Source organism: Microtus oregoni, unplaced genomic scaffold (assembly GCF_018167655.1).
Source record: "Microtus oregoni isolate MIOR12 unplaced genomic scaffold, Mior012 000000F_ref0000247, whole genome shotgun sequence".
Classification (NCBI taxonomy): Eukaryota; Metazoa; Chordata; class Mammalia; order Rodentia; family Cricetidae; genus Microtus; species Microtus oregoni.
The window spans coordinates 8,993,369-9,054,316 of NW_024543059.1; the positions used below are offsets into that span (position 1 = coordinate 8,993,369).

At 36.2% G+C, this 60,948-nt stretch overlaps 4 protein-coding genes across 4 annotated transcripts; 1 reads left to right on the forward strand and 3 right to left on the reverse strand.

The window, feature by feature from the left end:
- Window positions 1-7,677: 7,677 nt before the first annotated feature.
- Window positions 7,678-8,625, forward strand: LOC121450747 (olfactory receptor 5V1-like). The gene has a single exon (XM_041656056.1). It carries the CDS (start codon window positions 7,678-7,680, stop codon window positions 8,623-8,625), a length of 948 nt encoding a protein of 315 aa, XP_041511990.1.
- Window positions 8,626-32,949: 24,324 nt separating this feature from the next.
- On the reverse strand, window positions 32,950-33,876 carry LOC121447930 (olfactory receptor 6F1). The gene has a single exon (XM_041651300.1). It carries the CDS (start codon window positions 33,874-33,876, stop codon window positions 32,950-32,952), a length of 927 nt encoding a protein of 308 aa, XP_041507234.1.
- Window positions 33,877-41,943: 8,067 nt separating this feature from the next.
- Window positions 41,944-42,951, reverse strand: LOC121452496 (olfactory receptor 14A2-like). The gene has a single exon (XM_041658674.1). The coding sequence runs from the start codon at window positions 42,949-42,951 to the stop codon at window positions 41,944-41,946; it is 1,008 nt and encodes a 335-aa protein (XP_041514608.1).
- A 5,801-nt stretch (window positions 42,952-48,752) lies between these two features.
- LOC121453524 (olfactory receptor 14A2-like) lies at window positions 48,753-49,760 on the reverse strand. The gene has a single exon (XM_041660388.1). The coding sequence runs from the start codon at window positions 49,758-49,760 to the stop codon at window positions 48,753-48,755; it is 1,008 nt and encodes a 335-aa protein (XP_041516322.1).
- Between the last annotated feature and the right edge of the window lie 11,188 nt (window positions 49,761-60,948).

Below are 60,948 nucleotides of genomic sequence, written 5' to 3' on the forward strand. Positions count from 1 at the left end.
TGAGCTTCACGGTTTAGAAGTCAGGGCCTTCTTTCTTCAGTTTGCTGGAGTCCACATTCACTGAGTAGAACTTAGATTGTTCACCGGGACCCGGTTTCCAGGACGGAGCGGGAGCTGCGGCCAGGCTTTCAGCAGATTCCCCAGTGCTCAACTTAACCGCACTGACTTCTCTTTTTCTTCAGGTTACCAGTCTCCCCGATGTGGAGGCAGGCCCAGATCAATTCTTTGTGCAAGGCTCGGAAGAATAGGGCCAGTTATATCTTTGCTTAGACGACTGGAAATCCTTTTAGCCCGCTTCACTGCAGAGGCTGGCTGAGCAAAACTCGGGGACTCCAAAGCCCGAAGAGCCATCTTGTGGTCACACAAGAAAATGAGTTCATATCTTCTCTCGTGTCTTGGCTTTTTTTTTCCCAATTAAGAATATTATTTATTTTTTGTTTATGTTTTTATTAGACAAAATTAAAATATCAAAAAATAAATCATTTTCCGAATTACACACATAAATAAAAGAAAACAAACAAGTTAATACGCAATTCAGGTAAACATTACTAAGGGTAGCCTTTTATAATTATTTCTTAAAAACAGAAAGAGGCCTGGTTACTCTCTACAATCTAAACAATTAGACGGGTTAATCCTGCAAAACAAATACCTTATAAAATAATTGCTGCACATATTACATTGCACACATTACAGCTTTTTAAGTTTACTGAATTCATACATTCAGATTTTTAAAAAATAGAAACTGAATCATTTGATTAAATTTACTTGTGATCATTGCAATCCCAGCTGTGTTTCTAGTCAGACAGCAGAGGTAGCCATTAGGGACACCTGGGGGGCTCTGAAGGCATTTCTCTACAATCATAAGCAATAGTTGTTAGGTTCTGAAGGTGTTTCTCTACAATACTAGCAATATAGTCATTCCTTGGTACTAGTGTGAAGCTGGCTCCAGGACCCACAGCTAAAAATGGCGGAAAATTCCCAGGTCCTTTGAAAAAGTCACACAGATTAACACTCAAAGTAATGAATGACCAGTCAGATCTTAGCAGGAGCACACACTGGAAGAGCAGCAGGCCTCCTCTGGCTCTTGGAATTCTCAGGGAGGAAATTCTAGTGAAATAGGTGCCCAAGCGTTGAGAGGATAAAACTCGATTATGTGGCTCTGCCACACATCATGAACACTGCGGATCTGCTCCAGCCTTCTAGCTCTAGACCAATAATTTCAGTCATGTGTCCTCCAGATGTCAAATGTTACCATGAAAGAAGAGATATTAACTTTTTGGTTCCTATCTCTTTAGTAATTTAATAATACATGTTAAACGGTCTCTAATCAGTATTTCCTCCAACAGCATTTCTGACAGATTTATAGAAGCAGTATTCCAGAGAGACAATTACAAATATTAATAACATCTGTGAAGTTGATGGAGGAAATAAACAATATTACATGCTATCAAATTTGCCATACTTTTAACACTGGTCAAATTAACCTTTTGTTAAATGTTAACATCTTCCCATATAAAGACTGTAAGGCTGCACAGCTGCACTTTATCTAGAAAGTTTGTTTATATCTATAAACTTTTCACTTAATTCAGCTTCACTGACTTTTGTGGCTGAATCCATTGGTAATTCATGAGGGCTAATCTTGGTTGTCAACCCAATGATATCAAGAATCATATAAAAGCCAAGCAAGTGGGTACGCCTGTGGAGAATTTTCATGAGTGAATCATTTGAGGTGAGCAGGCACACCCTAACTCTGGGTTGCACTTTCTGGAAGAACCTCACATAAAAGTACATGAAAAAGGAAGGTTTTGCTTTTTGCCTTCTTATCGTCATTCTTGCTGGAAAGTCATCATTCTTTGACTGAGGCATTCATCTGCCAGCATTAGAACCTACTGCTTCCCACTTCTCATGTAGATGGAAGACCAGCAGCTCTCCAGGAATACTCCTGAACTCCAGCACCAGATGGGATCTACTGAGATGGCCAGATTCATTGACTGAACAGCTAATGGATTCTTGAGTTTCTGGTCAAAAGATAAGCTACTGTTGGGTTCTAGGATTGCAGTGTGTACGGCACTCTAATAATCCTTCCCACCACATGCATGCATGCTGGTACACACTATTCTGTTCTTTTAGAAAACCCCAACTAAAACACAGCCCAGTTAATTATATGTATTACTGAGTTAATTGTGGGTTACTAAATAATGAACAAAAAGTTTTCTTCAATTAAGAAATACAGTTCAGGAAAAATGAAACTGCTATGGACTTTCCAGAAAAGGACTTAAGATATAAATATACATGTAACTATACAACTTATTGATACTCAGGTAATCACAGCAAACTAATAATGCCGATAAAACAGAGAAAATGCAGATAGAGATTATTATACCTTTTAAAGTCAATAAATTTTCTGCTATAAAGGATTCAAAGCAAAGCTGAAAACATTAAATGTTTGTGCACACTACATGTGAAGTCATGATGACCATCAAACAAGCAATGTGAGCAGGGGAGGGGAAAGCAAAGAAAAAAAATCCAAAACAAAAAATATATCAAAAATGTGAACTGTCATATTTGCTAATGCTACTTTTAAGCAAGGTATTTACCCCCTGAAAATATTACATTCCCATTTGTATAGTAAGGAAAATGACTATTTTACAGAATGCATATAAAGATCATAAGAGAAAGTATAGTGATATTTCATTTGTATATTAATAAAGTTTGCCTGAAGATCAGAATGCAAAACAGCCACACCAGTCAATCATACATACCAGGCAGCTTATGCTAGAGAGGATGTGGAGTAAGGGGAACACTCATCCATTGCTGGTGAAAATGCAAACTTGTGCAACCACTTTGGAAATCAGTGTGGTGGTTTCTCAGAAAATTGGGAGTCAACCTACCTCAGGATCCAGCAATACCACTCTTGGGAATATATCCAAGAGATGCCTAATCATACTACAAAAGTATTTGTTTAACTATGTTCATAGCAGCATTATTTGTAATAGCCAGAACCTGGAAACAACCTAGATGCCCTTCAATGAAGAAAGTATGGAATATATACACATTAGAGTACTATGCTGCGGTAGAAAACAATGACATCTTGAAGTTTGCATGCAAATGGATGGAAGTAGAAAACACTATCCTGAGTGAGATAATCCAGACCCAAAACTATGAATATAGTATGTACTCACTCATTAGTGGATTCTAGCTATAAACAAAGGACATTGAGCCTATAGTTCATGATCCTAGAGAAGCTAAGTAATAAGGTGAACCCAAAGAAAAACCTTCTGGAAATTGGAAGCAGAGAAGATCGCTAGGTAAAAGTTGGGAGTATGGGTGTGGAAATGGGGTGAGGGAAGGGGAGAGGGCAAGATAGAGGGAAGAAGGGGAGACTTGGGGGATAGCTTGTGGGAGTGGGATGTTTGAGATGGATGAAGGACAGATATTGGAGCAGGAAAGAAGATATCTTAATTGAGGAAGCCATTTTGGGGTTGGCAAGAGGCTTGGCTCTGGAGGGATTCCCAGGAGTCCACGGGGATGATCCCAGCTAGGACCCTAGGCAGTGGAGGTGACAGTACCTGAACTGGCCTTGTCCCATAGTCAAATTGATGACTATCTTGAATATCACCGTAGAACCTTCATCCTCTGACAGATGGAGATAGGGACAGAGACCCACATTGGAGCGCTGGACTGAGCTCCCAAGGTCCAGCTGAAGAGTGGAAGGAGGGAGAATATGAGCAAGGAAGTCAGGACCATGAGGGGTTGGTCCACTCACTGAGACAATGTGCCTGATCTAATGGGAGCTCACCAAATCCAGCTGGACTGGGACTGAATGAGCATGAGATCAAACTGGACCCTCTGAATGTGGCTGACCACTGGGGCAGACTGAGAAGCCAATGATAATGGCACTGGGATTTGTCTCTACTGCATGGACTGGCTTTTTGGGATCCTACTCTATTTGGATGCACACCTTCCTAAGCCTGGATGTAGTGGGAAAGGGCCTTGGACTTCCTACAGGGCAGGGTTTTTTTTGCTGTCTCTCAGGACTAGAGGGGGAAGAGAAGGAGGGTGTGGGGGGAGTGGGAGGGAAATGGGAGGAGGGGAAGAAGTGGAAATTTTGATTGGTATTATTTATAAAGTAATAAAAAATAAAAAGAAAGTATAATCTGTAATGGTTTTTTTGCTATTGCATAAGAAACTTTACAAAGAGAAAAACCATTTTTTATAAATGACAAATTTATACACTTTTCTACTTACTGTTTTTTTAATGCTGCTCTACAAAAATCAATCTGAGGAAGAAATTATTTATGATATTAGAACTTTCTTAAGTCTTTAAAATGCACACAAAAAGAAACCATTTGTGTACTATCTATTTGGAACAAAGGCTTTTATGCCTAGTTAGGGGTTGGGTTGGTTGTTTTTATTTTTTTAAATAAAGAAAGTTAAAATGTAAAAAAAAAATGGGATGATATGTTCATTGAAGGATGTTTGTGGTGACAAAAAGTCACCAATGTATTTCTTGCTTTCCTTTGGCCACATGATTACTGCAAAGCATTCTGTCTTGCCATACCCAATGAGGCAAGTCCAACCTTTTATGTCAGGAAAAGTCATTGTTACCTGCAGAAGAAACTCATGAAAATTACAACATATGTCTTACACCACATAATTAGCACTAGCCAAGTTCTTTCCAGGTGGGACAGTTCCATGAACCATTACAAGGAACAAAAATGACACTCATGTAATGTAGAATTATATTAAAACTTTCATCAAATTGATGATCTCTGTGTCCCTATTACTAAGTTGTAGTAATGTGGTTATTATCTCTAGAGTTCTTGTTATTCTGCATCCCTAAGGGGACAATGGGAAAATATAAATTATGGACCAACCCATTGTGTGAGTCCTAAGAACAAGTGTTGATTTCATTTTTGTCTACTAATGTAATTTGTTGCTGGATAGCTTGATTTTTCTTGCTGAAACTATTTATTGGTAATATATTTTAATTTAATATGAATACAATATTTTATTGCTATTGGTAGATATGCTAATAATATACAGTCCTAAATGTGTCATAATTTATGCTACATATACTCTATTTTTACTAAGTTCTATCTCCTTATATTTTCCTATGTGGCAGAAATTTGATTATTCTAAAAAGAAAAAATCTTCCTGTGTAGTAATTTTTGAATCAACCATACGAAAAGTTGTTTGTCAGAAATGGTAAGAAAGTCTAGGTAATTTTCAGTAGAAATGGAATGCTTTCCATACAGTCTTTTTATTAATCCCCACCTGTATGTTTATAATTTCCAGTTATATCACATAACCATAAAATACACTTGAAGAGATTAAATTTAATAAAGCTTCCCTAAATCTCTGGTCTAGAAACTATTGATACCTACATAAGATTCTAGATCCTGTTTCTGTGAACTGTTCTTGATAAAATCTTTTATTTTTAATTACATCACAAGTTGTTAAGAATAAATTATGTTGATATTAGAATAAAAGGGTTGATAAATATATGAAGCCTTTGCATGTGAGTAAATCCTGTGTTCTGTATAGCGAGGACCATCAGTTTCATAGAACACATTGAAACAATAGCACACAAAATTAAGAAAGTGTTACTGGGTTTTGTTGTGTACATATTGATTATATAATCTTAATAATAGAATAAATTTATCAATCAGAATATTCTAAAGTATATTTCTTATAGTTCATGTTTAAAGAGCCAAATTTCTGTGAGAAAAACTGAGTTAGTAGATAAGTAAATATTTGTTCTTGAAGATGTTGCTATTGCAAAAAAGAGCCCCATTTTGCTTTCATCTCTTCTATATTTGAAAGATTAACACATAGGATAAAATTTGAGCATTCCATTGGGCTTCTAAAATTCAAAACCCTAATAACTGATATGATTCATTTGTTCCTATCATTGCCATTGTTTTTCACTCAGGAACACCCTTCACAAACTTCATAATGACATACACATATTTTGTAAATATTTTAATAGTTTTCTTTGTTATATTTCTAGATTTGAGGCGACTGGCAATAGAAGTTTATTTACTCTGAAATATGCTCCGAATTTGTTGTTGCTTAAGGAACGAAAAGGAGCACACCACAGTCCTATCTCTTTTTCTTTTATTTTGAAACAGGGCCTTGCTTTGTACTTTGGGGTGGCCACATATTCATCATTCTCTAGTCTTACTTTTCTAAATGTAGGGATGCATTGTATGGGGGAAAGATGAACAAAACCTTTGTGCATTTTGGGGATAAAATCATTATGTATCATTTACATTATTTTTCTGTGAATTTTAACTTACTGAAGAAAATATTCACGGTTTTTATGAAGCAAAAATAAATAGGAGAAGGATTATAAGATGTAAAATTTTGTTTTATTTTCTAAGCAGTTTTTCTATGAATTGTCAATATATGATGTTGTACAAAAATGTTTTCAAGAACCACAAGTCAAATAAAATACTTATTTTTGGCTTTTGACTAACTTCTCCCAAACAGTCTGCTTAACATCTTTATTATGCATGAATTAATGAAAATACTATTGCTCATATCTTAAAGATGTGGTGTTAAAGTTATAAAAGCATTTCTAATTTTATTTTTTCCAAGTTGAATATATGAGTCATTCATACGTTTCTGATTCCATTGTTGATGTGATTGCCTATAAATTTGAAGTTTTATCTACCACTGAATATATATGTTTATATAATATGATAATTATGTAATAGAAAATATGAAGTAGGCAATTGTGTGATGGATTAATTCTAACTTACTTTAGACTGAATTAGTATGTAGTGACATACACATTAAAATATGACAAAATGAATCAAAAGTTTAAGGTAATTTGAAAAATAAATCAACATTTAATTAATTATGAAATAAAAGAACCTAAAGATTCTTCTATGATTAATAAAAAGATGAATTTTCAAAGTTTCTTTAGTTACTCAGTGAATTTTCTCCTGATATGGGATGAAGGATTTTTTTTATATTCAGAAAAAATATGGATACCCAGAAGTTCTAGAACTTCTAAAAGGAAAATCCACAAGACAACAGCCACTAAGGAACTCCAGAGAATCATAAGACATGCTTTACAAATCATAAGGATATATTTTACTACACCAAACTTAAAAAGGTAAAAGAAATGAATAGTTTTCTTGATAGGTACCATTTATCAAAGTTAAATCAAGAAGAGATAAACAACTTAAATCTATCCATAACTCCTACTGAATTAGAAGAATTTTCCAACCTCTACCCCCAAAAATGTCAATGATCAGATGTTTTTAGCACAGAATTCTACCAGAATTTCAAAGACTAGTTAATGTAAATGCCAACACTCCTCAAATTATTCCACTAAAACCCCAGAAGAAACACTGACAAATTCATTTTATGAGGCCACAGTTACTGTATTACTAAAACCATATAAAGACTCAACAAAATAAAGAATTACAGACCAATTTCCCATATGAACATAGATACAAAAATACTCAATGAAATACTGGCAAAACAAATCCAAAAACATCTACCATGATGAGAGAATAGTAAAAACGATAGAGGTAAGACAATTCTTTTTCCAGCACATTCTGCTGTATTCCCATTTTCTCAGCACCAGAATCAATGATTTATCACTTGAATATTTATTCTTTGCTTTCATTTCCCTTAGAAACATCGTTGTGGACAGAGAAGATGGATGTCTACAATCTTACCACAGTAACTCAGTTCATCCTCATAGGGCTCTCTGACCTCCCTGAGGTGCGTTATCCCCTCTTTGTGGCCTTTGTCATCATCTATCAGATGACTTTGCTGGGAAACGGGGCCATCCTCTTGGCCATAGTGACTGGGAGAAAGCTCCACACTCCCATGTATTATTTGTTGGCAAATCTGTCCGTGCTAGACATATTTTGCCCATCAGCCACTGTTCCCAAGATGCTCAAGAATCTCTTGACTGAAGATCACAGCATTTCCTTTGTTGGGTGTGCTTTGCAGCTCTATTTCCTGGTGGCCCTAGTTGGGACTGAAGTTTTCTTGCTGGCTGTGATGGCTTATGACCGGTATGTGGCCATATGCTTCCCTCTGCGTTATTCCCTCATCATGACCAAGGTTCGCTGTATGCAGATGTTGGTGGGGACCTGGGCAGCTGGATTTCTCAACTCCTTCATCCACACAATGTCCACCTTTAGCCTGACTTTCTGCAAGTCCAATCGAGTAAACCAGTACTACTGTGATATCCCACCTGTGGTGGCCCTGTCTTGCTCATCCACCTACATAGCAGAAATGCTTGTTTTAGTGGTAGGAGGTATTTTTGGTGTTGGTGCTTTTCTGATCACTTTGATCTCCTACATATACATCGTGTCCACCATCCTAAAGATCCAGTCAGTAGAAGGGAAGCGCAAAGCCTTCTCCACCTGTGCTTCTCATCTTCTTGTCGTCTTCTTGTTCTATGGCACAGCAATATTTACCTATATCCGCCCGTTCTCCAGTCAACACTCTCCTGCCAGAGACAGACTCATCTCTATGCTGTATGGGGTCATTACCCCCATGTTAAACCCCATTATCTACAGCCTGAGAAACACAGAAGTCAAAGGAGCACTCAGAAAAGTTTTACATCTTCAGATATATTCACAGAAAGCATGATAAAAATTTCTCACACTCTCTTTAGAATGAATTTATAGAAACAAGTAGGAAAATAATAAAACAATGTATTCACAGAATGGAGTTGAACACAAACTTGATATAAAATCAGATATTATTATGCACGTCTCTATATCTACTTGAAATAAAATTAATAATTGGAAAATAAAAGTATTTGAGACTGAATAGGTTATATATGCTATCGGAAGTGCTTTGTATATATTGCTGTCTTTTCTGTATCATAATCTCTATTATATTCATGCCTATAATTACTTTTAATGTATCTTTATTTTCTATTTTTTCCAATTCTATATCTATCATGTAATTGCAGATCTTTATCTTTTTCTTATTATGTTTTACTATTTTAAAAAGACTGTTATTCATGACCATGAAGTCCTTGCCTGCACATGTGTATGTGCGCTATTGTACTTGATATTCCTGTGTGTTTTCCTGTACTTGTTGCTCACAGTATCCACATGAGGGTGTTGGATCTCTGGAACTGGAGTTATAGATAGTAGTGAGTAGCCATGTGGATGTCAGAGTCAAAATTTTAGTCCTCTGCAAGAGCTGAAAGTGCTTTTAACTTCGAAACATTTCTTCCACCATTAATTTTAATTAAATATTTGTTTATTTTTATGCATGTGAGTGTTTTGTTGATAGAATCCATGCTTTCACCCACGAGAAAGGCACATAAATGTTTTCAAATTGGAGCTTGCTAGAATGCAAGTTGCTTTGGAGGGTCCCATCCATTTGGCATAAACCTATGGAAACAATATTGCAGACTCCTGCACTAATCCTAGGGAACTCATGGGCTTCAGGCCTCTATAACTTTTCCCATTTTTATTCTAATGATAACTCTTAGTTTTACTTTGTTAGTCATGATTGTGCCTGAGTTCACTGGGACCAGAAGCACTTACAGAAAAAATTAAATTTCTCTAATCTGTTACAGAAACTGGTTTCTCCTGTTGCCCCTGGCTGCCTTTGCAGTCATCCTGATTAAGCAGAAGGAACTCACTAAGGCTAATAACGATTATTGCTTATTAAGTTACAAAAAGAGACAAATTTACTCCAAAGAACTTAAGAACTTGGAAAATGTTCTCTTAAAAGATGACAATATAAACATTTAGGAACATATAATATAAAGATTTAAGACATAAAAAATCAGACATATCTCTGCTGCCAGGACATAAATACTCAGATATTTTTCCAGTGTCAAAATGTCAATAAAGGAATCTAAAAATCCTAGTTCCTTTAAAAGAAAAAAAAAACATGCAGAATTTTCCATAAAGAATAGAAGAACTTTAGTCCCAACCTTTAAAGAGTTACATAATGATCATTACTATTTTTAGAACTCATAAAGTATAGTATTATAACTGAAATCCACTTAATAAAGGTGACATACAGGTAAACTTAGAAGCTGGTATACACCTGAAAATAATATCCTACACATCATAATATTCTCAGATTATTCAATATTGTTAAAAAAATAATCACAGGACTTAAATCTCTTACTTTGTAAATACATATTTGCTGCTTGCTAGGGCACAGTATGAGTAAGATGTGCCTAGCTAGATATAAACACTTGGCTTGCATTAGAATAATTGGAGTAAAGGTCAATGACGTCAGAGGAGTGGGAAAAGAGGAGAAATTAAAGTGAATAATTGTCAGTGATTCTTGTAAAATGATTAAAGAGAAATGATTTGAGACTGCTCATGCTTGAATGCATTAGAAGTTGTATAACTAAAGATGGCTTGAGCTAGTTGGGGCTTTCAGTTTGAAAGACAACCGGTGGTCAGATTCTTCCTTCTTTGCCGACTTCGCTAAACAGTCCTGTGTCAAAAGAACCCAACTGGAGTTGGACTCTGGGATTCTGTCTCCATCTGGCTGTGCACACATGTGTGCAGTGTCCACGGTGGCCAGAGGGAGGGCACTGTATGCCCAGTAACGAGTTTCAGATAGTTGTCGTCGTCAGTTGTGTGGTTGAATTGGGCTTGGGTCTTTTGGAAGAGCAAGTTGTGCTCTTAACCTTTGAGCCCCCTCTACAGGTACCATTTTATTTTTTAACTGACAAATTACTCTAAATATTTAAGGATTATTATTGGTTTTTATTGTTCACAGACACTGTGAGGAATAGCTAAATCTTGTTAGTTAACATGTTACTCCCCTCAATATCTATTATTTTAGGTGAGAATTTCTGAAAGTTTCATTATTTTCTGTGCACCTATGTTACTTTTTGATTTATTTTACATACCAACCACAACTCCCCTCATTCCCTTTCCCCACCTCCCTTCTATGCCCCATCCACCCTTCCCCCCATCTCCATTCAGAAGAGGTAAGGCCTTGCATGGTAGTCAACAAAGCATGACTTAGCATGTTGAGGCAGGACCAAACTCCATACATGAATATTGGATATCCTTGTCTCCAAAAGTATTGGCAACTCCAAGACAGAACAGGAAAAGAGCATAAGAACCACCAGGTCAGACTGTGGTCATGTTGATTGCATCAGTCTGATCACAAAGGGTCTCAATACTTTCTATGTAATTATAGTTGAGTCTGCTTACAGAAGTAATCCATGTGTAATCTAAAGGTGTTAAACATGTCGGTAGGATAAACAATCTCTATTTGCTCTGCAAGGTGTTTATAGGTAAGTATTACCTTCTGGAAGATGGAGTATTTTTCCCAATTAATTATTATATCTTCACGAGGGATTGGTGTCGTCAGTGAGTCACCTGACTACAGCTCTCCACTAGTCCAGGACTGTTTAGAGAAATGAATGGAGACTTTGCTCTGGTACTTTGCAGTATTGAATAGACAGCACAAAGTGATAGTACATGCTACAGACTGCAACATCATACAGTAATTGCTCAGCCATCTTTCCACGAGAGACTTATTAGAGCCAGGGGCCCTTGGTAAGAGTTAAACCAAGACTCAAGGAAATTTTGGCTTTAATGCTTTGTGAATCAAGTGGCTGTCCTCTGCTCTAGACTTTAGTTGTAGCTAGCTTCCTTTCTGGTTGTATATTTGGGAATCAATTCCCACAGTTCAGAGCTGTTTCCCCTAATTTCATACTGCCTGCCTTCATCACTGTCTCATAGGTAAATACAGATGTCTACCTTCCTGCATTTGGCATACTCAACTGGCATTTGGTCAGTGCTTAGGATTTACGAAAAAGCATTTCATTTAAGATGATCTCTTAAATGATCTCCAAGGACTTAGAATTACTACCTGCCCAAGCTGCTGCTCTGGTTTTACCCCAGTTAAAAAGATAATTAACCCCTTATGCTCACTTTCACCTCAGTTTACTGATGATTTTAGTTCAGGAAATTTACAGCCTGTGTTATACTTTCAAGGACAGCAGAAGAGATAATTAGCTGTACCAGGAAAGACCCACAACACCCATGATCAGAACAACTGATAACAGCATGACCAAGAGTTGATAATTTAGAGGTCTAGGTCCCTTTTATATTTCTAAAGGTAAACTCCAGACCTAGGCCCATAGAAATTGCAGCATTTGGTATATGTACTATTTGAATAAGAACCATGGCTTCTCCCTGACTGTTTATGTAGGTTGCATTGTTATCCAATTCTATGCATACTGGGAGAAAAGGAGTCTCGTGCTGGTGTAAACAGTTCATCCTCTATTCATAATTTTATTGAAAAATAAACCCTTTAGCTTTCTCACCACCTAAATATGTGGTGTAGCACAGTATCTTACCCCTCTAGAATTCTCTGATGATTTAATTCATTTCTTTACAAGCTTTCTTCATTAGGAGTTTACTATAAATGCACTAGTCATTCCCACCTTTGAGTTGACAGTCACATATCTCTCTGTGTGTGAAAACTCACTCTTACCTGATTTTTATAGGGCAAAAGGATTCCAGGCGTGGAACCTGCGAGGACTGGGGAATTGCTGGCTTTAAGAAAATACATGGCTGGGAAACATTTGGAATAGATAGAACAATGAAGAACAAGGTAGAATGAGAGAGAAGAAAAGAAAATAAGGAAGAATAAGGATTGGAAGAGAAGGAATAAATAAACGTGGATAGATGAAACCTGTTGTGAGTAGGCTTCTTAACCATTAACTTTGACCCTCAGATGTTTAGCCCCCATTTATCTTATTGTGGTTGTTAGGAATATTTTCTAACAGTGCCTCTCTGTCAGCACAAAGGAATTTAATTAGATCAGATTAAACCAAATTAAATCCCTGAGCTTATTAAATAACAGACTCTCGGGTGACCAGGAGCATGGCAGGGGGAAGATAGAGGGAGACCACACGCAAACCCCAAACCACGTGTTCCTTGTTCTGGTGTGACCCTAAATACCCTGTGGAGGGGTCCTGATCCTCCCTGGGAGGGGTCAGTACTTGGCAGGCTGGGGTGACACTTCCAACTCAATATTGCATCCCAAACTCTTTGGATATAAGTATGTGACAAGGAGTTGAGGTAAATTTATGACACATTTTAGGCTCTCTTTGGATAAAGGGGCATTGGTTCAAGTCTGGCTGCTTCCTGTGGGCATGGGGCGATGTGGGAGACGGGAGAGCTGAGAGTTGGTGTGCTCATGCTCAGAGAGAGGTGTGGCTGGGGCAGAATCTGGTTTGCTGTCATCCTGGAGTACTCAAGCAGTTGCTTTCTGAGGGAGGAGAGAAGGCAGGTGGCTAGGAGAAAACGATCTTGTTATTACTGGTCCTATGCATTAACTGCCGGAAAGAATGGAACAGGGTAGTGTCCTGGTTGGACAGGTAAGGCTCGGGTGTATTAGATACAACCAGATTTTAGTGGGTAGGTGTCCTTCATCTCGGAGAGTTGGTATCAATGGTGAAGTCCCAGGAGCTGTTGCAAGTGTTTGGTGTTATCCGGAGAGTACTTTGTGAGTTGGTCTTGGCCCAGGCAGCAGAAGTGGCCTGTAAAATATGCTTGAAACTGGCTGGGGTTAGCAAAAGGCTCTGGAAACTGCTATTTATTTATTTATTTATTTGTACCGGAACTGATTTTGATACAGCAGTAGAACTTTTCAGGAACCTGTAAGAGGACTGGAACAGATTTACATATTGGTGTCATAGCAAAAGGCTATTGCTTTAGGTTAAGCCAATTGAAGTAATTGGGAACCCTGGATTTTTCTGATACACCTGAAACCTGTTAGGCATATCTTACTGTATTTTAACAGGAAACCTTATTAACTGTCAGGGATGAAGTAATAAGTTAACAGTACCTAGATTGTCAAATGCCATTAGACAGATCTGGGAGGGATAAATGAGCAAAGATGAGACAGCTTTTTAGCTACGCGGGCAATCCCAAAGTCTCTCCTAGTCCTTGGAGAACACTAGTCTTAGAGGCAGTGCTTGCCAGTAGCTGCTGAGTACAAGAGGCTCAAATCTTTTTTTTTTTTCTGTGGGGGAAGATTTAATCTACCTGTCTTAGCAGGATGAGTAGATCAATTCCCCAGAAAGCATCCAGGAAGCTGAAGAGGTGAAAGGCTACTTTTTGCTTTGTGGTTAGCTATGCCAAACCCAAAGGTAAGGCCTGGGAGCAGAAGGTCTTCTGTCTTCTTGGAGGAGCCAAAGGGTACTGCAAAAGCTGACATGTCTCTGTGTTTTTTGTTAAAATGCCATATTTTCGAATCTGTAAGGGCACTTGAGAAATAGGTACCATTACCTGTTATACTGGGCATATAAAGCTAAATTTAGGTGTGTATTTTATCCAATTAGTTACAGTTTATCTTTAGTTTTATCAATGCTAGATGTAAGAAGATTAAACAGAATATTTTAATAAGTCAAAGAATACTAGCATACATGGTTAACCTTACCAAAGATGGCAGATTAGCACACGTGATTACCCTTAACAAAGATGGCAGACTAGCACACGTGGGTGCCCTTACCAAAGATGGCAATGAGGTTAAAATGCTGGCTACCCACAAAGCACACATACACACAGAAGCAAAATCCACATACTCACCCAGATATATTTAGTTCTTTCAAACAGGGAAAATATGTCTAAAATATTTTGTAAACTGCCCCTAGGATCATACATAGTAAAAACACATTGAGTAAGTAAGCCTATACATTTAATGTTTCAATATTTCCTTATTTTCCGTGTGGTGATGACAGGGAAGTGTGGGTGCCACAGGCTGAATATGGAACAAATGTTAGAGTTAGTTCTCTCTTTCTATTGTGTGGGTCACAGGGAACAAACACAGCAAATTCAGGTTATCAGGTTCATCAGGCTTGATACATGTGCTTTAAACTGCTTGTCCATTTTTCTCACCCCCAAATTATGTACATTTTATACAGAAAATAGTTTGATAGCAGAAATGTAGGAAGATTATAATGTAAATTGTATAAGCCTACAAAGAAAAAGTTTTTCCTATGAAATTTAAAGAAGCATTTCAAGTTTTACACATATTTTTGTGATTTTTAATAGAGACATTTGGCCTTATTTTGGTTAGTGTTATATATATTGAAGCTCAGACCATCTAAGGATTTGTTAAAAATTGAGTGTTTTCATAAAATAACAGAAATTAATAATAAGATGAGGCTATACATGCTTATCAATTTTATTTAAATATTTAAATAAAGTTTTATATTGGAAATGTATGATGAATGGTTTTGAGAAGATAGATGTATTATGTACTTTGAATTATATCAAGAGTATATTTTATTTAGAAAGTTTGAAATACAAACTTTACAAATTAGTAGAGTAGCACTGAAATAAAATATTTCTGATGTTTTAAAACACTAAAGGAGGAGCGACAGTTTAAATATGCTAAGATATTGATAATATATCATATTGTATTTTAATCATCAGTCATATTTTTCATTTGTTAGAGTATAGAAAAAGCGCACAGTGTTACATGTCTGTAGTCTTAGCTAATATGTAGAAGGATGACTGGACCTTAGAAGACACCAGCCAGGGTAACACAGTGATCTACTTTTCTTAGTCTCTCTGTCTGTCTCTCTGTCTCTCTCTTTTTTTCTCTCTCTCATACACACAGGTACCATAGAGGATATGATAAAGACTGACTGCATATGAAAATGGAGTTTCTTCCTGGAAACATCTGGATAAAATGGCATGGAATTTATTTTCTTATTTATTTTTATTTGTTTAATTTATTAGATTTTTTAAAAAAATATCAATCCAAATTCCCACCTCCTCCCATTCCAATTAGCCTATATAAGCTAAACTTACTCTACACCAAAACAAAACAAAAGAGCTCTTAATAATGTCCTTGACAATAATGCAATGTTTTAGGATGAGATATTTGAAAAATCATTTCTCTTCATTAATGTTTCTTGGGTGCAAACATTCTGAATACTTTTGACAATTGCCAAAACTATGTTTCATAAGCCTGAATTATTTTTTTTTTTTACTTCACAAGTAAGTATTAGGAAAATCCTGCCTAAGACATTGGATAGGGTGGCTATGAGGTTGTCTGATAGCACATCCCGCAGGTCATGATTAACAACTTTTTAGCATGCAGCATCTTGGAAAGTTTATACTTCTTTAATTTGTAAGAAATTTTATGTATTTCTCACGTGTAGGATACTGTTTTGGAAATGTTATACATCATGGATTATCTAAATTCAAGTAAACCGTGGTTGCCTTAGCATGCACATGATCTTCTTGAGATTAATGACAACACAAAATCTACTCTGCTAAGTATTTTTATGAGTACAACAAATTATTATTAACTATAGTTAACATATTGTAATTCTTTTTCATTTTCCACAGGTTCCATGGCAGTGTTCATGTTCGTGTTTCCTCAGATGGGCTGATATGAGACTTCTACAGTTCCATGTAGCTCTGTCCTCTGAACAGATGCCTTTCCCAAATCCTCCCATGTATCACCTGGCCATAGCTCTGAATGTCCACTTACAGATGAATAAGTGAAGCACATCACTTATAAACATTTAACTCAAAACCCTAAGTGGCAGTTATGCATGGAATTTTATTATATGTGAACATATTAATAAATATAAAATAATATATTTATAGTCTGCATAATTCAGATGGTGGAAAGTAACAAAAGCCTCCTTGGACCTTCCATCTCTCTAATGGTTGCTTTTTTGTTTGTTTTTTTAAGGAGTTAGAAATGGAAATCAGAGCCTTGAAAAGCTAAGCAAATGCTCTAATTTTTTAATGACTGTTTTAAAATGTGTGCTTATTTCCCTATGATGAAGTGTGTTCTCGAGTAAGATGGGTTTTATAGAATATCTTATACAGGGTGATGGCAAGCAACCTTTACAATTAAGTTGACAACATCATATTTAATAAGAAACACAGGAGAAACATGCTATGCAAAAACATATCTGAGAACTGCATGGACTGCTGCAACACTTAAAGAATGGAGAAATGTGACACTAAATTACAGCAAAATTCTAGAATACATATGGACTGAGAATAATTCCAATTGTACAGGAGTTTGGATTACCAAACTGACACCATGCATGAACACATAAAACATAAACTCACATGAATATGTTTGTATAAGTATATAAAATAGTCACAAAAGCTATTCAATATTAAAATGCTTAGTGTTTGGTTACAAATATACAAATTTCTGTGCATAATCATTTAAAGTAATAATAATAGAACGATAAGAATGCTTTAATTTTTTACAAATGTATGTGTGTTTCAAGCACATGGTTTATAGAAATGATACAACATTCTCCAAAGAAATGCCGAAAGATGAAATACAAATGGAGACTTCAAGAAATATGGAAAATTAGAACCCTATAGAATAGGCTACTAGGAACACTCTGTATGTGTGTATATATAATTAATTTCTTTGTACCCTAATTGGGGTGTTGTCCAGTTCAGTTGGCAAGTATTTCAATCTCATTCTACTTATCAGTCACTATGAAGAAATGGGAAGCAAATGGGGTAATATATACATTTATGTATTAAACTATAAAATCAGAATTTACTTTTTAGTGGTGGAGGGATAGTATTGTATTATCTTCTTAAGATTGTTAATTTGTGTTGCATTCTGTTCTGCTCTGTTTTATGAAAGTGACTGAAGGTGTACACAAAAAGCCACCCACATAAAGAACAAATAATTTTAGTAGAAAAAGCGAAGTTATCAGAAATATCCAAAATGTTAATGTATGGTATGATTGTCTTGCATTAATGAAAATGCCAGAAGTAATACTATGAGTCTAAATTCAACCAATTGACCTCCCAGTGAGTAAATTAAAAAAAAATCATGCTTACAACATAGGGGTTGAGTGGAGCACAAATTGCCTCCCATGGAACATAAAAGAGCTTTGCTAGAATTATTTATTTATTATGAAACTTTAGAGTTGAGATACCTGCCAGCGATGCTCCAGCTCTGGGCCTGCCAGGGGACTTGTTAGAGTGTTACATTGTGACAATTACAAAGTCTAGATAATTACAAGGAAACGAATTTGCAGTTTGATCTCAGGAGAACTAAGGCAAATAGCCTCAGGGTATGTAACTTGTACTGACAATAATGAATTCCTCAGTTGATTTCAGAGTAACTTGCAACAATGAAATCAGCAAGAAACTTGGATAAAACATTCCAGGTTTCTTTTGGGACCAGCTGTGATTTTCATGAACACCACAGGACCATTTGCTTATTATTGGACATACTTCCTTTGTGTTTTGTAATGTTTAGGGAGATGGAGGACAGTGTTATCTAAACTCATTCGTATACTTGAAGTGTAACTATAATAGGAGTCTTTAATGGTGAATTTAAACTCTAATTGTTTTGTTTCTATTCCACCAGGCTTATCTGTACCTGCTTACTCACTGTTAAAATAAAAGGTATTTTTTAGTAAAAATGTATTTCCATTTGAAAGAACTGATTTTAGAGACAAATACATAACTCTGTACTTCAACCATACTCTTCCTCTAGTATTTAAACATGTCACACAACAACTTTTACAGTAAGATTCTCACTGAGTGCAGATATAGCTATTTTATATCCTGTAAAACAAGCCCATTATTTAAGTTATTCAATTCATAATAAGTTATTTAATTGCTTAAAGTTTGCACACATATTTTATTATATATGAAACCTAATAACTGGTGAGAGAATCTCCCCTACACAAAATAAAAAAAAATTATACAATTCTCCTATGGAAAATAAATGTTCAGACACATACACATATACAGTCACACATACTCACACTCTCTTATGTAGAAGAATGCCAAGAAAATTATTAACCCACTCTCTTACACAGAAGTATCTACATGACATGATTTACCTTCACTGATAGGGTTAGGTCATTCATACTTCTACCTTTACTGTTATGAAAAAGAAAGTAAAGCATTAATTATCCAATAAAACTTCTGCAGTAAGACAAGGTTTATTAGTTATTATCCTTTCCCACTCCTTTAGTGAGCATCCTCCTACACAAGTGATTTCTCATTTTCTGTTTAGTATGCTTCCTTGCTAAGTACTAAAATCTATGCTTTTAAAACTATTGAAAAACACATCCAAAATTATGTAGAATTAAATAATGAAGTCTGTAGAAAACAAACCATTTTAGTGAAATACGTTTGTTAAAGTAAATTAAGATTATATTAAAAAAGGTTAAGAAAAGGGAGCGAGCAAGTTGCTGGATGCAGAGATTCACTGTTCTTGAAGAGCCAACACATGAACTACCATGAGTTCAATGGCATAGGCACCATTTTTTTGGCAAGATTCTCTAGCATCTCTTCTTAATTGTCTCAGACTTAATAAATATTGAAAATAATTTTGACATATTGATGATGAATTTTCAGATGTTTGTGTATCCTGGATTTTTTTCTTTTTTTCTTTCTTTTTTTTTTATGGTTTTTGGAGACAGGGTTTCTCTGTGGCTTTGGAGCCTGTCCTGGAACTAGCTCTGTAGACCAGGCTGGTCTCGAACTCACAGAGATCCACCTGCCTCTGCCTCCCGAGTGCTGGGATTAAAGGCGTGTGCCACCACCGCCCGGCCTCCTGGATTTTTTTCAACAGTAAAAGTAAGGAACCATAGGTTGCAATAATCCAGTGAATGAACATGCATCCAAAGGAAATCAGCATGTGTCAGAGAAATCTGTACGGCTGATTGTTGCATATTCATTGCAGTTCACATGTTACTTCAGCCTTTCCACCAGAGCATGATAAATATGACACATTATGGTATGCTCTGTCCACTGAAGGGAAAGTATTATGTCATACTATATAATGAATCATGTATGTGAACTGTGTGAATATGAGCATACATGTGGGGTGTGCAAATCACATAGTACATATATAACAAGAAGCAATCATTTTTCTGGGTTTTGGAAAATATTAAAGTACAGTGGTATGGCGGACATAGTTTGCCTCCTTTGAAGCCTCTTAGCTATGGTTTTGTCTGGGAATGATTTTTATATCAGCTACATTCAGGATTACATGCATTTATTACATGTAAGGATTTGTAAACAAATATATAGAAGAATGACTAAGTGTAACAAATTAAGAAACACATCACTTGCTTGTCATTACTCTTGTGGCCAAAACCACACTTTCTCTTCTGAGAATTTTAAAAAGTACAGACTGTAGTAAAAGTAACTACAGCCATTTTGTCCTATGGTATGTCTTCTGAGTTCACACCCCTCTTTTTAACTGTGAGTGAATATTTTGACCATCGTTTCTCCAACTTCTTCTTCCCACAACTACCTTATCCAAAGGTTAACTATGATTCTAATCTTTCAGATATAAAATATTTTAGGTTCTAAAGGTATCATGTGGTATTGGTCATTTTGTTATGACTTATCTATTTTACTTAACATAATACTCTCCAAGCTTATTCATTTTCTAGGGACAAGGTTTAATTTGAGACGTGATCTTATATAGCCCAGACTGATCTCAGACTAGATAAGATTGACCTTGAGATCTTAGTACTCCAGCCTCCATTTCCCAAGTGCTAGGATTATGAGTATTATTTTTACTATGCCTGCCTGAATTAATATATTATTATGAGTTAATAGTACACCATTTCAATATCATATTTATTTATTCAAGCTAGGGTGAACATTAAGTCTTAAGTTATGTATCAAGTGCTATGAACATATTACAATAAACGTGCAGATATCTATTAAATATCTTGATTTCATTTCCTTTGAGTGAATTCTCAGCTGCTGGATTACTACATCCTATAGTACCTTAGTTTTACTTATTTTTCTTTTGGTTGTTCAAGACAGGGTTCTTCTCTGTTGCCCTGGCTGTCCTGGAACTAGCTTTGTAGCCCAGGCAGGCCTCAAACTCACAGAAATCTACCTGCCTCTTACTGCTGAGTCAGGATAAAAGGCGTGCACCACCACTGCCTGGCTAGTTTTACTGTCTAAAAGCAACCAGAATGTTGCTAAGCAGTACAGCTTATCTAAAACTTATTTTTGACAGGAAGTAAAGAAAAATTCATGGTTTAAGTATCATCCGTCCTGTTACTTTACTGGCTTGATATTGCACAGACCCTATGTGAGCACAAACAACCATTGTAATTTCATGTATACAACTCTGTCATGCTCAGAAAAAATATCTTTGTTGTCAATGCTCACTACCTGTGTAATTTACAATTTTCTCACTGTTTTGAAATGATTCATGAAGATTATGGGGGGGATTGTAGTATAGATGTCCCATTTAGAGCTGAACGCCTGATTCCCTGATTCTCATAATCATGCCAGGAATGCATCAGTGTTTATGTTTTTAAAAATATTTATTTATTATGTATACAATATTTGTCTGTGTGTATGTCTGCAGTACAGAAAAGGGCACCAGACCTCATTACAGATGGTTGTGAGCCACCATATGGTTGCCGGGAATTGAACTCAGGAACTTTGGAAGAGCAGGCAATGCTCTTAACCACTGAGCCATCTCTCCAGTCCCTGCATCAGTGTTTCTATCTTGCAGTGTTACTCATTAATTAACTTACAGAGTTTGTGGTTAGGTAGGAATACTAATGACTGCCCATCTAGTTGCTTGTCCTTCCTATACTATGAAGCCTAGTCAGTGGGGATGAAGATTTCAGGTTTGTATAACACCATAATATGAGTGAAAACGCAGCCTTCAGAATGGAAAAAATTCATAATTAGCTTTATTTAACAGAAGTTTGTTTGCCGAACATACAGAAAACTGGAAAAACTAATCACCAAGAAAACCAAAAGGCTAATTGAAAATATGGACATGGAAATACATGGAAAGTTCAGAAACATTAAATAAAAATGACTGAATTTTTTAAAATAATCAACATAGTTAGAAGACAAATTCAAAATAGAACTCTGAGATTTAAAATGGATAATATTTAAAAGAAAAAAGGAAACCAATTTGGACTTTTTTTGAGAAAATAAAAACATTTACTATTAGTGGGAGTAAAAATTATGAGTCAATATGGAAATCATTATAGATATTTTCAAAAAACCAAAACTTTAGATCTACTATGTGATATAACTATACCATTTCTGGTCACATTCACAAAGTACTCTACATTCTACTCCAGAAATATTCTCTCATTCCTGTTCATTGTTGCTCCAATCACAATATCCAAGAAACAGAAACAGTCTAGATATCTATCAACTGATGAATGGATGCTAAAATGTGGGAATGTCTCTCAACTGTAAAGAAGTGCAGTTTGGAGGTAAATGGATCAAACAGGCCATAATCACTATAAATTACATAAACCCAGCCACAGAAAATATTGCATAGTTTCTCTCATCAATGGATGATAGCTTTTAATTTGTAGGTAAAAGTTCAAATTGTAGTACCCATGTAAATCATAAAAGATGGAAGCTGCCATGGTATGGGGGGCACTGTGAGCAAGGGAAAGATGATGTAACCCAGATGCTGTGAAGGAGGTAATATTGAAGCGTGAAGAAGAAAAGGAGATGGGGGCTGAGTGCAGGGTAGATGAGGGAAAACAGGAAAGTGTAATTAAGGCTTAATACTTTTGATGAGCCTTATATGGTAACCTGATGCTATAGAAGCTTCCTAAAATATACACCTTAAATGATAGGTATATAAATGGGGGTACCCTACATTCACCGGGAAGACAAAGTCTCTCTAAGATAAAATTGGATAACAAATGCCAGGCATGGGTAAACTCTTTTGGAGTTGTTTGTTTGTAGATTTCCATAGACATATCCCAAACCTGATAAGCTATTGATATTTCTCTTGGGTACCTCTGCAGAACATGATGGTGAGACCTTTTGCTGAAGATATCATATCAATGATTAATTGAATTTAGCTAGTTTTAGACGATTTCTGGGACTTGATACTGCTTCCTAAGGAAGTGAAACTTACCTCTTAGAGTGAGTTTAGAAATAGCAGAGTCAGTTCAGTGCTCCACTGTGGGTCCCTGCCTCTGTTTCCATCAGTTGGTGGAAGAAGGTTCTATGGTGTTATTTAAGGTATTCATCAGTCCTACTACAAGACAAGGTCAGTTTGGACACCCTCTCCTCTATTACCTAGGGTCTTAGCTGGGGATACTTGGAAATTTTCTAGTTTCTTGCTAGCCCTATAATGGCTCCTTCAATCAAAAACATTTCTTTCCTTGCTCTCATCTCTGTCCTTCCTCCATTTTGACTAACCCATGTTCTTAAGTTCTCTTCCCCCTCCCCTTCTCCTAACCTCTTCCCCTTCTGCCCTCCTATCTCTCCCCACTCCATTCTCCCAATTTTGCCAGGCAATCTTGTCTATTTCCCCTTTCCAGGTGGATCTTTGCATGTTTTTCTTAGGGTCCACATTGTTACTTAGCTTCTCTAGAATCATGAACTATAGGTTCAATATCCTTTGCTTTACAGCTTGTATCCACTTATGAGTTAGCATATCCCATGTTGAATTTTCTGGGTCTGGGTTACCTTACTCAGGATGGTCATATATATATGATTTTATCCATTTGCCTGCAAATTTCAAGATGTCATTGTTTTTTACTGCTGAGTAGTACTCTAATATGTAAATGTGCTACATTTTACTTATCTTCTTTGGTCAGGGGCATCTTGTTTCCAGGTTCTGACTATTACAAATAATGCTGTTATGAACACAGTTGAGCAGACAGAAACCCTGTCTCGAAAATAAAAAAAAAAAAGTAGAAGTTCTCCTTTGTTTTAATTGGATTACAAACTATGGATAGATCTTTCATGCTGTTTTTGAATTAAATAAACAAATTATTTAATTCATAAATATCCTGATTAATGGTATAATTTGATCACTAGCACTCTCACAAATACTCACCTAAGTGCTTGGCTGGGTTGTATCATATTGGAGTGGAATCTTGTATTAAATCAACAGGAAAACTCAAAAGAGGCAGTAGTCACCATCAGTTTCTAAGTATCTCTCTGTGCTTTCTCATATATAAGTTTCTCCTCACTTATGGCATATCAAGATTGCTAGCTCTCATTCAAACTCAGGATTCCTGAGAGACAGTACCTTGAGTTAGTTTGTTTAGGGTTACATTAAAGTGGATCTCAGAGGGACAATTAAAACATGCCTAACCTGATTAATAATCACAAAATTAAATGACTTGCTTTTTATGTAGCCTCATGCCACACAAAAGGCACTATAAGAACATAGGTTAGGGGCTTAAACAATGAGAAATATTAGAGACACAAGTGATGCATGGGGTTATTGGGTGGCTACTGTCTGGAGAGCTTTTGTCTCTGCCAATAGAATTTAGAATAAACATGTAACTCAATGGTAGACCCCTTGCCTGCAATATCAAAAGCCATGGATTTTTAAAAAGTAAATTTTAAAGCTTTTTAAAATGTAATTTTTACAAAAATGTATAAAAAGAGCAATATATAGGAAAAAATTCTTAGATTAAGGCAGTGTATAAGTATTTTCAATTTAGTCCTCTATAAAATAACAATCAGGGATCTACAAAAAAATTGTTGGGCCAAATTATTATTTAGTTAAATATAGTGAACAATCTTAAGTGCAATGCCTTCCTGAAATGAATCATTTATAAATCTATTAATTCTTTCATTGCTGTTTATGTTTGTATTCCAGAAGCCTAACCAATCTGTGGGACAGATTCATGTCAAGGTCATGGCATCTCTGGCCTGTTTGCTTGATATTTTGACTGTTATAAACAATTATGGAACATGAGCATGCATTTTCATGTTTAACATAGAGATTTATTCTATTTGTTTGTGCCAGGGTAATTGTACTGGAGTGAATGTTATATCATCTCCACAGACACCTTAGTACTTCAGTACTTTACTGGCTGAATTAAATGGCTTGTATTTATAATGATGTGCTATATCTAAATAAAGTATATTTTCAATATAACAAGAAACAGGAGTTTTATGTAGTTGTCAAACATCAAGTACAAATAAAACATTTTTTTAAAGAATAGTTACTTTTGAGTCAGTGAAAATGATTTACCTTGTTTTGGCATTACTTTTAAAAGTAAAATAACTGACTGTATTTTATATAATAAAATTATGTTATCATTGTAGACATTTGTATAATACAATATACATTATGATAACTAAGCAATCTGAATTATTTGAAAAATGTGTTTAAGGGGATATAAGGAAAGAAATTTAATTAATAAATATCACTACTGCTCTTGAACCAACTATTCCAAGCCCATTGCTATTCTTTATGGATAGTTAGATAGATGATGGAAATAAATAGATTTTATATATATATATATATATATATTTGGATAGATAAGCAGATGATAGAGAATAGAGATAGATTTTAGATAGTTTATGTATTATTTCTTATAAGAATTTGGTTCTATGTGTTATCTATTTGTATAATGTGCAAGTCTGTATTCTGCTGAAGAAATTTCTTTGATATATGTGTTTTTTTTTCTTTGAGAAAAGGATACTCATCATGTAACTAATTGATTATCATTTAATTTTTTATTACTTTATTTACTTTTTAGATAACATAAAATTACATCATAGAGAAAACTCTATAGCATATACCAAATTGGCTGTAATGGTTTACATTTCTAACTTCAGTGAGGAAATCGTTTTTTTTCCTCACCGCTAATGAATGCTAGTCATTTTCTTCTGTCTGACAACACATAAGCTAACAACTATGAAGGTTACATTTTATTCTGGTTTATGATTACATTTCCATGATGACTGGTGATTTTAAAGAACTTTCATATAGCTCTTGGACATGTATATGTGGCTTTTTTAGTCTATATATTGGACCCTTTGTCTATTTTCATTTAAAGTTTGTACTTTTTTACTAGTGCATTATTTTAGTTTATTACACACTATATATTTAAATCATTTTTTAGACATATAGCTTTTTAATCCTTTTTGTTATATTGATAGGATATTAGTTTACCCTACTGCTTGGCTTCTTTGCTACTTAAAATTTCAGTCTTATCTAGCCACAGACTGTTTTTAGAGGCCAGAACAACTTTATGGAAGATTTTTGTTATGTTTTCTGTTGATACTTTGCAGTTTTGTTTCTGATAATTAAGATAATTGGATAGATGTGCTGCAGATACTAAGACGCCATGGATGCAAGCCCAGACTGCTATACCCAGCAAAGCTTTCTTTCACCATCAATAGAGAAAACAAGATATTCCATGATAAAAACAGTTTTATCCTTTTCAGTGTGTTCGGGCTGATATTGAGGTCTTTAATCCATTTGGACTTGAGTTTTGTGCACGGTGAAAGATGTGGGTCTATTTTCATTCTTCTACAGGTTGACATCCAGTTGTGCCAGCACCATTTGTTGAAGATGCTTTCTTTCTTCCATTGTATACTTTTAGCACCTTTATCAAAAATGAGGTGTTCATAGGTTTGTGGGTTAAAATTCGGGTCTTCTATACGATTCCATAGGTCGACTTCTCTGTTTTTATGCCAGTACCACACTGTTTTCATTACTGTAGCTCTGTAATAGAGTTTGAAGTCAGGGATGGTTAATGCCTCCAGAAGATCCTTTATTGTATAGGATTGTTTTGGCTATCCTGGGTTTTTTGTTTTTCCATATAAAGTTGATTATTGTCCTCTCCAGATCTGTGAAGAATTTTGATGGGATCTTGATGGGGATTGCATTGAATCTATAAATTGCCTTAGGTAGAATTGCCATTTTTACTATGTTGATCCTCCCAATCCAAGAGCAAGGTAGATCCATCCATTTTTTGGTATCCTCTTCAATGTCTTTCTTCAATGCCTTAAAGTTCTTGTCAAATAGACCTTTCACTTCCTTGGTTAGATTTACCCCAAGATATTTAATGCTGTTTGTGGCTATCGTGAATGGTGAAGCTTCTCTGATTTCCCTCTCTGCTTCCCTATCCTTTGTGTATAAGAGGGCGAATGATTTTTTGGAGTTGATCTTGTATCCTGCCACATTACTAAAGCTGTTTATCAGCTGTAAAAGTTCTTTGGTGGAGTTTTGGGGGTCGCTTAAGTACACTATCATATCATCTGCGAATAACGAAAGTTTAACTTCTTCCTTTCCAATTCGAATCCCCTTGATCCCATTATGTTGTCTTATTGCTATTGCTAGAACTTCAAGTACTATATTGAAGAGGTATGGCGAGAGTGGACATCCTTGTCGTGTTCCTGAGTTAAGCAGGATGGCTTTGAGTTTCTCTCCGTTTAATTTGATGTTAGCTGTCGGCTTGCTGTATATAGCTTTTATTATATTTAGGTATGACCCTTGTATCCCTAATCTCTCTAAGACTTTTAACATAAATGGATGTTGAATTTTGTCGAATGCTTTTTCAGCATCTAATGAGATGATCATATGGTTATTTTCCTTCAGTTTATTTATATGCTGGATTACATTGATAGATTTTCGTATGTTGAACCAGCCCTGCATCTCAGGAATGAAGACTACTTGATCATAATGGATAATTTTCCTAATGTGTTCTTGGATTCGGTTTGCCAGTATTTTGTTGAGGATTTTTGCGTCGATGTTCATGAGTGAGGATAGAAGAGAAAGTGGGAAATACCCTACAACAGATGGGAACAGGAGATCGCTTCCTATGTATAACCCCAGAAGCACAGACATTAAGAGCAACATTGAATAAATGGGACCTACTAAAACTGAGAAGCTTCTGCAAAGCAAAGGACACTGTCACTAAGACACAAAGGCAACCTACTGACTGGGAGAAGATCTTCACCAACCCCGCAACAGACAAAGGTCTGATCTCCAAAATATATAGAGAACTCAAGAAACTAGACTTTAAAATGCTAATTAACCCAATTAAAAAATGGGACACTGAACTGAACAGAGAATTCTCAACAGAAGAAGTTCAAATGGCCAAAAGACACTTAAGGTCATGCTCAACTTCCTTAGCAATCAGGGAAATGCAAATCAAAACAACTTTGAGATATCATCTTACACCTGTGAGAATGGCTAAAGTCAAAAACACCTACGATAACCTTTGCTGGAGAGGTTGTGGAGGAAGGGGTACCCTCATCCATTGCTGGTGGGAATGCAATCTTGTGCAACCACTATGGAAGTCAGTGTTTCGGTTTCTTAGGAAATTCGGGATCAACCTACCCCTGGACCCAGCAATACCACTCTTGGGAATATACCCAAGAAATGCCCTATCATATGACAAAAGCATATGTTCAACAATGTTCATAGCAGTATTATTTGTAATAGCCAGAACCTGGAAACAACCTAGATGCCCTTCAATGGAAGAATGGATGAAGAAAGTATGGAATATCTACACATTAGAGTACTACTCAGCGGTAAAAAACAATGACTTCTCGAATTTTGCATGCAAATGGATGGAAATAGAAAACACTATCCTGAGTGAGGTATCCCAGACCCAAAAAGATGAACATGGGATGTACTCACTCATAATTGGTTTCTAGCCATAAATAAGGGTCACGGAGTCTACAATAGGTGAATCTAAAGAAGCTAAGTAAGAAGGGGAACCCAAGGAAAAACATACAGTTATCCTCTTGGCTAAGGGAAGTAGACTAAATTGCCGGGGAGAAAATTGGGATCTTGGGGTGGGGAGGGTTGGGGATAAGGGGAGATGGGGAGAGAAAAGTTAGAAGGAAAGGAGGTCGGGCCTTGGGAAAGCAGGAGGATTGGGATAAAGGAAGGTTGGACAGGGGAGCACGGAACCACAATTCTTAGTTAAGGGAACCACTTTAGGGTTGGCAAGAGACCTGACCCTAGAGGGGCTCCCAGGTGCCCAAGCTGAGGTCCCCAGTTAGTTCCTTGGGCAGTTGAGAATAGGGAACCTGAAATGACCCTATCCTAGGGCAATACTGACGAATATCTTGCATATCATCATAGAACTTTCATCTGGTGATGGATGGAGATAGAGACAGAGACCCACACTGGAGCACTGGACTGAGCTCCCAAGGTCCCAATGAGGAGCAGAAGGAGGGAGAACATGAGCAAAGAAGTCGGGACCACGAGGGATGCACTCACCCACTGAGACAGTGGAGCTGATCTATTGGGAGCTCACCAAGACCAGCTGGACTGTGACTGAAAAAGCATGGGATAAAACTGGACTCTCTGAACATGGCGAACTATGAGGGCTGATGAGACGCAAAGGACAATGGCACGGGGGTTTGATCCTCCCTAATGTGATGGCTTTGTGGGAGCCCAGCCAGTTTGGATGTTCACCTTCCTAGATATGGACGGAGGTGGGAGGTCCTAGGTCTTACCACAGGGCAGAAAACCCTGACTGCTCTTTGGACTTCTTGGAGAGGGAGGGGGAAAGGAGTGGGGGGAGGGGGAGAAGGGTGGGAGGAGGGGGCGTAGGGGGGGATGAAGGGGAGGGAAATGGGAGGCTGGGAGGAGGTGGGGAGGTGGAAACTTGTTTTTTTTTTCTTCTCCTTTTCTCAATAAAAAAAAAAAACAGTTTTAAACAACATGTATCCACAAACCCAGCCTTAGAGAAATTACTAGAAGGAAAGCCTCAAACCACGAAAGCCAACAACACCCACAATAGCACAGATATCTGACAACCCTCCACCAGCACAACTCAAAGAAGGGAAACACACAAACACTATCACCAAAAAAATAACCGGAGTTAACAACCACTGGTCATTATTATAACTTAATATCAACGGACTCAATTCACCTATAAAAAGGTACAGGTTAAGAGAAAGGATACAAAAACAGGATCCAACATTCAGCTGTTTACAAGAAACACACGTCAACCTCAAAGACAGGCACCTACTCAGAGCAAAGGGTTGGGAAAAGGTTTTCCAAGCAAACGGACCTAAGAAACAAGTGGATGTGGCTATACTAATAGCTAATAAAATTGATTTCAAACTAAAATCAATTAGAAGAGATGGAGAAGGACACTTTATACTCCTAACAGGAACAATTCATCAAGATGAAGTCTCAATCCTGATATCTAAAATAAAAGCACCCACACATGTAAAAGAAACATTACTAGAACTCAAATCACACACCAAACCCCACACACTAATAGTAGGACATTTCAACACTCCTCTCTCACTAATGGACAGGTCAACCAGACAGAAACTTAACAGAGAAATAAGAGAATTAAAAGATGTAATGAATCAAATGAATTTAACAGACATCTATAGAACATTCCATCCAAACAGGAAAGAATATACCTTCTTCTCAGCATCTCATGGATCCTTCTCAAAAATTGATCACATACTTGGTAAAAAAGCAAACACCCACAGATACAAAAAAAATTAGAATAAACCCTGTGTCTTATCGGATCACCATGGAGTAAAGTTAGAATTTAACAATTCCACCCCCAGAAAGCCTACAAACTCATGGAAACTGAACAGTCAACTACTGAACCACCCCTGGGTCAAGGAAGAAATAAAAAAAAAATAAAGTCTTCCATGAATTCACCAAAAATAAAGACAAGACATACACAAACCTATGGGGACGGTATGAAAGCAGTGCTAAGAGGAAAGTTCATAGCACCAAGTGCCCACATAAAGAAAACAGAGAAAGCTCACATTAGAGACTTAACAGCATAGCTGAAAGCTCTAGAAAAAAAAAAGAAGCAGATCCATATCTATCACCTTGCCCTCTTTTCAGACTGATGAATATCTTAAATATCACCATAGAACCTTCATCTAGCAACTGATGGAAACAGAGGCTGAGATCTGCATAGGAACACTGGACTGAGCTCTCAAAGTCCAGTTGAAGAGTGAGGATATGAGCAAAGAAGTCAAGACCGTGATGGGTTCACCGACTGAAACAGTCTACCTGAGCTAATGAGAGTTCAGCAACATCAGCTGGACTGGGAAGGAACAAGCATAGCACCAAACTAGTCCCTCTGAATGTGGTTGACAGTTGTATGGGGCAGACTGAGGGGCCACTGGCAGTGGACCCAAGATTTATCCCTACTGCTTGTACTGGCTTTTTGAGAACCTCTTCTCTCTGGATGGATATCTTGCTCAGCTTAGATATAGTAGGGAGGGCCTTGTAGCAATGTGCCTTACCCTCTCTGAGGAGTGAATGGGGGTATGTTGTGAGGGTATTTATAGGGAATGGGAGGAGGGGAAGGAGTGGGAAAGATAGTTTGTTTTCTTTTTTTAAAAATAAACTACATATGTATAAAATTTCTTTTGGGGTGAAAACACTTTTATTATTGTAGTTATTTAAAAATAAAGTGTGTATAGATATAATGCATAGATTCGTGTTTCTGTTCCTTTAGTGTTTCAAAGGAATATCAAAGAAACATTAGTAATTTTATATTCAGATTTTCTCAGGTTTTTATCTTTATATTTAAATTTAAACAGTATTACAAAAACATTAAAACATATTTTGGGAAAAAAAGATCTTTCTTCTGCAAAGCATGCATCAGCTCCCAGTGCTTCAGCTGGATGTTGAGGCTCAGGAGCTCCTCACATATCCATGATGAAATGCTGATGGGCTTGATCTTGTGCACGTCCTGCGGCGTTAAAACCATTAGGAGACAAGGTAGAAAGAAAAGATCTACAAGTTTCAAATGAGATATTAATATATCCATTAAACTTAAGACAATTTCTCGTATTTTTCTATATATTAGATTTTCATTACTAAAATAACTAAGTTTTTAAAAATGTCTACCTGTCTTAACATCTTTAAATGCTCATTTTTTTTCTAAACAGGGTTTCTCTGTATTCCTGCTTCGTGGAACTTGCTTGGTAGATGATCCTGGCCTCAAATTGAGAGACCTGTCTGCCTCTGCCTCCAAAGTCCTAAGATTAAAGGCATTTACCACCAATAACTGCCTAAATGATGATCTTATAGGTTAGTATCATGGGAAATAGTTGATAGTAACAGTAGCCTGTTTACCGCCTAAATTATACTGGTGCCAAACCAGTGCAAGGCCAACTTAGACTTTACAGCTGAAACATATCTCAAAAACCACAACCACCAACAAAGCAATCACCTGTAACAGCACTCCCGAAAGCAAGTAAAACCATAGGTTACAGAGAAAGATTATATATTGGATGGCCTCCTGGTACTAAAGTTCTTCTAATCTCACAACATCCAGTAGGCTCCTAAAAATTTGGTGCATAATATTCCTTTCAAGTAGATGCATATAGTTCTTTGTTATTGCTTCTTTATTTCAGGTGCCATTAATGAAGTCTAAATACAGTACACCAGTTGATGATACATTACTGCAAATCCCCTGAGGATGAGAAATAGGTAAGGAGTAAAAGAAATTATTAAAGGACCTTAAAATATTATAATCTTCTCTGAAAAATATATCTCAGGTCCGGTATACCACCAAAGAAAGCACTCATTTTCCAGGAATAGATTTATCTCAGAATTCTTGCAATTTATGTCATAACTGAGCTTAAACATTGATTTTTCTTGAATTTGTTTCTGTTTCCTTTCAACTGTAATGCTGTCAGGGGTACGGTAGAATATTTCTATATTTAGTTTTGGACAAAACAGTAATACAACCATTTCCTTTTGTTAATTTTAATCTTCTGCTTGTTTTGTTTAGAAATAGCAACTGATCTTTAATTTTTGGAAAAATACCTGTATTTCATTAACGAATATTGGTTGTTTGTAATCTACTGCTTGGAAATGATCACAATCTATTATTTTTCTCCTGTAATGCTTGTATATTACTGTACAGGGAGCATGAAAGTATCTTGTAACTTCACATATGCTTATTCATCTACACTTTACCTGCAATATCTTGGCTTATTCTTCTCACATCCTTGTAAAATTAATGTTTTACTTTGTGACTATCAGAGTCAAATAATACGTTTTAAATATATACATTCAAAGAACAAACTGTGTCTCAAAATAAATTTACATTCCCATTTTTTATATCTTTATAAACATTTCTAACTATTCATATCTTGCCCATCACACACAACTCTATGGAAAAAATTTCCTGTAAATGATAAAAATATATTACAAAGTATTCAGCCCTGTGTTCTTGAAGGAAATGTCTATGGCACTTCAGGAGGGTCACATTCTCCTCCATTTCTTCATCAGAGTTTCTCTGACCTCCTTGTTACGAAGGGTATAGATGAAGGGATTGAGAACTGGAGTTACCACTGTATTGAGGACATGGACCGCTTTGGTCAGATCTAAGTCATCCTTGATGGAGGTTCGAACATGGAGGAAAATGGTGGAACCGTACCAGATGAGCACCACAGTGAGGTGGGAGGAGCAGGTGGAGAATGCTTTGCTTCGGCCACTTGCAGAAGGAATCCTCAGGATGGTGCTAATTATGTAAACGTAAGAAATCAGAGTAATGAGACAGGAGCTCAGGATCACCACAAAAGCTATCACGAAAGCCACCGTCTCCACGGCCTGTGTACTGGTGCAGGCCAGGGCAATCCAGGGTGCAATATCACAGAAGAAATGATTGATTGCATGAGAGCCACAGAAGGACAAGGTGCTGATGAGGGCTGTTGGCACAGAGATGGCCAGGAAGCCACAAATCCAGGAGCTAAGAGCCAACTGTGCTGAGAGTAGACTGTTCATTATAGCTGGGTAGTGTAGTGGAGAGCAGATGGCAAGATAGCGATCATAAGCCATGGCTGCCAAGAGGAAGTATTCTGTGCAACCTAGGGAGAAAACCAGGTACATCTGCAAAAGACACCCTGAAAATGATATGGTCTGGCTTCTTCCCACCAGGATGGCCAGAGCTTTGGGGACTGCAGCCGTGGTATACCAGATCTCCAGGAATGACAGGTTGCTCAGAAAGAAATACATAGGGGTATGTAACTGGTGTGAAGTACTGACCAATAACAAGATTGCCATATTACCACCAATGGTAAGGAGATACATCACCAGAAACAGCACGAAAAGAGAAAGCTGTAGGGTCTGTGGCCCAGGGAAGCCCAAGAGAAGAAAGGCTTGAGCTAGAGTCGCATTCTCTGTGACCATTGTGCTAACTTCAAACCAGAAACAGACTTTCTTCACTTAGGACTTTAGACTGGCTGTGCAGTCCTAGAAAGATGAAAAGAAGTAATGTCATGAAAGTTTGACATTTAGACTATCAAGCATGTGTTATCACTGTCAACTGATGTGGAAATTAATGTGCAAAAATTTCCTGAATATTCACTAAAGTCATCGTGTTAACTATATTACAGGTTGTTTTTGTGGTTATCCTGAGTTCCAAGAATTAAATCCTGCCTCTGCCCGACTTATCTAGAACTCAAAAGGATAACTATTTCAAGGTGATCCATTCACTGTATTTTAAATTTTTACCTGTGTGACAAATGGGAAAGTAAAATAGCTTCCAATAGAAAACAAGCATCTATTTGTTCTGAAATTGGTCCAACAACTTAAATTGGAACCACATTTGACAGTTACAGAGTTAAAGTTCTTTTTTAAATCTTAAACATAGTGTACAGAAGTAGTATTTATATTTCCTGGTCTGTATTGTTTCATCTAATGATCTTGATGATGATCATGATAGTAGTAGTAAATCTATATGAAACAATTGGGAGAAAATGGGTTTCTGCATCAGTAACATCAGTAATTGAGAGTAGATAAAGACTATAATGTAATTTGAAGGTCTTTCTTAAAAATACAAGCTTAAGTCCTTTCCATTTCCCAGATATTGTAAATAGTTCAATGATAACATGGGTAAGCAAATAAATGTGAAACTCTGTCCTGTTTCTTTTGTCTGTCCTTGGTGTATGAGGTTATCTTTTTAAGACAGGTATCTCTTCGTGCTCTGTTTCATTCATAATTTTCTGTCTAATTGTATAGTTCCAGCCAGTGAATCATGAGGAGCAAAGGAAAAATAGTTTTAATTTTCTTACACTGCAGTAGTAAAACATATAATATATAGATTATTAATTATTCTATTTGAATAAAATAGTGTTAGATGTCATTGATCCAGAGGAGAAAAATAAATAGAATAAGATCATCAGGGTAAATGCTAATTAAGTTTTTACCTCCCCCCCAAATTGTTAAAATGATGCTTAACTATGTGTCATCCTGTGTATCTTGCAGATTGATAGGTACAATGGGTTACAAAAATTGTAATTGTTTAGTTGTTGAAACCCTAAAGCCAAAAGTTAGTATCTTTTGATGTTATTCATTTTTTTTTATTTTGTAAAATGTAGTCAAGGAGCAACAAATCAAATTTATATTGGCGGCTACCAGTACTGTGAAGTATCTGAATATGATTCTCTAAAATATGGAGTCTTGGCAAGAAAGGTGTTTAAACACAGAAGCAGTACAGAAAACTGTAGAACTTGGAGGGTCATTAGCTGTAATTCTTTCATCCTGAAAATCCACATATGTGGAGATTCTTTCTTGTCTCTACAGTGAAGAAATAGCACACCAAGTAAGCAAGTGAATTCTCACCAAACACACTCCAATTTCTCATCTACTTATTACCATTGTATCTGTTTTCTTCACACCATACTTCATCATGAGATTCAAGAATACGCATCATTTCTCTTGGTATCTTGGTCTTAATTGTTGAGTGTCTCCCTGTCATAAATCTTAAATACATATTGTTACACTCACTCTTTCTAATATCTTCTTGTTGTTGGAAGGCCAATCATGAGAATTGCAATGCTAAATGAAAGTTGGTATTTCAGTCACACTTCATATCTAACATCATCTTCATAAACCTATAAACATCCTTTTGCTCATATTGTGAACTGAAGATTGGTGATGGTGAGGAGGGGTCGTGTTAAAGATTCTACAAAGTATTAATAGACTTACGAGGATGTCTGTGTCCTTGCAGAGTAGAACATTACAGGGTCAGAGACTACTTGTCTTAGGCAATTAGTGTTTCCTCTTTATAGTCATGTATTTCCTACCACAGTTTTTTAGCTAATATTCTAGTAACTGTCAATTAAATCCCTTTAAAAACTGTTTGTTGAGGTCCCTAGCATCCATTAGCCCAAATGCCCAGAATGTCATCAAACAACATTTGAACGCTACTGCAAAGATATTTCAGTGTTGCTCTAACCTGCCATCAGATGTTCCTAGCAATGTATTTTAAAGATCCCTTTATTTGTGGATTTCTTTTTCTGTATTGTAACAAAATTCAGAAAAGTATTGCCACGTTAGGAAACATTATTTGAGGTAAAGTAGAAATGTAGTCCTAGATCCCGGTCTCTCAAATGTTGTCTAAAATAATCTTTTATACCAGTTGAATTGAGAGTTGCCCTTGTGTTGAAATCACGCTATTTTATAGACAATGATGATTAAAAACAGAAGCCAAAGAAGTTTCCAAAAACAGAACTGTGAAAATTATTTCTAGAGGCTTGACTACAGTCCCAGACAACGTTTAAACTGTATTTTCAGTGACCTTTACAAGGGTCTTTCTAACATCAGATTCTTAGGTCAAAAGAGATGATACTTTAATACATGCAGTACAATTTTACTCTATTATGAACTAATATTTGTTTGATACGTGATTATCTTTTTCTATGTTTTTAAGACCTGTGTATAGTGCTTAATAGTTGAATGGATTTAGTACTAATTCTGAGATCACCAAAATAAAATTTGGTCATATTCTGCCAACAAAAGGGAGATAGGAGGATAAGGAAATGAAGTATATAAAAGATCAAATGCAATCAAAATGGGTAAAAATATGCCATTATAATACAAACTTATTATCTTAACATGCTAATACCCACAAACATATATAATACTGATGTTGAATATGTGAAATCATTTTACTCAGCATAAGAAGGGAGGAGCATTTCTGTGTTCAAGGTTATCTTGGGGGCACCCAAAGGTGCTTGCCATAGAAAATGGAGAGAAGGGGAAGAAAATATATTCAAAATATTATAATTAAAATATCCTGTGATTTTGAAAATTAGCTACAAGTTGAAACTAATTATCCTATTTCATGGAAACATATTGTTTTAAGCAATTCTTAAGGGCATCTTGTAGTTTAAATTTCTCATGGGTAGAATTTTCAAAGTTTGAATATATAAGATACTACCTTTCTTATAAAAATAGATAATTTTAACTGAAGATAATACATTTGGGTTATTTCTGATTTACATATTTAAGGTATTAATGAAACGCACCGTGGCTCTGTCACATAACAAATTATCAATACAAAACAAACCAGAGTTCGGAAAGAATGCTTTGAATTCAATATAATCCCTTTGCTTACCCCGTTGTTCTTTCTGCCATAAATGTCATAAAGCTCACACATTGTCTTCCAAACTCACCTTTCTCGTCTTCATAGTGTAATGCTTTTCTTTGCATAAAGGACTACATTTTATTTTGATCTCTGTCTCTCTCTCTCTAGTATGTGTTTGTGTGGCCTGCCTTTCCTCCCTTATGGTTATTACATTGCATTGTACGGTCTACTTTACTTCGTTTTGAATTCATTGCTGTTAAATAAATGCCATCCTCCATGGTCTTTGAAACTCTCCATATTTTTAGTTTCCTTTTGACCTTTTGGTGGTAAAACTTTCAGTTTGGTGTTTGATGTCTTCCTCTCCTCATGATAATAAGATTCCTGCTAAAAGCAATTTGCTCTTAAGTAACTGCTTAGGTAGAGATGAAACCTTCGGGAGGAAGTTAATAATTTCTCTTGAGAATTTAGGGTCATTTACAAAACTGTGACCTCTGGCTAAACCTTCGAAAATGGAGACTTCAGAATTTTTAGTTTATTCATATTTTATATATATTGAGGCTCTATTTTTTTCAGTAAACCTTGCAGGTTAGAAGGCCATGAGAAACTTTTGTTCTGTGCATTTTGGGTTTTGGCTATGTGTGTTTGCATGTGTTTGTGTGTGTATGTGTGGTGTGACAAAAAGCATGAAGTTAAGTGTGTGTTAGAGCATATTCTGAGAAGTTGGGGGAAGTAATATGATAAACCTATATTAAATGATTTTTAAAAAAAATAAAATAAATAATGTCAAAAGAATGGTGATGGTATGCAATTCTGTGATGGAACAAGAGTTTGTATGTTTTAAGACTATGATCACATACATCCATGATCCCTTTTGGTGGCTGCTTTGGTCTAGATCCCCATTATTTCATTTTATATATTTTTAAAACAATCTCCTCTCATTTTACATTGTAATCCTAGTTTTCACTCCCTCCCTTTTTTCCATTCTCCCTAACTTCCATCCCACTCCACCCCCATCTCTTCAGAGAGGGTAAGGCTTCCCCTAGGGAGTCAAAAAAGTCTAGCGCATCACTTTGAGGCAGGACCAAGGCCCTCCCCGCCATATATGTTTTTCTTTTTGTGGTAGGATGCGTGTCCTCGTCCCATCACTGAAAGCCTTGGCTGGTTACAGAAGATGATCTGTTTAGGCTCCATATACTACTTTACTTGGAATACTCACTGGTGTTACCTGCACATGATCCAGGAAGTTTTCACTGAACTAGGTTTCCATATTACCTCATAAACATCCCCAAATTTCAGGAATCTCTTCCCAAAATCTCATCTCAATATCGCCCTTTTCCATCTGATCCTTCCTGTTCCCATACCCACTTATCCCCAGACCAACTCCAAAATATATTCTATTTTTCCTTCCTAGGGAGATTGGCACATCCCTGCTCAACCTTTTAATCTAACTTCTCTGCAACTGTGGATTGTTGTGTGATTAGCCTTTACTCAACAACTAGTATCCACTTGGTAATACACATCATGTTTGTCAGTCTGTGTATGAGTTTCCTTAATAAGGATGACTTTATTTTCTCTTTCCTCCCATTTGTCTGCAAATTTCATGATGTCACTTTTTTTTAATAGAACATGGCCCACAGAATCAATTTTATAAGGCTTATAGAAACTCACAAAGACTGAAGCAATAGTCATAGAGTCTGCATGGGTCTCTGCTATATCCCCTGAAAATATGTTGCTGTTGTTTAGTTCAGGGTTTTCTGGGACTCCTAATAGGGCAAAGACTCTTTTGCCTTTGCTTTGGACCTTTTCATCCTACTGAGTTGCTTTGTCTAGCATTGATATGAGGGTTTGTGCTTTCTTTGCCATGTTTAGTTGATACCTCTGGAAGACCTGCACTTTTCTGAAGGAATTCACTGAGTAGTGTATCTGAGGAGAGGACTGGTAAAAATGGAGTAAGGGTATGTTGTGTTTGGGATGCATTATTATATAAGAGAAGAATATATAGAAAGAAAAGTGAAAAAAAATACATCCCGACTGGTGGCTCAAACCACTGCTTAAAGCCATAGTTTAGGGTCGGTGGATACCTGATTTAATTTTCAGATTGGTGAGTCCTGGAATAAGAAACTAAACCAGGGATATGTGGGGTAGTAGCAGAAACAGAGACAAGTTTCTTAAGAGAAAATTACTTAGGAGATTGGAAATGAATCAAAACTGGTGAAATAGTCAAAATTTCAGTGGCCCCACACCTGGAGCCTTGTAGAATGTTTATGCCTCATTTACATACCACACACTGTGTTCTTTATAGACGATTTACATATTAAATACTTTGTTACGTACGCTGTATTTGTTACACATAGTCCATGGTCAAAGGGATTTGCAGTCTTTCTCAGTAATCTATTTCCTTCATATTTTCTTCCACATTAATACACAACCTCCTCCTCTATCCTGTTTTCTAACATTGGAATCAAGCAAGATAAATGATTTCTCTTATACTTGGGTTGTGCTGTTTTGTTGCATGGTAAGGGGCCACTTGTTTTTTCCTGGCTGTCTGGCTAGCTTAGCCCCAAAATAACCACAAAAAAATTGTATTAATTCAATCACTGCTTGGCCCATTAGCTCTAACTTCTTATTTGCTAACTCTTACAACTTAGTTTAACCCATTTCTATTAATTTTTGTATTGCCACATGGCAGTGGCTTACTGGTAAAATTCTCAGCATCTGTCTCTGGCAGATCTATGATTTTAGCCTCATCAATGAACAAATTGTTAAACAGACACAAAAGACAAGTAAACCAAAGTTTATTTGTGAAGTAAAAAACAGTTACAATCTGTACATCACATATCAGAGAGAGTAATTTTTTTGTGGACCATGTTAAGGTATGGAGAAGGGTTTTGTTTATAGAACAGCAAATGTTGATGGTGCTATAGTTTGATGTAGTTTATTTGTCTCCTTTGATTTTTGTAATTTAGGACTTGAGATTGACTATACTGAGGTGCAATATAGAAAAATCATACACAGCTAGTTGAGTCGAGCATAGTCTTTTATATTGTACTTCTTTAGTTTTATTAGCAGAACTTTATGTAGCTCAGTGGATGGAGGTTTTAAGGACATGCACATTGTTCAAGGAATTGTTATGAATAATGGTTTTAAAGATCACAAGTATATTCCAGAAGGGTGAGTATATATTTTTTCTGTTTGAAAGAGAGAAAAAAGTGATTTGTTTCATTACGTGTGTGTCTCAGATGGAATAGGATATAAGAAACTTGGACATTGTCTTAATCCTTTACACTGATTATATTAACCCTTTTTCAAAATAACTATACTTCATTACTACTGTAATTAAATTTGTTTGTACATTATAAAAAACCTCCTGGAAAATATTTTAGTTTTTCTAGCAAGGAAAACCAATTAAATTAAAAGGGCAGATAATTGTTCTGATAAAGTACAGAATGGACAGAAAGATATAAAAGTTTGTAAAGAAAATATTTTGTGTTGAAAGAGACTGGTAAATTCACCTCAAGAAATATTTTATGAACAAGTGATTCTTGTCTTTTGCAACTGTTGCAGGTTTCGTAGCTTCTTTCCCGACACCGATGAGAACACTCACCTGCATATAGTTAGATCTAATGCATTCCTGCACTGTGTGCAGGTTGACAAAGATACATGGATGACTATGTGTTATCTTTATCTGTAGAAAAACACCACCCCAGACCAGATAGAGAAACACAGAAAGATTTATGAAACACCAACAAAGTTCTATTTGGTAAACCACTGTGTTTATTGGGATTACTTACTTACAGGAGCATGGAAGACTCAAATACAGCTGCAATACCAAAACCTTCCATTCTCATTAGTGACAACTCACAGTAGCTGCATAACTGCTGCTTGATGCATGAAGTTCGAATAACTTCACAGATTGCAAAAGCCCTTTCAGGCCACTAGGAAAGTCAGAAAGTTCCTCCTCTCCTTAGCAGATATTTAACATTTCTATAATGTTGGAAAGGAATTGTGTTTTTAAACTATCTAGAGCATAAAAGAGAATTTAGACGCAAGCTTTAGAATCAGGAGCCTTCATCCTTTCACCTATACTGTATCTATTCAGGAGAAACTACAGAAAAAAATCCACACAAATTTCAACTTCTCCAGTGTCTTTCTTTTTTTTTTAAATATTTATTTATTATGTATAATTTATTTATTTATTATGTATACAATATTCTGTCTGTATGCCTGAAGGCCAGAAGAGGGCGCCAGACCTCTTTACAGATGGCTGTGAGCCACCATGTGGTTGCTGGGAATTGAACTCAGGACCTTTGGAAGAGCAGGCAATGCTCTTAACCATTGAGCCATCTCTCCAGCCCCCCTCCAGTGTCTTTCTTATAATAATCTCAACCCGAGTGGCTACTATTTCTCCCTTTGAATTTGTATCACAACATCTTCCTCCAGTTTTGCCTTTGCTTTAAGCAGTTGATATTTCTTTTAAGATTAAGCCTAATAGAAACTACACCAATTGAGTTGATTTCTTGCCTATTCTTTATAATTACTAGAAAGATTAGCAGAGAAAAAATAGATTTAAATTTACCTTGATTGATCACTTGCTTCCACTGCATAAGCTGATTTTTTGAGACTGTTATTTTTGTTTGTAAATACATCATATAATGAGTTATCCAATGATAAGCTATTTAATCTTACCATGATCAAAGTGATCAGTCTTTAAGATAAGAATTGTTCCCAAATGAGAACAGATTTAGCATATCAGAACCACAAACTGGTACGATGACATCAAATGTTAGTCACATACAATAAAATTTCTGATCTTAGATCATATCGTCCTTATGCTGAATGTTCATTAACCAAGGCAAAAAGGAGTGTCCACACTTCTCTTTCCTATGTCAAAAATTACAAATCTTGCTTTCAGCTTGCAAGGCACTATACCACTGACAGACACGTTGACGTGTTAAATGAAGTGAACCCCTGTGGCAGAGATTTTGCTGTAACCTCCTCAGAGCACACTTGACATCATTGTTCCTCAGACTGTAGATCACAGGATTGAGGGCTGGAGGTAACAGAGTGTAGAGCACAGAAAAGATTTTATCTGCGATTGATGGGACATTTGAGGGAGCCTTCAGATAGACAAAGCAAGCAGTGGCAACGAAAACAGTGAACACAGTGAGGTGGGGGATGCATGTGGCAAATGCTTTGGACTGACCTTTATTAGTAGGAATCTTAAGAACAGTGGAGAAAATATAAAAGTAAGAGATCACCACACAAGTAAAGCAAGACATGCCTAGAAACAGACCAATTCCAAGACTTGAATTAATGAGCACAAGTCTTTCAGAGCAGGAAATCCTTAGCAATGAGGGGACATCACAGAAAAACTGTGGGATCACATTGGAGCCACAGAATGACATAGAAAATGTTCCCGCTGTATTTATGGCTCCAAAGAGTACTCCAGTAGCCCAGGAAATACCCACCATCAGCACACATATACCACCATTCATGATGGTATCATAGTGCAGGGGACTGCAAATGGCAACATAGCGGTCATAGGACATGGCAGTCAGGATAAATACTTCTCCTCCTGTGAAGGAACTCAATAAGAATACCTGAACCGCACAACCAAGAATGGAAATAAAATTGTTGTGTATTAGACTATTTACAACTAAATTTGGGATGGTAACTGACACAAAGAAGACATCCAACAGGGACAAATTCTTCAGGAAGAAGTACATGGGTGTTTGAAGCTGCAGGTCAAGGGTGATAAGAGTGATGATGATCAGGTTACTTACTAGGGCCGCCATGTACATCACTAGGAAGGACACTCCACATAAAGTCTGTAGCTCCTGGACGTCAGAGATCCCCATAAAGAAGAATCCGGTTATTGCAGTGACATTAGCCATACTAGCTTCTTTTCAGGGCCTGTCACCATGAAAGAAATAATAAATAATTACTGGGGCTGCTATCAGTAATAACATTTATGTACAGATATGCTCAGAGAAAAATATCCAGGAAACTACATATAAGGTACACATATTTCCCCCAAAAATCTCATTTCATTCCGACTTCCCCTCATATCCTTACTTTCTGTCTCTCTTTAATTTATATTCCTTGTATTTTTGTGTTTGTATTTTCATCTTTCTGTCCTCCCTCACTCTCTTCTCTCAGACTTTCCTCATTTTTATCTCCCCTTTCCATTATTTATGTCTCTCCCTTCTCTATAATCATCATTGGTACATCCTCAAGGTTCTATATATGCAGACTTAGTTTTTTAAGATTCAGGTATAGAATCTTCAGTCTTCTGAGTAGCAAAAACAATATTTGACATAAATAATTCTCACCACTTTAAGTTTATTGCCATAATTAGTTTAGGCAAAAATTTCCATGACAATAGAAAGGTCTTGTTTCCCTTTGAGTAGTATTATATAATTCTTTTATAGATATTGAGTTTGCCAATAGGTTTTTTTTTTTTTTCGAGACAGGGTTTCTCTGTGGCTTTGGAGCCTGTCCTGGAACTAGCTCTGTAGACCAGGCTGGTCTCGAACTCACAGAGATCCGCCTGCCTCTGCCTCCCAAATGCTGGGATTAAAGGCGTGCGCCACCATCGCCCGGCTTGCCAATAGGTTTTAAGAAAGATTTTGGATGTTTGAACAATAGCATCTTGTTAATTATATATCTAAAAATTACCTAAGCATTATAATTGCATATGCATTAAAACATAATATTACTCCTTATAATATGCAATTACTATGTATCAATATAATAAACAAAAGAAAAATGCAGAAAAATAAAACACATAAAGGGTAAAAATAGAATAATGTGTTTTTTAAAATCCTATAGGCACAAACTTGCATTTGTACTAGATGGCTATGAGTTTGGACAGTAAAATTTTGACTAATTTAATGAATATTTCTGACAACTCTTTCCTAACAGTTTTAACTAAAAAATATTAATGAAATGAAATCCATATTTCATGCTGCTTTACTTAAAATCACTTCAAATGTCTAATGGAAATCTAAGGGTAAGATAGATATGGCATCTATCCCATACTTTACCTTTCATTTGATTGTCTTAAACTTTAAGAGAAACTTATGCTCTACTCTGAGGACAGGCAATGTGTCTACCTTTGGATAGTAATGCTGTCCCTTAAAGGCAGAAGAAAAGATTGACTAACTAACGTATTCCCAATGTATCAACAATCATCTTTTACATCATCTATAAATGACCAGCAAGGAGCCTTTAACCCTTTCCCTAAACTTGTCTTAAACAGTGGAGTATTGTAGGTAGCTTTATAGGCACTAATGAGGCTGACCCTCTAAAAAGGGAGTCATAAACAAACTGGAAAGAAACCTCAAATCTTCCAAATAAAACTCATGGCATCTATACAGTCTGCAAAGCAAATAAAGGTTTCTCATCCTAACATTTATCTTTCGATTAAACAGTTATTGCCTCTCTAAGAAAAGCCCACTATAATTTTATGGTCAATGTTGAGACACTGTGCAATCAGACAGAGATAAGACTCTCCCAGTCTATAGTCTGACCTGGAAGTTATTACTCACTTCCCTGTTTAACCTCGAAATTCTTGTTGATGCATTGAAAGATAAGGCTGTCCAGTGCACTGATATTTTCTACATCACTGTCCTAATTTCACTATCGTGTTTAATGTTTAATGTGATCCCTATAGCATAGGAATCCATTTAAGAAACTCCAACCTAATATTGCCTCATTTCCTTGAGTATTTCTCTTTATAATGTCATATTTCTTGAAATTAGCTTTTGAATATTATCTAGTATGTCTTGACACAGGTCAAGTTCTATATGTTAAAATAATATTTGAACAATAGGTCAGAATTATTTAGAAATTCTATTCTTTATTTAAAAACCAGAAGACAAATAACTCTTTGTGTGTATGAGTGTATTTGCACTTGTCTGTTTCATGATTATGTGACTGAGATTAATATATAGTACATGCAGACATGCTCCCTCACTTCTGACTTTCCTCCTTTCCTAGTCTCTCTCTCAGTTTTATTTCCATTCCTCTTTTATTTTTAATACATTTTGATAATGAGTTTAGGAATAAATTTTCATGGTTTGAGTTTGGGCTTCTGTCCACTTATGTATCAATGAATTATTCTTCACCCGACAAGGCAAAGATAAGCATATAAGAGCAAGCACAAATATTTTTCTAAACACCAAAAAGGTTTCAGTCCTCAGATGGCATGATTTACTGCAAAAAGTGATTATGATTTATTCATTAATCAAAGAACATAAACGAAAGGGATTTCCACCAATGTGCACAGGATAAGTGTACAGGACAAAGTATCCAAAACATGACACTTAGGAAAACATATTTCTAATAAAACATAACATCATTCCTGTTAGGAGTATTTACTGAAAAACTGTCTGTGTACAGACAAAAGGTGTGATGGAGGTGTGAGATCCTGGACACTTGCCAGGCTCTTACAGTCCTCAGGCTGGGGAAACACAGGAAGAAGACAAATAAGAGATATTCATGCGAATAAATCACTACTAATTACATTGATATTAATATGTTTCCCAATTTCTTCCATATCCATAACATTTTAAAATGTTGCTTTAGAGAGCCCATTTTAACATTTTACCAGGGAAAATCTGAAATGTGTACCTGACAAAAATTCAGATTCTTCACATTCCTAGAAAAGAGCTACTCTTTTGATTTTCCAGCAGGTCAGCCTGAGCATGTGAAATAGTTTACATCTTCAAGAGATCGTGTTAGTATTGGATCACCTTAAAGAAAAATAGAAAATGCAGCTCTCTTTGGTAAGTTCTGAAGTCATATAATATTCTGCTGTCTTTAAGGTTGTTATAAAACTCAAAGTTCTGAGTTGAAGTGTCTTCATTTCTCATCCTGAGGAAGCAAATATTAACAACATGGAAAATATTTCACCTTCTTATAAACTTTGCTCCGGATTCATTTAAGTCCATACACAATGAGCATATTCCTCGCAGACCTCTCACTGTCACTTGGTTACTTCCTACTAGTCCCAGAAGGCAAATCTTTCTGGATAGCCTTATTAAGAACCCATGTCTTATGTCAATTAGTGTTGTAAAAAAAATGCTGTTTTAAAACTTTGATTTATCTGGTCCTGAAAATATACTAGAATAAGTAAAAAATATGTGATCATATTTTCTTCAAAATTAAATAAAAAATGTATTTGCTTAGCTGCACAGTGCATATAGTTGGAGACAATGTTAGAGGTGAAAAAATGAGTTATTCATTAAAGGTTGAAGATAACCACTAGAAGGAAATTTCCAAATAAATCTCTATCTCATGCATATCATGAGGTGAATCTGGTTACTGAAGTGAAACTGAAATGCTCCATTTATAGTGCCTGGACTTTATCAGGGTAAATATTATCAATGTCTCAAATAATAACATTGGTGTACAGAAATGCTCAATAGAAAATGTGTCAATCGGCTGCCTAAAGAATAAAACAATACATTTTTGCATCATTTCTTTCTCTTTACCACACATATCATTCCCTACTCACTCTTCCTTCTATAGCTTTTCTGAATATATCTCTGCCCTCTTTTCCTCCTCTCTTGCTCCCTCACTTCTGACTTTCCTCCTTTCCTAGTCTCTCTCTCAGTTTTATTTCCATTCCTCTTTTATTTTTAATACATTTTGATAATGAGTTTAGGAATAAATTTTCATGGTTTGAGTTTGGGCTTCTGTCCACTTATGTATCAATGAATTATCCTTTCATAAATGTTGACTATACTTGGGTTAACTTTAGAAAGATTAAAAGCAATTTTGAATGTTTGAACTCAAAATTCGCCTCAAAGTGATCATTACTATTTTATATATATATCAGATTATCACATTACCACCATATCATACACAATTACCGTGCATCAAAGTGCATAAACAAATAAATGAGATGAAGAAAAATAAAATGCAAAAAATATAAAAATAAAATATGGGAATTTCATTTCATCCTGTAGCCTAAACCTAGCCTCTGTGTAAGATGGTTATGTGTCTGGGCCACAGAAGATTGTCATTTTAACTCTATCTTAATGGACTTCTCCCTCTCTCTCTTTTAATCAAGAAATCAGAAGAGATCTAAAACAAACATTTAAGGACTCCTTTGCCTAAAATGAGGGGGCATCACAGAAAAATTGTTGAATCACACGGGATAAACAGAAATGCAATGAAAATGTGCCAGCTCTTTATATGGCTCCAAAAATCACCCTGGTAGCTCAGGACACATCCACCATCGGTACACACATATCATCACCCTGATGGGATCATATTGCAGGGGAAAACAGTTGGTAAAAAGAGGTCACAGAACATGAGGCCTTAAATAATCTTGATCAATAATGAAAGTCAGTTATTTGAAAAGCAAAATTAGCAGTGATAAACTTCCATAGTTTTGTTATAAGGTATGGATCCTAATCGATTTTTAAAAGTGATGCAGAATTTTTCTTTTAGCTATATTCTTCAAAAACAGTTTTACCTTCTGCAAATACTAAGAATTTCTGGCAAGACACTTCCTATTCCCTGAAGGACAGCCTTCTACAAGGATGTTCCAAAATGGACAAAATTTTTAAATGCCTTATAATCCCTTATGGTAATTCCCTTAGGTCAACACATCTCCCAACCATGATCAAAAAAGTTTCTGTTTAAAGCAGATGTTGATTATCACAGATGAATAAAAGAGGATGAAGTGAAGAAAATAAGTGTCTACAGAATATTCAGCCCTAAAGGAATTATATAAACTCCATCCTCAGGTCTTGAGACTCAGAATTAATTGCGTAAAGGGTATGGAAAATGTATAGAAGACTGATTAGGTGGATTACTAGGAGGAAAATTTTTCTCAACACAGAAATGATGCTATCCATATAACTCAAACAGCTTGTGCAGCTCTTAACAACTTGTGAAGAATGAAAGACCAAATTCCAGCATGGAAGGGAGAATAGAATACAAAATCTTACCCTATCAGAAGAGATATTAAAATTTACAGATGCCTGGAGTTTAAAAGTTAGGTTCTGTACAAATGTAGGCTCTGGTATGTAAACCAATATCAAGTGTTATATTACATATACAAGAAATCTGGGGCAGCACAAGTTGGTCTTGAAGTATTATGTCATAGATCTGGGAGACATTGGGCCATGAATATGATCAAAAACATTGGAAAAACTCAAAATTCTCTAAAGAAAATGGAAAGGCAGTAAATAAATGTAAAGTGAATGTAGACTTGCTTAGCTGCACTTTATAAACTACTTTGAGCAAGGCATTTAAATGAATAAAACTTAGGATTTTTATGTGTGTTGTTCATGGTATTACTATTGTCACAGTGAATTAAATATTTTAATACTCATTTCAGCTGTTATATTATTAACAGTCTCTGTTCTTATAATCTATAATACTTCTTTTCCTTGGTTGCATCTTCTGATCCTACTGTTTACAGGTCTTTTCTATTAAATTGATATTTTAAATTCCAATATGTCTATTAAATTGTTTTTTTAATATTTTAATTTCCTTATAAATTTGTATGATTCCTGAAAAAATATTTTCAACTTTAGCATACATGAGCAGAAACTGGTACCATGACATCATATGTTAGAATCATATAATCTAATTTCTGTACTTAGATCATATAATCCTTATTCTAAGTGTTTATTTAGTCATGGTAAAATGTGTATCTACAATTTTATTTCCTATGTCAAAAACTACAAAACTTTCTAGAAACTTGTGAGACACTATAGCACTGGCAGATATTTTGAAGTATTAAATGAAGTGAATATCTTGCACAAAGATTTTGCTGTAACCTCCTCAGAGCACACTTGACATCGCTGTTCCTCAGACTGTAGATCAAAGGATTGAGTGCTGGAGGTAACAGAGTGTAGAGCACAGCAAAAAGCCTGTCTGTGACCGATGGTTCTATTGAGGGTGGCTTCAGATAGACAAAGCAAGCAGTGGCAACGAAAACAGTGAACACCGTGAGGTGGGGGACGCATGTGGCAAATGCTTTGGACTGCCCTTTAGTAGTAGGAATCTTAAGCACAGCAGAGAAAATGTAAAAGTAAGAGATCACCACACAGGTAAAGCAACACATGCCTACAAACAGACCAATTCCAAGACCTGTATAAATGAGCAGTAGTCTTTCAGAACAGGAAATCCTTAGCAATGAGGGGACATCACAGAAAAACTGTGGAATCACATTGGAACCACAAAAAGGCCCGGAAAATGTGCCAGCTGTATATAAAGCTCCAAAGAATACCCCAGTTGACCAAGAAACACCCAACAACACCACAAGGGTAGTAGCATTCATGATGGCATCATAGTGCAGGGGACTGCAAATGGCAACATAGCGGTCATAGGACATGACAGTTAGAATAAATACTTCTCCACCTGTGAAAGAACTCAATAAAAATACCTGAACCGCACAACCAAGAATGGAAATAAAATTGTTGTGTATTAGACTATTTACAACTAAATTGGGGATGGTAACTGACACAAAGAAGACATCTAACAGGGACAAATTCTTCAGGAAGAAATACATGGGTGTTTGAAGCTGCAGGTCAAGGGAAATAAGAGTGATGATGATCAGGTTACTTGCTAGGGCCGCCATGTACAACACTAGGAAGGACACTCCATATAAAGTCTGTAGCTCCTGGACGTCAGAGATCCCCATAAAGAAGAATCCGGTTATTGCAGTGACATTGGCCATACTAGACTCCATTCAGACCCTGTCACCATGGAAGAAAACAATGAATAAGTACTACAACTGCTGTAAGTAATGACAATGATGTACAGATAAGCTCAAAGCAAAAGAATTCAAGAAATTACAAATACGATGCAGATACATTTCCAAAAATTCTTGCTTCATACCCCTTATCATCACAGCGTTGCCTCACTCTCTCCCTACTTTCTATTCTTGGTGTTTGTCTGTGTGTATGTGTATCTCCATGTTCCTCACCTCCCACACTCTCTTCTCTCTTACTGTCCTCACTTTAACCCTCCTGTTCTTTTCTCTCTCAGTCTTTATTTCTGTCTCCCTCACACACTCTCTCTACTTAGATTTAGATTGTCCTTAGTGATCTACATATGCAAACTAGGTTTTCTATGATTCAACCACGAAGCCGAAGCCTTCTCAATACCATAAACATCATTTGATATAAAGTAATCTTATTATTTTAACTCTATGATCATAATTAGTTTAAAAGAAAGTTTCCATGGCATTGGGAAGGTCTTTTTTTCTTTTTATTTTATTTCAAGACAGGGTTTCTCTGTAGCTTTGGTGCCTGTCCCAGAACTAGCTCGTGTAGACCAGGCTGGCCTCGAACTCCCAGAGATCCGCCGCCTGCCTCTGCCTCCCGAGTGCTGGGATTAAAGGTGTGCGCCACCACTTCTTTTCTTTTAAGTATTAGTAGAGTATTCTTCTCTGACTATTGAGTCTATCAGTAGGATGTAAGAAAAATTTTTAATGTTTAATTACAGAGTCATGATAGATAGTTTTAAATAAAAACCAAAAATTACCTCAGTATGGTAACTATACATGTATCAAAAGATCATATTACTACATATAGTATTAAACTACTATGCATTGATATGCAAATAAAAGAAAGTTGCAGAAAATAAAATACATAGCAGATAAAAATTCATTAAATTTTTCTTGTACAATAGAAAATTGTTGGTAAATGTCTCATTGATACCATTGACTCTATAGAAGGAATAATAATCAAACTGGAAAGAAATATCAAATCTTCCAAACAAAACATCTGTCATATATACAGACTGCAAAGCAAATAAAGAATGTTCATCAAGACATTTCCCTTTAAACACGGATTACCTCTCTAAGCAGAGTCAACTGTAATTATCCAGCCCTGTTGAGACGCTGAATGATCAGACTAAGATAGGAATCAACCTGACCACAGCCTAACCCAGTACTTAATACACACTTTCCCTGTTTGATCGTGGTGTTCCTGTCACTACTTCAGAAGATAAGGCTATCCATACAGTTATATTTCCTAAATCCCTGTCCTAACTTTTACAATTTTGTTTACTGTTTGATTTCTATGGAGATCAGATATTGCTAATGTGCTGTATTTTTTAAAAGCAAAGATGCCTATAGCATTGAAATCCATTTAAAAATTCCAAAACAATATTCCCTCATTTCTTGAGTATTTTTCTTTATGACTTCTTATTGCTTGAAATTCACTTTTTTTTCTTTTTTTTAATTTTTTTTATTGAGGAAAGAAGAAAAAAAAACATAAACAGAAAACAAGTTTCCACCTCCTCCCAGCCTCCCATTTCCCTCCCCCTCCTCCCACCCTTCTCCCCCTCCCCCCACTCCTCTCCCCCTCCCTCTCCAGTCCACAGAGCAGTTCGGGTTCCCTGCCCTGTGGTAAGTCCTAGGTCCTCCCCCCTCCGTCCATATCTAGGAAGGTGAACATCCAAACTGGCTAGGCTCCCACAAAGCCAGCACATTAAGTAGGATCAAAACCCAGTGCCATTGTCCTTGGTGTCTCATCAGCCCTCATTGTTCGCCATGTTCAGAGAGTCCGGTTTTATCCCATGCTTTTTCGGTCACAGTCCAGCTAGCCTTGGTGAGCTCCCAGTAGATCAGCTCCACTGTCTCAGTGGGTGGGTGCACGCCTCGTGGTCCTGACTTCTTTGCTCATGTTCTCCCTCCTAAAGGCAACCTACTGACTGGGAGAAGATCTTCACCAACCCCGCAACAGACAAAGGTCTGATCTCCAAAATATATAGAGAACTCAAGAAACTAGACTTTAAAATGCTAATTAACCCAATTAAAAAATGGGGCACTGAACTGAACAGAGAATTCTCAATAGAAGAAGTTCAAATGGCCAAAAGACACTTAAGGTCATGCTCAACTTCCTTAGCAATCAGGGAAATGCAAATCAAAACAACTTTGAGATATCATCTTACACCTGTCAGAATGGCTAAAGTCAAAAACACCAAGGATAACCTTTGCTGGAGAGGCTGTGGAGGAACGGGTACCCTCATCCATTGCTGGTGGGAATGCAATCTTGTGCAACCACTGTGGAAGTCAGTGTTTCGGTTTCTCAGGAAATTCGGGATCAACTTACCCCTGGACCCAGCAATACCACTCTTGGGAATATACCCAAGAGATGCTCTATCATATGACAAAAGCATTTGTTCAACTATGTTCATCGCAGTATTATTTGTAATAGCCAGAACCTGGAAACAACCTAGATGCCCTTCAATGGAAGAATGGATGAAGAAAGTATGGAATATATACACGCTAGAGTACTACGCTGCGGTAAAAAACAATGACTTCTCGAATTTTGCATGCAAATGGATGGAAATAGAAAACACTATCCTGAGTGAGGTGTCCCAGACCCAAAAAGATGAATATGGGATGTACTCACTCATAATTGGTTTCTAGCCATAAATAAGGGCCACGGAGTCTACAATAGGTGAACCTAAAGAAGCTAAGTAAGAAGGTGAACCCAAGGAAAAACATATAGTTATCCTCTTGGCTAAGGGAAGTAGACCAAATTGCCGGGGAGAAAATTGGGATCTTGGGGGTGGGGTGGGATGGGGGTAAGGGGAGATGGGGAGAGAAAAGGTAGAAGGGAAGGAGGGGGGACCTGGGGAAACAGGAGAATTGGGATAAAGGAAAGGTGGATAGGGGAGCACGGAACCACAATTCTTAGTTAAGGGAGCCACTTTAGGATGGGCAAGAGACTTGACCCTAGAGGGGCTCCCAAGTGCCCAAGATGAGGTTCCCAGTTAGTTCCTTGGGCAGCTGAGGATTGGGAACCTGAAATGACCCTATCCTAGAGCAATACTGACGAATATCTTGCATATCATCATAGAATCTTCATCTGGTGATGGATAGAGATAGAGACAGAGACCCACACAGGAGCACTGGACTGAGCTCCCAAGGTCCCATTGAAATTCACTTTTGAACCTTACCTGCTATTCCTGATTCGAATAAAGCACTGTATATTTAAAATGCACTTATTTGGTTACTCAATTCTAAACCATTTAGATAACTATTCTTTATTAAAAAACCAGCAACCAATCTGTCTCTCTTTTCCTCTGTTGTGTGTGTGTGTGTGTTTGTGTGTGTGTGTGCATGCATTTGTGTGGGTTTGTCCATGTCTGTTCCATGACTTAATGATAAAACAAATATGGACTATATAGGAGCATTTTTTCTCTAGTTGGTGAGCCAAAGATGTACCAAGTATGTACAAGAATCTGCAAATATTTTTCCTAAACAACAAATGTTCTATAATCTTTAGTCGGCACGATTTGTTGCTATCAATGATCATCATTTAGTCATTAGTCATCTTGCTGCTTAAATTAAGGAATCTTTACCAATGTGCACAGGATTAGTATACAGGCTAAAATTTTTAACAATGGAACTTAGGAAAGCACATCTCTAATTAAATATAAGATGAATCCTGTTTTGAATACTTACAGAAAAGCTCTCTGTGTAGACAGGAAAAAAATGTGTGGCAGAGGCGTAATATTCTGGGTGCTTGGCAGGCTATTGCAGTTCTTAGACTGGAGAAATACAGAAAGAAAGCAAATATTAGATATAAAGGTAAACAAATCTCTACTAAATTATCTTGCTTTTCATATATTTCCAAATTTCATCCATATCATAAAATCTTAGAAATTGTTTTAGAGAGCCTATTTTAACATTTTATCCATGAAAATTTGAAACTTGTACTTGACAAAAATTCAGATTCTTCACATCCTAGAAAAGACTTACTCTTTAGAATTTCCTGCAGGTCAGTTTGGGTTGGGAAATATTTTTACATATGCAAGAGCTCAAATTAATATTGAATCACCTCAAAGGAGAATTGTACATGCAGCTCTCTCTGGTTAGTTTTGAAATCACATCTTATTCTGTCTCTAAGACCGTTATAACACTGAAAGTTCTGAGTGAAACTGTCTTCATTTCTTATCCAGGAGAACCAAATATCAGCAAGAAGGAAAATATGTTACCTTTTATATACTTTGATGTAGATTCATTTGACACCATATATAATGAGCATTTTCCTAACAAAACCCCCACAGTCTCTTGGTTACTTCCTGGTAGTCCCTAAAGACAAATCTTTCTTGATAAACTTAATTTTAGCCCATGTCTTAAGACAATTAGTGTTGTAATAATTGCTGCTATTAAAAATGAGACTTATCAGGTCCCAGTGAATACACTGGAATAGGTAAAAAAGAATAGTCATATTTTTCTCAGGATTAAATTTATGTATTTTCTTAACTTGACAGTGCATAAAGTTAGACAATGTTAGATTTATAAAAAAGAAGTTACTCATTGACGGTTGCTAATAATCACTAGAAAGATAATTGCAAATAAGTTTGTATGTCATGGATATCAGAGAATCCCAGAAAGATAAATCTGGTTACAGAAGTAACACTGACATACTACATTTGTAGTGTGTGAGACACTATCTGCATAAATATTATTAATGTTCCAAATTAATTATTAGCATTAGTGTATAGAAATACTCAATAAATAATGTGTCCATTCAATCATCTACCTAATATAAAAATATGATACAGTTTTGCATAAACTGTTATTTCTCTCCTTCGCTTTCATAACATTCTACTCTCAATCTTCCTTCTTAATATTTTGTGATTAACTTTTTGTCCCTCTTTTCCCTTTCCCTCACTCACTACCTTCTGAACTTCTTCCCTTCATGTTCTTTGTCTTCTTTCTCCCCTCCCCTTTTCAAACTTAGTCTCCCTTTCTATCTCTCTATTATGGCCTCAGAAGTTTATTAAGGCTGTGGACAATCTGTGTAATATTTCTACAACTGAGATATAAAATATTAAATCACCATTATTTTAAAATTAAGTCTGATTAGAATAAAAATTATATAATGTAAATAATTCTTTTTTTTGTTTATTTTATTTTTTTTAGTTGTTGCAAAAATATTTCCCATTTCCCTCCCCCTCCTCGCACAAATTGCCCCCTCCCCCCACTACCCTCCTCCTCTCCCCCTCCCCCCCACTCCATTCTCCCTCCCTCTCGATAATGAAGAGCAGTCCAGTTTCCCTGCCCTGCGGGAAGTCCAAGGTCCTCCCACTTCTATCCAAGACCAGGAAGGTGAGCATCCAAACAGGCTAGGCTTCCACAAAGCCAGTTCATGTATTAGGATCGAAACCTAGTGCCATTGTCCTTGGCTTCTCATCAGCCTTCATTGTCCGCCATGTTCAGAAAGTCCGGTTTCATCCCATGCGTATTCAGTCCCAGTCCTGCTGGCCTTGGTGAGCTCCCAATAGATCAGTTCCACTGTCACTTTTAGGATATTATGAAAATAAGTGTAGGGAGAACTTTTCAGTTTTAGTTTGGGCTTGTTTCCATTTATGCATTAATAAGTTATAATTTTATGGATATTCAGTATACTTACCCTAATTTCAGAAAGACTAGAAAGACTTTTGAATGCTTGTACTGAAAAAGCACCTCAAGATGATCATTACTCATGTACCCATGTATAGAATAATCAATACAGGTACAATTTCCTGCATCAATATGCATAACTTAAATAAAATGAGATGAAGAAGTTAAAGTGCAACAAATATAAAATTAAACGTTTGAGTTTCATTTAATCCTGTAGCCTAGACCAAAGTTTGTATTAGATGACTATGAGTCTGGAGAACAGAAGATGGTCTTTTCAACTATTTCTTAGCAGATTTTATCAAGAAATCTATACCCATTATTTAGGTTTCTTTACTTAAAATGACAGGCATCAAAGGAAAAAAATTCAGATCAAAATGTTACCATAGAAAGACATGCAAAATGTGCCAGTTCTATGCATCACTCCAAAGAGTATACAGGTAGACCAGCAAACACCCTCTATCAACACACATGTAATACCATTCATGATGGCATCATATTGCAGGGGAAAAGAGATGACAACATATCAACTATATAATATAGTCGCTAGGACAAATGCTTCCCATGATAAAAAAGAGTTCATAAAAGGATACAAATGACATCGTGTCCAATTTTCTATACCATATAGAGCCCCTGTTTCCTGTATGAAGCCTCATGAGCCAATTAGCCACTATTTTCAGTATTTAGGGAGTCACCAGAAGGCTTGTTAAGTTCTGTATACTTAGACTTCCTCAAACCTTTGCTCAGAATTCCTTCACTTTCTTTCTGCAAATCAATTTCAAAATATTCAGAAACACAGACTGATGTTAAGCATAGTTAGGCTCTCACTTCTTTACTATGAATTTTATGTAATAATTACAGACTACTGTGACAAAATACTTAAAACAGTCAATTAATAAAGGAATTTCTAATATGTCTCATTATTTGTCAATATAGTCCATCACATTCAAAAAGGGATGCCCTTAGTTACATGAGTTAGATGTTCCCAAACTATCTGTTGTTAAGAAACAGTGAGAGTTGCATTCTTCCACCCAAGTTACCACTTTCTTTTATTCAGTATGAGATCCTAGACCACAAAATTCAATCCAACAAAAACTTGGATAAGTCTTTCCACATCAGTTAAACCTCCATGGAAATGTACTAAGAGGTTTGTTTCTTATGTGATTTTAATTTTGGAAAGTTTATAAGCAACAATCAACATCACAGCTATTCTTAATGTACTTTATTCTTGATCATACATTTTGACTTTGTTTAGGTAAAATCCATGATATTTATATATTTAAACGTTTGTTAGTACAGAAACACATGATGCCTTGAGAAAACCTATTCATTAATGAAAGCCAGTTAGCATGAAAAAATTAATTTTGATACACATTCATTGTTTGGTTTTATGATTCATAATAGATGTCAACATTATGTTGAATTTTTGGAAAAATGATTTGAGTTGAAAACATTACTTTTCTATCTCATTATCATTCTCTCAACATTAAAAATGACAATACATAATTTAAAATTACTGAAAGAATTAAATTGTTTAATTGTTCTAATCATGTTTTACTCTAAGATATTTTAATTTATACAAAGAAAAATAAAGTGAGATGAATAAGTGACCTAGTGAAAAAGAATTGGTGGAGAACACTAGATAAGCAATAACTTTATAGAAAATATAAATTTATATAACTATAGATGATAATATATTTATATATCAAAAAATTTGCTGAGAGATTCTAATTGCATGAATTTAAAACTTTACTGTTATAAAAGGTCAGTGTTTCAAGTGTCTATCCATGCTTATTGACACAAAGAACCATAAAAAATCATGGCAATTCTTAACTTGCCAATTCCAGGTGATATAAGAACTAAGTCTCCTAGCTTATCTCATTAGGCAATGAGCCCATGCCCTCTGGACATAGTCTTCCTCCAGAAAACTTGAAATATTGTGTTGCATGGTTAACGGACCTGCCCTTTTTACTCAGTATAAGGAATGTGCTTTTGACCAATGAGATGGAACTCTTGTGATTTTTTTATTATTACTTCAAGCATTTGTAAAAAGGTGTATACATTCCAGCTGAAAATAGAAGTAAAAAAAATTAAAACTGATGTGGGATACCCCTTTGTATGCTGTTATTACCATTAATGAATAAAGAAAACTGGCTTGCGCTGATAGGGTAGAACAGAGTTATGAGGAAAAGGAAATTGAATGCTGGGAAGAAAGAGGCAGAGTCAGGGAGATGCCATGGAGCAGCCACCAGAGACAGACGTGCTGAAACTTTGCTGGTAGGTCACAACCTTATGGTGATACACACATTAATAGAAATGGATTAAATTAAGATGTAAAAGTTAGCCAATAAGAAGCCAGAGCTAAGCTAAGCAGTAGTAGCACATGCCTTTAATCCCAACACTCGGGAGGCAGAGGGAGGCGGATCTCTGTGAGTTCGAGACCAGTCTAGTCTTCAAGTGCTAGTTCCAGGACAGGCTCAAAAGCTACAGAGAAACCCTGTCTTGAAAAACAAAAACAAAAACAAAACAAAACAAAAAAGCTAGAGCTAATGGGCCATTAATATAGTTTCTGTATGGTTATTTCAGGGGTGAGTAGATGGAAACCAACAATCATTCTCCTTAACAACATGAAACAGAAAATTAGAAAAAGAATTAGAACTACAGAATTGGAACTAAAGGATTAGAGCTAAGATACTATAGAAAATTAGGACAAGAGAGGTAGAGAAGCTGAAGCTTAAAGCTCATGACTCAAAAAGTATATGTATGAGTCATTTGGTAATTCCTCAGACTAGAAATTTCTAAGTTCCCTTCACTAAGATGTAGCCTCTGCAATGAACCCTGGGTGTTAGTTTTGTGAGTTGGACTTGCAAGCTACCAAAAGAGGTTGTCATAAACTGCCATATAAAGAAAACTTCTAAAAAAAAAAAGAAAACCTATAAGCAAAGGTTTAATTTGAGCCTTGACTCTAGCTACTGACCCAACAATTGAGTATGAGTTTTGGGTCATTCATAAAATGAATTCTTACAGATTTTGTGATATAAATTATCTCTTAGGGTTTGATTATAAAATATTCAAACAGGATCATGGGTTCACCATTTGTTTCCAGATGATCATGTTCTTTTTTTAGGCTTTGGAAACATTAAGAAGAGATTTGCAGTCCCAGTTTTGATTTCTTAATAGAAAAATTGACATGAAATACGTTTTTCTACAATACAAGTTTGTTTCCTGTGCTTAACTCTTTTTTCTTTAACATAATACATGAAAGAAACTACTAAGTCCAGGTATGGAAGCACGTTAAATTTTCTTTTATATCACAGCAATAAAATAGTGAGGGTAATTTCAGTGGCAGTGTATGTGGTTTCTTTTGTGTGTGTTCAAAGCAATTACTCTTTTTAAAAAGAGGCAATATATTTGAGAGGAAGTAAGAAAAGGACATTCAAGAAGACAAAGGTAGGAAAGGATATAGTGGAAATTATATGAATGTCATGGTCACACACAGAATTCTAGAAAATTAAAATAAGAAATTTGTCAAAGAAATCTCTACCTATGTCTCTAACATGAAGTATTTTCTGTAGCAGTTTAAAGTTTTGATCTTAAATTGAATCCTTTGACATTTATAAAGCAACTCTGTACTCGTCATCTATACTACTTCTTTTCCTTGGTTGCATCCTCTGATCCAACTATCTACAAGGTTTTTTTTTTGTATTAGAAAGAGTGATGTTTTAAATTTCATTACTTCTATTACATTGCTTTGTTTAAATATCCTGTTTCCTTCTAAATTTGTATGATTCCTGAAAAATATTTTCTTTTTTTAAAAAAAATATTTATTTATTTATTTATTTATTTATTTATTATGTATACAATATTCTGTCTGCGTGTATGCCCGCAGGCCAGAAGAGGGCACCAGACCTCATTACAGATGGTTGTGAGCCACCATGTGGTTGCTGGGAATTGAACTCAGGACCTTTGGAAGAGCAGGCAATGCTCTTAACCGCTGAGCCATCTCTCCAGCCCCATGAAAAATATTTTCAAGACTCAATATTCTTGAGCCCCAAAGCCTTCATACCTCTTTTTGCATTATTGACAAATGAGCCCATTTTTACAAGGGTACTCCTTTTTTCCATGTCGCCAGTTGTCGAGAAGAATTGCAGTCTCCATCTTTTTATCTCCTTTTGCATCCTATTATTGATGCTTATCAAACCTCCTCTCCATTACAGTCTCTTGCATGGGTTATGTGAATAAAGAAAATGGCATTAATTTTCATTGTCTTATGCTTAAAATAAATGTTGATTGAGTTTAAACCCAGAGAAAAAGTCCATAGCATGACGTAAGAAGTGGTAGACAAGACAAAGCACAAAGATGCAAAGAAAAAGAAGTAGTTGTCATACCTGGATGGTGATCGAGGGGCAAAAATTTGACTAGTGTGAGTTCAGGAGGTTTTGTACAGTAATGCAGGAAATGGGTATTATAGACAAGACCACGAAATGTGGGGAACTTTGGCATGTAAAGACAGATGTGTAGTAATAAGAGTGGAGGGGCTGCGTCCCCAGCAAGCCGGCTGCCCACATGTCTAGCTTATGCTCCGAAATAACAACATACAAACTGTATTCATTTAAACACTGCTTGGCCCTTTAGCTCTAGCCCTTACTGGCTTATTCTGATATCCCGATCAATCCATCTCTAATAATCTGTGAGCACCGGTCTTACTGGGAAGATTCTAGCCCACGTCCATCCTGGGTCGGAGTTTCATTGCCTGTGTCTGCCAGGGAGTGGGGCATGGCGTCTCTCTGACGTGTCTGCTCCCGAGAGGAGAGCTGTGGAGTCTGAGCTCACTTCCTCTTCCTCCCAGCGTTCTGTTCTGTTTACTCCTCCCACCTATCTTCTAACCAATGAGGGCCAAGCAGTTTCTTTTTATTTAACCAATGACCTTCCTCCATCAGGTGTTTGGACTCACCCATGAACTAATTGACAAAAGGACACAATAAACAGTAAAGAAAATATTATTCGGAAAGTAAAAAAAGTAAAAACAGTTGAGATATGAGCATCAAATGAGAGAGAGAGAGAGAGAGAGAGAGAGAGAGAGAGAGAGAGACAGACAGACAGAGAGAGAGAGAGAGAGAGAGGGGGGAAGATGGAGGGAGATCATGTGTGGACCATGTTAGGCCAGAGAGAATGGTTTTGCTTTTTGGCCCGCTAAAGTTAACGGTTCTGTAGTTTGATGCAGCTTTTGTCTCCTTTGTTTGTTGTTGTAATTTAGGTCACAAGTTACATTGAGTTGCAATCAAGTAAATCATATACAGCTAGTTGAATTAAGCATAGTAAGTCAGTTTATTACAGATTGTGCTTATTATAATAAGGTTTTACTAGTAGAAATTCACATACAGCTTAGTGGATAGAGGTTTTAAGTAACTGCATATTACTCAAAGGAATTGTTATGGGCAATAGTTTTAAAGATCACAGAGCCTATTCCAGAAAGATGAGTATATTTGTTTTCAGCTTG

Bases quoted from the DNA above. Each gene is read 5' to 3' on its own strand.
- LOC121453524 (XM_041660388.1), bottom strand. From the start codon at position 49,760: ATGGCCAATGTCACTGCAATAACCGGATTCTTCTTTATGGGGATCTCT.
- LOC121447930 (XM_041651300.1), bottom strand. From the start codon at position 33,876: ATGGTCACAGAGAATGCGACTCTAGCTCAAGCCTTTCTTCTCTTGGGC.
- LOC121452496 (XM_041658674.1), bottom strand. From the start codon at position 42,951: ATGGCTAATGTCACTGCAATAACCGGATTCTTCTTTATGGGGATCTCT.
- LOC121450747 (XM_041656056.1), top strand. From the start codon at position 7,678: ATGGATGTCTACAATCTTACCACAGTAACTCAGTTCATCCTCATAGGG.